Source organism: Lethenteron reissneri, chromosome 35, assembly GCF_015708825.2.
Source record: "Lethenteron reissneri isolate LAM-NWPU_2019-01 chromosome 35, ASM1570882v1, whole genome shotgun sequence".
Taxonomy (NCBI): Eukaryota; Metazoa; Chordata; class Hyperoartia; order Petromyzontiformes; family Petromyzontidae; genus Lethenteron; species Lethenteron reissneri.
The window spans coordinates 9,918,884-9,990,972 of NC_083813.1; the positions used below are offsets into that span (position 1 = coordinate 9,918,884).

Sequence of the window (72,089 nt, forward strand, 5' to 3'; positions counted from 1 at the left end):
CCAGTGAGGGCCCAACAACCAACCCAACGTGCTGACATTCTACTGCCAGTGAGGGCCCGGCAACCAACCCAACGTGCTGACATTCTACTGCCAGTGAGGGCCCAAAAACCAACTCAACGCACTGACATTCTACTGCCAGTGAGGGCCCAACAACCAACCCAACGTACTGACATTCTACTGCCACTGAGGGCCCAACAACCAACCCAACGTACTGACATTCTACTGCCACTGAGGGCCCAACAACCAACCCAACGTACTGACATTCTACTGCCACTGAGGGCCCAACAACCAACTCAACGTGATGACATTCTACTGCCAGTGAGGGCCCAACAACCAACTCAACGTACTGACATTCTACTGCCACTGAGGGCCCAACAACCAACCCAACGTACTGACATTCTACTGCCACTGAGGGCCCAACAACCAACCCAACGTACTGACATTCTACTGCCACTGAGGGCCCAACAACCAACCCAACGCGCTGACATTCTACTGCCAGTGAGGGCCCAACAACCAACTGAACGTGATGACATTCTACTGCCAGTGAGGGCCCAACAACCAACCCAACGTGCTGACATTCTACTGCCAGCGAGGGCCCAACAACCAACCCAACGTACTGACATTCTACTGCCAGTGAGGGCCCCACAACCAACCCAACGTGCTGACATTCTACTGCCAGTGAGGGCCCAACAACCAACCCAACGTGCTGACATTCTACTGCCACTGAGGGCCCAACAACCAACTCAACGTGATGACATTCTACTGCCAGTGAGGGCCCAACAACCAACTCAACGTACTGACATTCTACTGCCACTGAGGGCCCAACAACCAACCCAACGTACTGACATTCTACTGCCACTGAGGGCCCAACAACCAACCCAACGTACTGACATTCTACTGCCACTGAGGGCCCAACAACCAACCCAACGCGCTGACATTCTACTGCCAGTGAGGGCCCAACAACCAACTGAACGTGATGACATTCTACTGCCAGTGAGGGCCCAACAACCAACCCAACGTACTGACATTCTACTGCCAGTGAGGGCCCCACAACCAACCCAACGTGCTGACATTCTACTGCCAGTGAGGGCCCAACAACCAACTCAACGTGCTGACATTCTACTGCCAGTGAGGGCCCAACAACCAACCCAACGTGCTGACATTCTACTGCCAGTGAGGGCCCGGCAACCAACCCAACGTGCTGACATTCTACTGCCAGTGAGGGCCCAAAAACCAACTCAACGCACTGACATTCTACTGCCAGTGAGGGCCCAACAACCAACCCAACGTGCTGACATTCTACTGCCAGCGAGGGCCCAACAACCAACCCAACGTGCTGACATTTTACTGCCAGTGAGGGCCCCACAACCAACCCAACGTGATGACATTCTACTGCCAGTGAGGGCCCCACAACCAACCCAACGTGATGACATTCTACTGCCAGTGAGGGCCCAACAACCAACTCAACGTGCTGACATTCTACTGCCAGTGAGGGCCCAACAACCAACTCAACGTGATGACATTCTACTGCCAGTGAGGGCCCGGCAACCAACCCAACGTGCTGACATTCTACTGCCAGTGAGGACCCCACAACCAACCCAACGCGCTGACATTCTACTGCCAGTGAGGGACCGCTGGAGTATGAATTATCGATAGAGGGGCGACGGGAATCGGATATAGGAATGCAAATTATCCTGCGTGCACACGCACGTACTTTAGCATGGTTGGCTGCGATCGGTGCGAAATAAGTTCAGCATACATACTCACAAAATTTAGTTACGTAAAAATAACTGACGTCAAAATAACCATTGCCTTTTTGAATGAGCTCACACAGAATCGAGGCTATGAATGACAGAATAATCGAGGGGTTTAATCATCAAGCAAATCATTGATCGAGTAAATCCAAATTGGCGAAGATCGCGTTACGTGAACTGCCGACCTTTTGTGGTTGGCCGATATCTGCATGATCGGCGATTCATCCCGCACCCCAAAAAAATAACTCAAATCAGCAGCAGCCCCGACCGCAATTGGGAGTTTATTCCAGCGTGAAGTATGGATAAACGATCTGCACCAGTGCAGGAAAGCTCTTGTCGAGCAGTAGAGTTGCACAGATGGTGTGTGGGCACAACGCATTGTGGTATGAACCTGGCTTACCTGAGTTTGATATCTGGTCTAACATCAGCGGCGAGAGATATCTGAACCAATCCTAGATGCACCTCCCTCCTCCTTCTTTGCCAACCTGCACTGACCATTGTGGTGAAGTATGGTAAATAAAACCACGTGCGTGACAGGATTGGGAGGCCTTCATCCATCAGCAGATTAACAAACGATTGTAAATTATAGCTGTGTATTTTCCGGTTGTGCCTCGCGTCGTCCAGCACAATGTTCCATTGCACGCGCTGGGAGCCTCTTCAACATCAGAATTTTTTTTAAATATTATGGGTAGTTAATATTCTGGATTCCAAAATTAAGTAGTTATTGTTTTCCCCATCACAGCAGTGTCTTTCAGAGCAGTGGGATTTTTCAGTACAGCGCCAATGCCAATCCAGTCCTGCCGAGATGACCACACGTGTATCGTCGTCGCAAGAAGGTCCCCCACATCTCGTCGCACGCACCACCACACGGGGGCTTTGTTCACGGAGAGCTTTAAAATGATGGCGCAGACAAAGAGAGACATTTAAAGGTGTATGCTTAGTTTGTTTTAGGCTTCAACTCTGCGTAGAAAATATAAAACAGATGGGCTAGCGGAACACGTGTCTTGGGGAAATGTGCCAATGCAAGCTGTTGGAAAAACACGCTGCACCGTTTAGCAAGGCACAGCGTTGCTTTTAGATTGCCAGTACTGGTAGGTTTATGCTTTACAGCATTGAAGGCAAGCGCAGATGGACAAAATCCCCCCCCCCCCACACAACTCGACAAGTCAACTTTGGTGCCAACGTTGGCATGAGGTTGGAACCACTGAGCCAATGTTGGCCCAACGTAATTTCCAAATTTGAAAAAGCCAGCCAAGATCCCCGCACGAGACATCAGTTGTATTCAATAAATCACGGCACTGAATTAATGTGGGGTTGGTTCATACACAACGGAACGGTTCAACGTTTCGAGAACAAGTTACTTTATATGACTTCACCAAGCTTAACGTCACATGATTTATGCAAAAAAATTGTAATGGAGGGGGGGGGGGATGTGTTTTGCCTCGTTGAAATGTTTTAGAATTACGTAAAAGTTTGTCATGTTACCGTTGCTTTAAAGGACCACCCCATTGCAAACCCGCTGTGTCCACATACAAGCGAGTGATCCACCTGCCCTTATTTTGTGCGTCGTTGTTTTCTCGGCAGAATAAAATGTGATGAAAACCGCTGCATCATGTTGCTTGTGAGAAATGCATAAAAAAACACGAAAAATAAAACGCAGCGAAGCTGGAACGTGTCTGGGTGATCTTGCCTCGTGTGTATGTTGCACTTATTTCGGGATGATAAGAGCCAACCGCGCTAAAAGCTGCAGAGGGGGAAGGACAAACGAAGCACAAAACGCAGTTCTAAATAAATTTTCAATCTAGGCGATTTAAAAGTGCATAGATCCAGTGGCTTCCTAATATCGAAAGAGCGTTCCAGACGGCCGCAGAAGGGCATGCTGAAAGTGCGCGATGCAGTGACCGTCTTTGTTCAAAAGGTTAGCCAAAAGCCGCTGCGAGGATGACCAGATTTTGCCCGATGGGTTTATGCTTTGTGAGTTGAAACCTGGAGAGACACGTGTGGTTAGTGCGAGTGCTACAACCTCTGCGATGAACGACATTATTCCCAGGTTCATCTTCACAGCCGTGATCTATCCACTGCTTAACGATCATCATCATCTCTCATGTCTCACGATGGAAAAAAAACAATCTGTTCAGCTCCTGCACGTAGGACGTTGTCTAAGACCACCTCTTCCAGTAATTGTGCTGCTAAAACCAACGGAAGCGAGATGTCGACTACTTCGCCTGGTATACAGGTCGTCGGTTCAATCCCGATGCCTGTTGTATATTTGGAGTTTGCTTGTTTCTCTCCCCGTGGTCGCATGGATTGATAACCGGATCCTTTGGTTTTTCCCTCCACATTTATAATCATGCGTTTAAATGTACATATGCTCCACCACTTCGTTGAGCTATTGTGTTTCCAGGTCGCTTCTGAAAAAGAGCTATATAGCTCAGTACGCCTTGCCTGGTAAAACACATTCCTGCGGAGGGAGCTGGTAGGAACGTCGGGTTGCTCGGTCAATGGCCAGGGTCAACGGCGGCGTGGTGTATTCCACAAATATGGCCGACTGAGGGCGGGCACAAGCCGGCGTGAGTAGGTTAAACGTTGAGTTTTATAAGGGCACCACGGGGTGGCCAGCCCCTCCCCACCCAGCCCCACCCCTCCCACCCCCCACCCAGCCCCACCCTCCCCACCCAGCCCCTTCCTCCCCACCCAGCCCCACCCCTCCCATTTTTGGATGCACGACGGACGGACACAATAATCCCGTGGGCAGGTGTAACCAGGAGGTTCCTACCAGTATAAGTCAATAACTTGACTGTGTATGATCTCTAATCCACGTGTACCCCCCCCCCCCCTTCCTGTGGCTCAGGAGTAAACTCGAGGCACCTCGCCATGCTTGTCGGCGCACTCGTCCGCCATTCCCAGGCATGGACAAGTGCATCAATCAAAATCGATCCTTGGGACTCCCGATACGCGTATCGAATGGTCCGTGTGAACATTGATTTGTACACGTTGCGAACGGCCCAGGTAAAGCCTGCAGCAGCCAACGAGAAGCACACGAACGTTCGTCCCGATGGCAAAACAAAATAATCTGCGAATCGAATCGAGGAAGGCAGACCGTCACACTCGCCGACACCGACGAGATTATTGTTCCCATTCCATGGACATTCGGTTGAGCCGTAACCATCGTGCCATGGAATAAATTGACAATTCAAGATTCGGTGAGCAATGTAAAGAAAGAACAGTCTCACACACCATTTTACATTCCCTGCCAAGGATAACCCATGTCAAACTGAAGCTTTTAATTCTTGAGAGATGGATTAACACCGAATTAAGTGGGAAAAAACCGAAGCTAATGTAATTTGTGTGTGTGTGCGTGCATTCATTGGCGACGGGACTGGTGAGACCATAAACTCACGACACTTGAGAGGCCGGTTTCAATCCACGTGCAAGCTGCCCGACTTTGACCCCAGAGCCTCGGCAATGCTGGCTCGGTAATCCGAGGGCAGAATTAAATCAGTGGCACAACAACAAAACACCCCCCCCCCCCCCCCACCATGTAACATACATGGGTCTGTTGAGGCAAGTGCTGTTAACGATGACCTTAGTGACCCTACACGGCGCCTAAACGGCACACGGCATAAACCACGAACAGAGCCGCCACGGTCTCTCCAGTCGTCTTCGCACCTGTGCCAACCTATGAGGATGCTCAAGTTCACATCGGAAATATAACCGACTTAAGCTTAACACGCAGGCTTTCGCGACCAATATCATCCATAGTACAGGTGTGGTTAGATCACGAAAATGTTGTTAAACTCACCACCACCAGACACAACCAACTAGTAAGGTTTGTCACGTAAACAGAACGTGTCAATTCGTCACTAGTACAGCATCACCGGTGTGTTGGAGAGCCAAGCCAAAACATTTACAGAGTACGACGTTTCGCCAGTAATTACAACTAGCTTCATCAGGCGATGGCCAGATTTGTGGAGAAGTCCTCCCGTTTCCTCCAAACCCAAAACACCTGTTGTATGGATGAATTGAGCGAGCATCATAATGCAGTCCCGTCGCCAAGGACAATGACCTCTCTTGCATCGGGAGTCAGTAATCCCTTGGTCATCTTACGGTGGTGGTAGCGTTTCATTCCTGTTGAGCTCCCTTGTGACGAGCAAGGGCTCCGTTTGAGCGACACCTTTCCGCATGGATTACATGCACAGTGGGGTGAGGGTAACTCCTGAGATTAAGATGCCACTGGTCGACACTGTAACCACTTTTAACCTGCGTCTCCTTTAGCTATGGCCGGGAATTGAACCCCGAGTAGCTGGGTTTGAAGGAGTGTGCACAACACTGAGCCATGCAACAAGCAGTACCGGCTGGCTACGTACGGTGCGAAAGAAGTTAAAACACTCAATTCGCAAACCTAAACAGAGAATTTTCCTAAGTTCATTAATATGTAACAATACGAATTCATTTACGCGAAAACGGTATTTTTGTTGTTGCAGAATTGAAAAAGGATTAGCATAACCTTTTTACCCCCCACACCAAAATTGTATACCTGGAAACATTGTTAAACACCATAAATGCCGTGTTTTTAATGCCGCACTTTTAATTCCCGAGGGAACAAACTAGTCTTGTTTTTGACAACAAAAAAATAGTAGCCTTTACAAAAGCAGTGACATCAAGATGCAATTGAGCAGGTCACTTTGCCGACAGCAGCTCATGCGGCCGCTGGACACGAGATCAACAGGGCAGATAACGAGGTCATTCGGCTCGCAAACGGCCCCCTGGTCGAGAACCGGTACGGCTTGGTCACAGCCACAGTCGGGAAGAGTTCATACCAGAACACAGCCCTGCCCTGCATGTCATGTGACGTTTCTATACGACGTCGTTTAACGGACACACACATCCAATCGCAACAAACATATTCCGTCATCAGCCATGATGTATCCACTGCTGGATTTAGGTCTCCCATCTCTCTCGGTCTTGCGATGCAACGAGCTCACAGTTTTAATTCATGGATGCCCTCTCTGGTACAATAGGCTCTGCCCTTTGGCTGCCACTGCTAAGCACGTCGTGATCTATTATTTTTCTAACTACGTGACTTTACCGAAAGAGCCAAAGAGTATGGATTCCTGCAGTCACGAAAGTGTCAAATCAAGATTGACATTGCCAAGTTTCAACCAGCCGGTTATCATCCGTTGATGCAATGTTCTGCCCAAGTCCACTTACTATTTTAAGTCAACGATGTCTGTAAACAGGTCCATGTTGTGATCGACGTTGCTAGGAACTGCGCAACAAAAAGAGCACGTACGTCTCTGTGTATCGTTGTACACTTCTCAGCTTGTTGCTTTCTCTTTGCATGCCCATGAGGGAGGGTTGAACACAACTTTGGAGAAGTGGAGTTCTTGGCATCTTCAGAAACAGTCTCCCATAGCACATCGCACAGCGTCGTCCAGGTAACATTATGGCTCTCAAGCCTCTACAAGTTGATGATCCCAACATGTGTTACAAATGTGTCACTTCTGAAGACAGCCGATACACATGAACAGATGGACCATGCGCGTGAACACAATGACTGCTTGCATATACAAGTACGAGATTAATGCATCTAGATAAAAATCTGAGTCTTGTATTTACTGCCTTGATCTGCAAACAGAACACACATTTTCAAGGCAAACATCGATGCTCAAATCAATGTTGATTAAAGTTCAGTTTTACACAAACTTTTTGGTATTTCATGGCTTGCATACTTTAGCAAGCATATAATTTAATCACCATCGCCAGTGTTTATACAACGCAGACATCTTTGGCATGGAGATATTTCACAGCACTGAAACAGTGGAATCAAGCTGTGCATTAAAAAATATGCGGCCCTTTTGACAATCCACTGCTGGATTGACCAAGCAGCATGAGTCATGGAGGTTGTTTGACCATGCTTCATATTACTGTTTCATTGCTTTTATGGCTTTATTTTAGTGATTTTTGAAAAGTTTTTCGGTTTGGCCATGTCTGTTTGTTGTAGTACAGAGTTGGACTGATGACCTTAATCTAAGTTGTCTTGTGGTTGTTGTTGTTGTTTGACTTGCATCCCACTGAGATTTTTGTACACAGCGTTGGTGTATGGTGCTTTTTATGCAATATTTTGCTGTCTTTTCTTGGATTTTCTGTTTGCACATAGTCACTTTAAGATATCACTCTTAGCCATTTATGTTAACCGTGGCCAGGAATCAAACTCAAGTCGCCAGGTTCACAGCGCAGTGTGCCAACCACTGTACCACTCCCAACAATCTGTATTACCATGATAAAAACATGTTAATAAAAGTAATGTATGCCATCTAAACATAACCAATGTACACTAAGCGGGGGATATTTGATATTGCCAGCTGAAACAAACTAAATCCGGTGGAAAAACAAAATGAAAAATAAAAGAACGGCCAAACTTGTATTCCCCTTCATGCCATATTAATGCCAGAATTGCCTCCTACAGGTTTCAAATTGAGGATAACCCCACCCCCCGCAAGGAACTAAACCATGAAAAACTTGACAGCCAAGGTCACCATGACTTTGCAGCAACCAAGGAGCACTCACGTTTACGGGTGTTGGCGAGTTCCGCGTGTGCGGTGCACATGACGATATTTTTCAGCTCGTTTACGCAATTATCAATTAAGGCTAGGGAAGCGCGCCTGCGACAAATTGAGCTGCACCGTCAGGCACCAATGCTCAACCTTTGCCTTGGGGACGTTAAAAGCCAACAAAAGCTTGAAGCACCCTATCCAGATAACATCGGGCTCATTGCAAAACTGTTTACGACGTACACATTTTCCATAGCCCCAAGGCACTGACATGCCACAACAATTGCTCGTGACCTTTATACATCACCATTTAACATACGCCGAGAACACATGTACAGAACGAACAAGCCGGTGTTTATTTTAATGAAACACAGGAGGGGCGTGTATTGTATAGTACAAAAGCACAACTTGATGCCGAACACAGATGTCACACACGCGCACGCTGCCCCTATTAAACATTTACACGCTGCGCTCCCCCCACTTTATAAACGATGGCAATCGAGTCATGAATTGTGCTGTGTCCCTATCCATTGCAAAAACACATGGCAAGGTCAATTAGGATCTGCGGATGTTTTCATGCCTGGCTGCCACAGAACGTGCCAAACGGAAAATATTTTATATATATCATATAAATAAACGCCTGTGTATTTGAACTCTGCATGTTCTCCACCGTGGTCGCGTGGATTTTCCTCCGGGTCCTCGGGTTTTTCCCTCCTCCACATTTAGAAACATGCTTTTAGAGTATTTGGCTGCGATAACTTTCCACATGATGATAAGCCACTTCGTCACTTCTGAAAAATAACTTTATAGCTCAGTGGGCCTTATCCGGTATAATAAAAAAATAAGTTTAATCCAGATTGGCATATTGTACATAGTGACCAATCTGAACGGGCCGCATCCGATCAAAACAACAGGCCCTGTGCCGAGTTAAAATTAAAACAATATTCACAATTTATGGAAACTGATCACAAGAAGATTAGTGGCCCTAAATGGATAACGCGGGTAGGTTGTCTTGATTGGGCCCCACCTGAATGGATCGTGTGTGGATGGAATGAAATGTCCAGGTTGGGTGGCAAACACGAAGCCAAGGGCTGGGTCAGCACTCGGCTGAAGTCAGAATGTGCCCACCGCCACCCAGCACGCGCCAGGCCCTCCCTCCTCTGCGAGTGAACGCCATCACTTCCTCTTATACCTGCCAGAGAGAAATCCAGCACACGTTCACGCAACGCGGCAAACACACCCTATCGATGCTGGACTTGGTAGGGTCAGAATAAGGGGTCTGCCGGAGAGACTTTGAATTTTAAAATATGCAGCCCGACCGCTGTTCAAGCGCAAAAGCAACCGTGTGCAGCAGGACACGGTGGTCAATCCGTACGCCACCCCACACCCCAAGGGCACGGGGATCACCGATCGCGCTCCCCTACAGCTGCTGGTACGTATGTATAACCTTTTTCGCGCTGTACGTAGGCAACTGCTCTAATCGGAGGTGTCGGGTGGGAAGGACAAACTAAACGCAAAAAAGCAGTTATAAAGAAATGAGTTTTCAAGAGATTTAAAAGAGCATAGCTCCAGTGGCTTCATAATATTCGAAGGGAGAGTGTTCCAGACGGCCGCAGAAACGCATCTGAAAGCGCGCAATGCAGTCTTTGGTAAGCACGCACTCTCGTTTAAGCACATGAATTTGCTATAAAATTGTAAGTAAATATGTTAATGGTTATAAAGTTAGTGTTCAGCTAATAGTTATGAAGTGTTAAAAACATGTAAGTGTTGATTGAGTGTAATTTTAATTTAATATGATCATTTACTGTAAAAAAAAATATTTGCAGTCTGCCAGAAAAACTCCCATCATTGGAAAGGGTCTCTCCACCCCCAATTCGTATTGAGCCCTCGTACAAGCAGGTTGTTGTCTCCATGTTCTTCAGTTTCCTCCCAGACGAAGCCACCCGTTAATGTAACTGGCCAAACATCTCAGCGAGTCTTAAAGACGGGGACACTTACCGTCCTTTGGACTTGAACTTTCCGCCCTTCCTGCGGGTGTCCATCCCGAGCTTCTTGCGCTCGTCAAACGTCGGCCTTCAATGTGACGCGGCAGAATATGCAGAGACGTTAGCTTCATTCAATATTACTTTGGTTCTTTCATTCAATACGACAAAGCAGGAGTTTCAACGGCCGCGCCACTGACCTCCAAACGGTAGCAAACATAGGAAAGTGGCAGGTGATTTAGTCTCAGGGCCACGTGATTAGTGTTAACGGTCACGCAGACGACAAACAATCGACAAATCAAAACGTAATCCCTGCAGCGTGGGTTTGTTTAAAGAGGGGGAGGGGGGCATGCAAAAACACAGGGTGGCGGCACGGCACAGTATATATTCAAAAAGATACAAGTTTAAACAAACGTTCAATGGGCAAACAGCTTTTGTCCATCCTTGACTGATTTGAAGCAGATGTGTGTACGGAATATATTGATAAAGCTATGGGTGTGTGTTTGCCGAATAATAAAATGTCAAAAGTGATTTCCTGTCCAAAAGCGCATTGAAACGGTGCTCATCTTCATTTTACAGCCCTGAGCCAGTGGTGAAATTTCCACATTCCTGTGGCAGGGGACGAGTCCATCCACAGGACAACCGCTGTCGACTTCCACGCAAACAATGGTAACCCATTTCATCGAACCAATAACATCATGGAGTCAACCTTCAACCGGGAAGTTGAACTCGCAAACCTTTGAATTGCGAGTCAGATCAGAATCAGAATAATTCTTTATATTGGAGGAATCCCATGAGCAACGACGCTCTCTTTCACAGATGTCCAGTAGATGTCCAGCATACGCGAGTGCCGTGTGAAACGGTCGCTCACCCGGCGCGGTACTGCTTGAGGGCCTTGCGGCTCGTGTTGGTCAGCTCCCGGTCAAACGTGGCGATCTTGGTGGGGCGTGTGTCTTCTGTTCACCATTCAAAAATTAAACAACGCCGGGGAGGGGGAGGAGAGGAACGAAGTGGATGGGAGGAGGTGGGGGGGGGGCGGAGGGGAAAGTGGATAAGATGAGAAAAGGAGTCATTAAGTTGCTTGCATCCTGAAATTTCGCACGCGACATCTTGTGACATGCGATTCCAGAACATGTGGCTAAAACGACGAAACGTACTACATATCGGACACACAATGCTCATCGTGTTATTTCGAAAAAAAAAAAACCTACGCATTGTTGGGAGCCAATGGCTAATTGGTTTCTTGCGTATGGACATTTTAATAAGCCGCAAAATACAACCACCACTCCACGCAGCTCTGACGTCCGTCCATAAACCAGAAACACGAGCCTCTTTAGGAAAGTGCACCCCCTGCTGTTCCCATCTTGCCTAGCATCACAACTTCACTAAACAATGAGTGAGGAAATTAACTATGGTTAATATGCAAATTGCACTCCACGGCGTCAGTCTACCTCGATCTGCCCGAACATGAAAACCAATTGAATCATGGACACTACTTTTATTACAAGTCAAATCAATGTGCTGCGGTTGCTTTGAGCTCTCCAGATGAATACAACCCGGCCTAGCGACACGAACACTGTTACACGTTACAACTCTGCTCCGTCAATCCACTGCTGGATGACCATACTTCACCACGCCAGTCTGTGCGGGTTTAGTGACGATGGGAAGTATGGATGATGCGTGAAGTACAGCACAACAGTGGGTTTTCCCGCGCTGCCCTCTGCTGCCCACCACAGCCCCAGACAAACTTCCCCCACCCCCAATCCCGCAGTCTAAAGCCTATAACACCTGGCGCCCGGCACGGTGAGCTTCTCATGCGAGCACCATCAAGGCTCAACCTTTATAACGGCGATCTATTTCATAACAGCCATCCCATTAGTCGCTGCGTAGGCTAATAATCCATGGACCAAAATAGAATCACAGAATTGGAATAAATAATTATACTGGAGGAATCCGATGAGCTATAAAGCTCTTTGTCACAGATGTCCAGTAGGGGGCGGGTAAGAACGTTACAACAACAAAAATACAACACGAGTAGTGCAAAGAACAACAAAGGTAAACAAATCACCCAAACACAAACAACACTAAACCATCCCCCGATCCTACCAGGCAAACCCCACCGAGGCACAAACTTATGTTTCAAGCGACCTGCCCACAAATGACAGCTCAACAAAAAGTGGCCCATCATTTGGACATTTATAGCAGCAAAATTATCTCAATGCATGTTTCTAAATAAGTCGAGAACATCCGGAGGACATGGAGACATGCAAACTCCAAATATACAGCAGGTGTCAGGGTCGGGATCTAAAGTAGGACTGGGGAGCGAGCGGGCACGAGAAAGGTGACCCAACTTGCTCCGAAACCACTCTGGGTACTCACTCCTCCACCGAGGTCAGCGTGCAACCCAAGGCACGGATTCACCAATCGATAAAAAAACCACATTCAAGCTAACGCAACGGTACACCTATAAAGTTGCACGTGTGAAAAATCCACAAATGCAAATGATATGTTCGATGTGGCGTTGTATTTACACCGATAGAGTCAACGAAACCATCCGAATGGTAAAGCGCTTCAACCTTCACCCAATGTTCGATGTCCGGAAACCAGTGCTGTTCAACGACTACTTTCTCGATTTAAAAAAGTTGGTCCCAAAACGCTAGCATCTGGGTCTGGCTGTATGTGTGCGTCTGCGCGTAGAACTTCTTTTGCACCGTTACGTAGCCAACCTTGCTGATCGGAGGTGCGGGGGGGGGGGGAAGGACAACAAACTAAACACGATTAAGCAGTTGTAAAGAAATTCGTTTTCAATCTGGAAGTGGCTGCTGTCCCCCCTTGCCCTGCCCTTCCCGTCTTTCCGCTGCCCTGCGTGAGCTGAACGCGCGGTACCTTTGGGACGGGGCAGGTCTTCCGGCATGACGCGAGCCCTCTTGGGCTTGCGGCTGCGCTTCATCGTGCGCTCAGCGTACATCTGCGCCTTGACGATCTCAAACTGGGCCCGGTCCTCTGGCTGCTCACGGCGGCCAATGCACACACACACGCGCACACGCACACGCGCAAAGACAAACCTTTAACAGACTGTTGGGCCAAGTGCTGTTTGCGAGCACCTATGAAGGCCGGCACAGCACACAAGGGGGTGGGTGGCCAGCACCACGCCCGGCCGCCTTTGTCTCCCTAGTGGCGATGTTTACACACCACTGCACAAAGTGCTCATTCGAGGCTGAGTCGACCTGGGGGAGGCCCAGGACCGGTTCAGATAATCGTCACCGGGTATTGGCCGTGAGCGGGAATCGAACTCGGTTTACCGGGTTCGTAGCGCAGCGTAGTGCTAACCGCCACACTACCGCTCCCCACCACACACACACATCGGCAGACGTCGTCAATCGTCGGCACGGTCAGCATAACCAACGCAACTCACAGAAATAAAACCGGCAACTTGCGAAAAGTGCCCCAAAACGACATTATCAATCCCCCCGCAAGGTCACCGCAGTAGACTCTGGATATAAGGACTCACTTTTTCTTGGGAGCAAGGCCAGCTGTGCTTCTTATCTGAAGTGTGCTTGTATCAGAAGTTGCCCTTTGCCTTCTCACCCTCCATCAGTGTACGGGAAACATGTGTTGCTAAAATCATAACTCTTAGTTCTACAAGGCGTGCTTATATCCAGCAAATCTATTATACCCCCTAAAGGAAATACGCTACACGCACTAATATAATAGACAGAAAGAATTGCGCATCGCTAAGCAATGTCACTGCCTGAGGCCATGCCGTCACCGTAACATTATTTAAAAAATTTACGAAAATGCTCCAAACAGACGTCGGCAGGACAACATTAGCTGCTTGCGCGTTCTAGCAGACTGGCTTTGGCAGCGGGCGAAAACACCCTGGGGTACCGCCCTCAGGGGTTGAGACAACCCTAGTCAGGATGAGCAAATCTGAGGCCGGAATTTTCTGCTTCTGCAGCTCCCAGGGGGGCACCTTGTACTAAAAATGATGGTGGCCACGGCCACACGCGGCACGACCGACCGACCCAATTTGTAAATTTTCACGTTCTTTTTCGATTTAAAGCTTTCGTGACTGCAGGGATTCATCTTCTTGGTTCTTTCGGTAAAGTCACGTAGAAGGGAAATAATAAAATAATAAAAATAAAACATAATAAAATAATTCTCACGACGTTTCGGCCACAACGCAAGCAGCCGTCCTCAGGTGAAGAACAGGTCTGTTGGGAAGAGAGCGTCTGGTGAATTTGCATATCAAGAGGAATTCCTCTTGATATGCAAATTCTTTTGTCAAGGCTCTCTTCCCCCTCCAACCCAGCTTAAATATACGCTCCAAGCCTGGGGTGTTTCATTCAGACGCTGTCTTCCCGACAGACCTGTTCTTCACCCGAGGACGGCTGCTTGCGTTGTGGCCGAAACGTCGTGAGAATTATCTTATTATGTTTTATTTTAATTATTTTATTATTTCCCTTCTACGTGACTTTACCGAAAGAACTAAGAAGATTTCACGTTCTTATTTGTGGATGCAAGGAGACACCATGCGGCGTCGTCGTCGTAGCGACGGGGGGCAACGGGCCTCACCGTCTGCTGCTTCTTGCGCAGCTCCTTCACGTGCTCCTGCCGTTTCTTCTTGCCCATCAGGGCCGTGTCGTATTGCTGCAGCGCCTTCCTGGCTAGTGATGGGAGAAGAAAAGAAATAGATTGCAAGGGCTGTTCGCGAGAATCTAAAAAGGCCAAAATGGACCGCACAAGGTACTACTTTAAGGTACAGGACCAGTTCTGATGTCACTCTTCACTGGTGTTAGCCGTGACCGGCAACTAAACCCCAGATCACCGGGGTCGTAGCGCAGTCCGCTAAACACTACGCCACTGATGCGAGTGTGCGTCATTGTAATGCATTCATGGCTACACAAAAAGACAAAGATCCCCGGTATAGTTAGCGACACAGTTGAGACAACTGCTGTTGGCTAGCATCCATGAACGAGGCGGTGCTTGTGGCCAGGACTATGCCCGGCAACCATCGCCTCCCCAGCACCGATGTTAACGTAACACATCAGGCACTGGTTAAATACACACGCGCGTGCCCAACTCTAAGATGACCCGCCAAACGAATTGATTAAAGATCAAGAGGTGAAGCGGCACATGCCGCTCATTATTTAAATTCACTGTCCTCAATTCAAACAGGTGGAAGCGCACTGCGTGGTGGAGCCTGTGCGCTAGTGGTAAGCATGCAGCTCGTGTTCCAACCAGCGGTGGCTCTGACGTGCACTCACCCTTCTCCTGCATGCGCTCCTTCTTGGTCTGGAACCAGGTCCTCGCCGCCTCGTCCTGCACCGTTCCGTCCAGCTGCTTTTGCGCCTTACTGAGCTGCGCCGCAACACCAATCATCGTAACAATAATAACACTGGTCAACACACTTTTTCTGGCATAAGGTATTCCAACGGTTTTAATGTAATTTTGGGGTGCTGATTCCAAATCTGACATCAGTTTTTGTCTATCGCATTAGGTTTTTGAGATATCAAATATTGCATTTTCAATAAAAACTGCAGAAGAAAAATATTAAATAAATGTGGATATCTACATAAATTTATATTATAAACACACTATCCTAAAAATACCGCACCATATTTTAACACTAAAGCAGTCACTGACTCGCAACAACTTGCAATCATAAGTGAGAGTTAATTTCGGGTAAAATCAATTAAAATGGGGTATGCCGATAGCATAAAAATGAGATGTGATAGAGCAAATCTGAGATCAGATTTGGAATCAGCACCCTGAAATTATACTAAAACAGCTGCAAAAGTCCAGGCCAGAAAAAAAAATGTTGTTGACCAGTGTAATCAATCTGCTTCTTCTTTGTATGGCTGGTGTTGATCTCGGACAACAACGATAATTTTCACATCGATGTGGTCGAGCCAGATAATTGCGTCAAAGAGTCGCAGAGTGGTGCATCGTTGTGATGATGCCTCCGTTGTATATGTGAATCGGGACATTGAGTCGTGAAATGTTCCATGGTTCTAGTCTGGGTGACCCAGTCACACACGCTGGAGAGAGTAATGATTTATTTTACATTTGTGCAAGTATCCACGTTCGTGACGATGCGATTTAGGGTTGCCCATAGGCTTCCTGGACAATGTTGATCATTATAATAATTCACAGCCAGGAAGCTGCCGAGGTGTACGAATTGGCACAAAATCACATCAAGAAAAGAAATCTAAGAGGCGCAAGTTGTGTTACGTCCGTGAGGTTTTGCAACAAAATCGACAAGCACAGGGTTCCCATTCAATTCCCCGATTAACAAGGTTGGCTACGTACGGTACGAAAGAAGCTCAACACGCAGACGTTGTAACAAGATTCCATACCTGGTTCTCGGAGGCGCAGAGCTCTTTGTCTTCTCGCTCCAGGCGTAGCACTGCGTAGATGTCCTTCTCCATGTTCTCAATCTTAACTCGGAACTTCTCCACCACCTCTGCAGGGACAGACGCACATTGTTGGGGCGATGCAGCAGCAGCGGCGGCAGACAACCTGCCACGCTCTGGAACTCCCTCCCCCCCAAGGCACCTGGACCTGGTTCCTCTCTTTACTTCCAAGTCCCCCCCCCTCTCAACTCATTCCTCTCTTCAACACTGTGCCCTTCGGATCCCCTTAATCGCTTCCTTTCCCTCCTTCCGTGGGTTGGAGGGTGAGTGGGTGGGTGAGCAAGTGGGTGGGCGAGGAGAGAGAGGTTAATCGAGCGAGATGCTTCCTTTCTCTCCTTCCCTTGCCCACCCCCCCTCCCATTCCTCGTTTTTATATTTATACTCAGAGACGTATTTCTTATGGGTGCATTACTAATGTTCGTTGTTGTTGTTTTTGTTCGCAGCTAGACCGATGAATCGATAACACTTAAAACAAATAACCCTCGTCAGCTGATCGAATATTCTACGGAAAAAAACCTCAATTTTATTAGTCACTAAACTAAGTCAGAAAAAACATATTTCGGGTACTTTGCCAGAAAATGTATAAGATCCGTTGATCAAAATATATTAGGCCGCAGTTGTTACTATTTTATCAGCATACGATCTAAGATAATCAAACTCGTATGGCAATAATAGCTGGGCAAACCACACCACCAAAGCCTTGACCACTTAAGCTGAAATGACCAAACTTTCATGAAACAATAACAAATAACAATCGGAATGTGCAGCCCTCCGTCGATCCACTGCTGGATACAAAGGCCTCCTGGGTTCCAGCAGTGAGTGGATAATTGAGGACGTTCATAGCCATCGAATTTTGGCTGGCCATCGAACAAAGACGGTGACCGCATTGCACGCTTTCAGATGTGCATCTGCGGCCGTCTGGAACGCTCTTCATTCCGATATTAGGAAGCCACTGGAGCTATAACACTTTTAAATCACCGAGATTGAAAACTAATTTCTTCAGAACTGCATTTTGTGTGTGTTAGTTTCTTATCTTTTCCCGCACCTCCGATTAGCTATGTACGGTGCGAAAGAAGTTCAACGTACATAAAAAGCCACAATGCAGGGGGACAGCGTTGGAGGTTGCGGAGGGGGGGGGGTCAGGGCGGCGCACCTGGGGGCAAAACGCGGCTCTTGACGGTGGACCTGGCCTGCTTGACAATGTCCTTGAGGACCCGGCGCTCCGTCTCGCCGACGAGTGAGATGGAGCGGCCGGCGCGACCGGCGCGCGCTGTGCGCCCGACGCGGTGCACGTAGTGCTTGATGGTGCTCGGCATCGTGAAGTTGATGACCTGCGAGAGGGTGGGGGTTCGCAACGTCGGGCAGGCTTATTGCGCGTCGTGCCAGCCCGTTTTCTTTGGGATGTACCCGCTCACTCGGTAAACGGCGATGCATCCCAATCATTAATATCATCAACAAAACGATCGATTCCTGAATGGAATTGGGGACCTTGAAGCGTAATACTGCTCGGAGGGTGACACATTACACACCTCACATTCCTGGTGACACAACACACATTCCTGGTGACAGAGGCTCAAGAATACCTACACAGCTCCGGGAAAGGTTTCACGATTTACACCCCTCTGTCAATTTCCTGCTTCATTGGTATCCAAGCCCTTTGTCTATCCACTGATGGATGATGGCCTCCCTTACACAATGTCAGTCATGGGGGAAGTTATTTGACTGTACTTCACCATGCTAGGTCAGTGTGAGTAGGCCAGTAGGAGGGAGAAGGGGGGGGGGGAGACCCCAGGGCCGGTTCTTGAAATAGCTCGCCACTAATGTTAACCGTGACCAGGAAACAAAACTCATGTGGCAGGGCTTGCACCGCAGTGCACTAATAACTGCGCCACTGCTCCATGCACGCAGTTAGATTTGTCATGCACAATCATGATCTGATGTGCAAGACGAATCTGATATTGTGTGCATGGATCGCATGCAAACATCCGCGACGAAGAATTTCCAAATCCGGCGTCGTAGTCGAGACACGGATCGACGTTCCTCTCCGCCAACCGAACGATAATGCGGCACCTTCTTTCCCCAGCCACGAAGCGGTAAAGGAGGCACGGCAGGTAACGCGGCTCAGGCGCAAAATCATTTCTCAACTGCAAGCTGGCAACTTGCCAGCGTGCCTGAAGAAACAAAATGGGTTTCAGCGGTTTTTATTTTATTGCCCGCTGGGTTGCACGGATCAGAAACATGGGACTTTCGGGAGGGGAAAATTGAACAAGCGCTGAAAATTGCGTCAAGCAGCGCGGAGGAGGTTGTGGCCGCTTGTAATTACGCTGAAGGGAAGAGGAGATATACTTGGATCAGAGCGCATGCATGTCAGAGACATCAAATTGACTGTTAAGAAAAGTGGGCTTGGGCAGGTAATATCTCATAACAGTGGCGGTCGAATAAAATAAAGAGGTTACACGCTGGAGAAATTGTCTGCTGCGGAGATGAAGTATAGTAGGCCCTAGATGATTTTTTTACATCACAAGAAATGAAAGACGGCAACAACTTGTGAGAAGCCTTCTTGCCGTCGTTGAGAGATCAAGGCCAATGACGATGGTGATCTATGCCAGCGAAAAGAGCCAAGTCAATGAAACGAGGCCCTATGGCTACAAGGTGCCGCCGTTCATCGCCGAGCGGGATCGCCGAGCGTGCAAGATTTACACCGAGGACTACGTACGGTTTTGACACCCTCGATGTCCAGACCTCGTGCCGCCACGTCCGTTGCCACCAGAATGTCAATCTGATCATCCTTAAACCTCCTGCGCAGAGCAACAGTAACGACAGACATTCCACTTTCATCTTGAACAATGATAAGACATCGCACCCTACTAGAAGAGAAACAACATTTTGCAGGCCAGTGCTGAGAGGGGAGGGTGGGGAGGGGCTGAGTGGGGAAGGGAGGGACTGGGTGGGGAGGGTGGGGCTGGGTGGGGGGTGAGAGAGGTTGGGCTGGGTGGGGAGGGGCTGGTCACCCCGTGGTGCCATTATAAAACTCAACGTTTAACCTATTCACGCCGGCTTGTGCCCGCCCTCAGTTGGCCATATTTGCGGAATACACCACGCCGCCGTTGACCCTGGCCATTGAGCGAGCAACCCAACGTTCCTACCAGCTCCCTCCGCAGGAATGTGTTTCAGAAGCGACCAGTCCACAAAAGATAGCCCAACGAAGCAGCTTATCATGTGGAAATGCATAGCAGGCAAATACTTTAAACGCACGTTTCTAAACACCTTGAGCAGCATCGGGATAAGCCACCACTGGGAGTCCCCTTGGCTAGGCCGTAGCATGGCAATGAAATGGTCTAGATGAGATGGCAAGGCACTTTGAATTTAAGTGCCCTATAAATTCAAATTCTTATCCTTAGTACTGATAACTTATAATGGTGGTGGTGAGAGGCACGAGATGGGATTGTGGAGCTAAAAGACCTGGGGGTAAATTATAAATGAGATAAACTGCAATTACAAATAACAAGAAATAGAGATTGCAATTCATTACGAACTACACAATTACATCTGTAATCGACCCCAGGTCTTGAAGCCAAGACTGAACCTGTCTGTCAACCCAGTCGGCGTAAAATTGTGCCATTTCATAAAAAAAAAACGAAGGTTAAACCCGCACAATGTACATGTCGAACTCTGCACGGAGTCTATTTCAAATAAATGTTTACGCTGTGCGTAATGAGCTCACTTGAACTCTGTAAACCGCAAGAAAAGTTGCATTCACCGGAACAGCAACAAAACCCAATTCTTTAAATCGAATCGGAACCCTCCCCGATTCCAGACAATTCATCGGACCGCAAGGGGAACGTAATCGTTGCACATCCATTGCTCAATTGCGAGACATTTCTATCGTGTTTGTGTTTTTGAAAAAGGACAGGGGGTGCAGCGATGCTGCAGTGGGTAGCGCGCCGTGCGACCCGAGTACGATTCCTGCTCACGGCCAACACCAGTACCGAAATTCTGAACCGATCCTGGTCCTCCTCTAGGTCAACTCGGCCTTAAATGAGTACATGGTACTGTGTATAAACATCAGCATTGGGGAGACAAAATGCGTGCTGCTGACCACCGAACCCTCTCGTGTGCCGTACTGGCCTTAACAGGTGCCCGCTAACAGCACCCGTACCCGAACAGTCTGTTAAGGGCTATTCGGGGGTCGTCGTGAGCACGCCCGCGCACGCATCGTGTACGCGCGTTCGCACCGCAAGGCCTCCAGTCGCTGTGTCTGGGACAGGTTTCCGTGGAGCTCGCCCACGCGCAGCCCCAGCAGCCCCAGCAGGATGTGCAGGCGGTGCGCCTGCTTCTTGGTCTGCGTGAACACCATCACGTGGTCCTGGAAGGTGCGAGTCAGCAGCGCTGCAAGCGGACAACACCCAACACACACAACACCAGCCACCGCTGTGATCACCCCTCCCATCCATTTTAATTTACAATTAGTCGATGGAATCTAACCGAGGACCGGTAGTCGTTGTCTCGCTCCATCAGATATAACCCAGCTCTACAGTCACGACGTTCCAAATGTTGAGTTACACGCACAAGACCACAGAGCCCACCGCGTGGCTCCAGGCCGGGCGGCAGCAACGGACCGAGCCGTCGGCGGCGCCTGTAAATCAGCGAGCATTGAGTGGCACCTGACACGATGCCCTCGCGGTCTCCCTCCCGGTTGGGGCGGATTCGCACAAACTCCTGCCGCAGGTACGGGGCCACGTCCGTGTTGCTGTTCACGAAGATCTTCACCGGGTGCTTCAGCGACACCGCCGCAAGGTCCTGCACCTGGCTCGCCGAGACGCCGGGTCGGAGAGAGAGAGAGACAAACGACGCAGATCGTCAAAAAAGTTGTCGTTACGGTGGGCCGGGCGGCCGAGGGACGAGTACCGACGCCGTGTGGCACCGCCGAGGTGGCACGGCGGAGTTGCCAGGTCGTAGAGTTGCAAACTTCAAGTGTATCTTGTTCAGCCGTGTGAAAACTCCACAGACCAAGGATAGCTTCATTTGAAAAGAGTGACCTGCGACCATTAGTCTGTCAGTAGGGGGCGGCGATTGCTGTAGAATCCCAATCGAGTCATTTGCAAAGTAATTTTGACCCCGACGCCGGCATGCGATCGCCCGTTCTACGAGAACGACGCCGATCGTGAAGATGCCGCGACGGTGGCCGGCCGGGTGGCCGAGGTGAGTCAGGGCAGCAATGGAGTCGGCACTGCCGAGACCCTGGATGTGGATCCAGGTGCGATCCGTGCAGCGGTAGTGTAGCGTTAGTGTAGCGGTAGTGCAGCGGTTAGCGCGCTGCGCTACGAACTCAGCGACCCGAGCTGGATTCCTGCTCACGGCCAACACCGGTGAGGATTATCTGAAACGGTCCTGGGCCTCCCCTAAGTCGACTCAGCCTCAAATGAGTACCCAATGCGATGTGAAACATTGCCACTAGGGAGACAAAGGCGGTCGGGCGCGGTGCTGGCCACCCGCCGCCCTGTCGTGTGCTGTGCCAGCTTTCATAGGTGTTCGCTAACAGCACTTGCCCCAACAGCCCTATGAAGGCTATACGGGTATCTTTGTGTTTTATCCGTGATTAAACCGGGTTGTGAATTGTAACCGGTCGATGAAGTCTCAACCTGGCCGCCAACGGTTGAACGCAAAAATGAGAGCATTTTGCTTAATGTCGGATATTCCGGTATTCTCAGGTTGATTGCAAGGCAATTGCCACTCTTTGCAAAGCAATTCTAATTACAATTAAGGCAGCATTAAGCCAGCAAATTATAATTACAATGTGGTTGCAATTCATTATGTATTACACAATTACAATTGCAACCATCCCCAAAACTAATGCAGGCTATTAAAAAAATGGTGCACCACCTGGTGTGGCATAAGATGGGATTTCAGAGGCACTTTTCTGACACCATGTTCTAAAAGTTGTTCTCGGACAAGGCGTAATGTTACACTGCTTCAACGTGAATATTCAGAAAAAATATAACTTTCATCATCTCAACACATGGCACCGATTGAGCACTTGGAATAAAAATTTGGGGACGAAAAGACCCCACATTAAAAAAAATAAACCCCTGCAATAATACCACCGACCCCACACATAGACCCATTTACTTGCAACAACAACAAAAGCAGCACCACCTGCTCCCCACCTGATCGGTCATTGTCGCAGAGAAGAGCATCGTCTGCCGCTGGTGCGAACACTGCCGGATGATCTCCTTCATCTGCTCTTCGAAGTACTCGTCCAGCATCCTGCGCAAAGGGGGCGAGAACATCTCGCGATTACACCGGGGTGTGGGCTGGACACGCAAAACGGTGTCCATGACTGCAATCCCCAACGACGCGAAGGCCGTGGCACTGCAAAACTGGGGCCAATTGCAACTGTGTGTAATTTAAGCGACAATACCGGTCAGCCTCGTCCAGGATGAGAATCTCGATGCTGCTCAGATCAAAGGATGGGCAGTTTTGCAGATGGTCAATGAGTCGGCCCGGTGTAGCGATGAGGATGTCGGGGCCTGCACGCAGCGCCGCCTCCTGCGTCTTGATGTCCAGGCCGCCTGCGTGCAGTGCAGGGGGGGGGGGATTGATCGCAAATTCGCACGAGTCACACGTGGCCATCGCAACAACAGCTGCCCCCGCCGACGGCACCGGGGAAAAGAGAGCAGAGTCACGGGGACGAGAAAACCGCGAACAAGAGAACCACACGTACACACACACAAAAAAACTGCTGGGGCAAGTGCTGTTAGCGAGCACCTAAGAAGGCCGGAACGGTACACGAGGGAGTGGTTGGCCAGCACCACGCCCGGCCGCCTTTGTCTCCCCAGTGGCGATGTTTACACTGCACAAGGTACTCATTTGAGGCCAAGTCGCCCTAGGAATGGTTCAGATAATTCGTCACCGATGTTTTCCGTGAGTGGGAATTGAATTTGGGTCGCCAGGTTTGTAGCACAGTGCGCTAACCGCTCCACTGCCCACACACACAGTCAGCCTCATGCACGCACGAGATGCATGCATACACACCTTCTCGGTCTCATTCACAGAAGACGACGCACGTACCGGTATACACACACACATTAGGGCAGTGGTGGGAAACTTATTTCCCAGGACTTCACTTCACACAGCATGCGGGCACACAGCTACCACTTCTAAAGGATGCCCATACATTACATTTTTCTGCCAGTGTAAGAATCACAGCCACACTAATCAGCTCCTGGGGGGGGGGGGGTGGGGGGGCTATATTCAACCTGGCAACACCGTTACAACTTTTAGCGTGTTTAGCCACTGAGGTCGCTGCAAGCTCATGCTTACACTCAGGTCGACACGCACATTATTTTTTTTGCATTATTATCGGAAAACGCTAAGGTGCGCGTGTTGATCTGTCGTACTCCAAAGGTGTTGTAAAGTCCTGCTCGAGCCCTCACACAAGGAAAATGTTCCACACCCCTGGGCTAAAGGTTTTTAAATAAAGTATATTGCCATGGTGTAATTGTCAGCAGCACACTGCACTTGCAATCCAGAGGTCGCCAGTTCAATCCGATCTCCCAGCATGGCAGTAGAAGCCAGTAGCATTGTCCACAGCCCTTCTAATGTCATCATCTTTGTCGCTTCTCAACGTATGCATGTTAAACCTTTGTGGCACCGTACGTAGTCAACCTTGCTAATCAGAGGTGCAGGCGAAGGGCAACCAACTAAACAAGGAAAATCAGTTCTAAAAGAAATGAGTTTTCAATCCAGATTTAAAAGTGCATAGCTCCAGTGGCTTCCTAATATCGAAAGGAAGAACGTTACAGACTGCCGTAGAAGCGCATCGGAAAGCGATCGATGCAGCGACCGTCTTTGTTCCATGGTTATAGCCATCAACACACTTCCAAAGCACGCGCGCTAATAATGCGCGGGCCACCACAAAGTTATTTGAAAGGTCACAATCGGTGCTCGGAAAGGAAGGAAGAGTTTCCTGGCCCCCCGTCGTGTGAGGTCACGCACCCACGGCGAGCGAGGTCTGCACAGTTGCAGAACTGCGAGAGCTGGCGCGTGACCGAGTGCACCTGGATGCCGAGCTCCCTGGTCGGCACCAGCACGAGCACTCGCGTCACGGGGGCCTGCCGCGGCTTGTACACGAGCCGCTCCAGCACCGGCAACATGAACGCCGCCGTCTTGCCTGCGCGCGGTCCGTGTTGGGCAGGGGAGGCAGGAGAGAAAGCGAGCGAATTGGCGGAGGCATTATACACGTACCTGTGCGTGCGTATGTGTGGATGGGTGTTTAAGCGGGCGTTCGACACTTCACGTGGCCTCAAGGTGCACATGGCCTGGCACAAGCGTCGTGGTGATGTCACCGCCACTTAGTGGCGAATAGCGGTTGTTGTTGTTGTGTAAGCAGTATCCGAGAATGCAGACATGTTCCAAACACACATATTCATGTCAAAAATATCAGGCCAATAATATAATGTACGTTGAACTACTTTTGCACGGTAGGTAGCCAAGCATGCTAAATAGGTGGTGGGGGGGAAGGACAACAAACTAAAACGAATTATTTTTATTATAATAATGACCAACGGCCGCTTTGTCAATTGACTGCACGATGACGGCCTTCCCGCGCCATGTGGGTCATGGGCGTTATTTGACCGTACTTCACCACGATGAGCCGTGCAGTTTGGCGAAGATGGAGGAGCACTGATGTTCGGAGAACAGTACAACGCAACAATAGATCAGGCTACACTGTCCTCTGCCGACAACAATGACGCATCCCAAAAACACGCTCAACAAAACAACAATTAGAATGTTCGCAACGCTCGATTTCCCCAGGGTGCGAGACAGCTCGCCCGCGCGTACCGGTGCCTGTTGCAGCGCAGGCACAGATGTCTTTGCCCAGGAGCCCCACGGGGATACAGGACTTCTGGATGGGTGTCGGCTGCAGGAACCCCATGCTGGATATCGCCTACGACACGCACACACACGCACAGAGGTGCGAGACAAACGCAGTTGAACGTGGGCGTTTTGTAGGGAGAGGTGGTGCAGTGGTTCCCACTCTGCTCTCCAGAGCCCGTGACCCCAAGTTCGACTGCCAAACATGGCCAGCATCAATACCGAGTCAGATCAAAAACGTATCCTGGGCTTTCTCCACGTCGACTCGGCCTGCATTGAAAAACTAGCGTAGTGTGTAAAATCTCAGCACCGGGGAGACAAAGGTGGTCGAGTGTGGTGCATGTGACATGCCGGCCTTAATAGGTGATCGCTAGCAGCAATGCGCCAATAGTCTGTATGGCTAGACAAGGAACTTGATTTTTGTCTTGACACGTGAAATTGACAATTATACACCCATAAGGATTAATTAAACACCGGCAACAAAGACAAAACAGCATGCCTGTAGCCCCATGTGTGTTGTCACGGCTCAGCGTGCGGAGGTGCCTCTGACATAAAACAAATATTGTACGCGTGGATGTGAGATTGAAATGCAGCAGCGTGCAAGTGACAAGCACCTTAAGAAGAGGCCGAGAGAGGTTCATGTCCGGGAAGGTGATGTTTTTATCAACGAAAGGCGCATCTTCGAAGAAAGGCTTCTCTTCCTGCCAGGGCGCAACAAGGAAAAAAAAATCAGCTCAACCCAAGCGCGCAGATTGCATGACGTGAACCACATTGGAGCGCGTCTCTTCGTCGCTGTCATTCCCTTTTGTGCACAGTGAGGGTGCGAGACTGAAACGTAAAACTAGGTCAGATGGCAAACTACCAAACGGAAGGGGTCCGTGTGCGGTTAATAAAATTGCATTCGTACAAACTCGGTGTGCGTTTATGTAAGTTTGCGTCATTATGGCTGTCACGCTGACCTGAAGAGATCCAGAACTCGGGTTAAAGGTTTGCTTGTTATGTACGTCACGTAAAACAACCGATTAAAAAAACGTTCAGTTTTTTATTTCATAATTTGTAGAGAATATATTAATAAAAATGTAGTCAACTCAATTATCTGGGGTAATAGTGGGATGGGTGCACCAGATAATACACGAATAATGCTAAACACATGTAAATTAGGATAAGAAAACGAATTTAGTGTTTTCCTTAAGATGTAGAATTTGTCATTGTTTTTGTTTCTTAACTCGTTTACTTGCCAACGTGAGCATAGTTTATCCACAATGTAGATAATCCATCCAAAAATAACCGAGTTACCTGTAGTGTGTGATCACATTATATACGCTGTAATTAAGTGCAATGCACGCACAACGTGCTATGGATATACTTACGCCTTTAAGCTTCTTTTTCTTTTTCACCTTTTCCTTTAAAACGTCTAAAAGAGTAAACACGAGAGCAATTAAGGTATTTCAACATCGGTTTTTCTCATCACAGTATTCAAGAATGAGCCTCTCCCAGCCACCTATCAGCCAAGCTGCTTGGGCAGTCTCGCAAATCACTACACATGAACCACCAACCGACATTAGAATTCAGTAACTCGCTCCCATCATCTGATTCACAGTGGATATTATAGATCCCCTTATGTCATTTGCAAGCGTAAGTCATTGCGTGCTGCTGGCATCATGGTCCAAATTTGTCAATTTCGAAATTTATCTACACATTACTCAATTGGAATTATAACCATTTAGATTGAACTTCTTTTGCACCATACTCAGCCAATTGTACGAATGCCCCAGGTCGCTTTTGCAACGTAGACTATTCTGGTCTCTTGAATTCTCACGTGGTTCAACAAAATAAACTTGCTCAAAGAACGTGTTAACCGTTACGTATTACAACTTTGCTCGTGCTGTTAGTTGCTGGCCACGCAACATTTTGGCCCTCTGCTCAGCAATGATGTAAAAAATAATCCTAAGCCGGCGAGTCTTATTTTTTTTAAAACACCCACCGGATTTCTGAACGTCATCGTCCGATGAGGATCCCGTCGCTTCATTGTCACTCTCATCGTCACCCTCTTCGCTGCTTTCTGCTTCATTCTCTCCGTTCTCCACATCCTTTGCTCCATCCTCTTTGCCTTCATCTTCATCTTCCTTCCCTTTGTCGTCGTTTTCGGAGGTATCCTGAAGACAATCATACATTAAGATTTTTTCACCCAGTATTATTACTTCAACGTAAAAAAAATCCAATTACAGAGCGCAGTAATTTACCTTTGCCATAACATTGCAAGATGATCATGTTAAATCAATTGTAATAACACTGCAAATTAAAATTGCAAATATAAAAAAACAATCAGTCCATTAAAGAACATCACATTTGAGTAGACTTCGTTGCTATTGTGAATACCATTTAATGAGCTTACCGCTTTCTTTCTCTTGCGCCTCACTTCCGCAATCTTCTCATCCAGCGTGGTTGCATGACGCTGTAACAGACACGCATATCACAAAACAATCCAAATATATTCAGGAAAAACTGATAAAACAATTTTCACGACAATAAAGACGACTACTGACGTAGCATCAGAAGTAGTTCTGTAACGTCATTGTTAGCAGCCCATTCTCTTGACAAAATGCTGGTGTGCTACAAGCTGCCAACATTCCCAATGGAAATTTGTTGCAGTACAACTGAAATTATTCGTAAAATAAACATCAAGAGACTCGTTGCAATCGACAAACGAAAAAAAAAAAGAAAAATGTGAGGAAATGTTTTTTTATTCAACTGTATAGTGTTTTTCTTAAAGAAAATTTTTACAGTGTATATTCTTTGCTGTAACATAGAATCAGAAACACGGTAATTTATAAATAAAATTAAACCAAAGCTAAAAGGTATGGAAATAAACATTGATAATTGCATGCTTGGTTGGAATCACACCTCGAGACAAGATGAGGAACTGATTAAAGAGCAAATATGAATCACACATCACATTGACTTGTGGGATTGAGCATAAAAGGCCACACACAACGCGAGAAGAGATGACTGCTGGTGGTCGAGACTCGTAAAAACGACGCCTGATACGACCAGCGTGGAGGTGGAGGAATGAACTTAACTCGAGTGCAGTTTCTGAATGGATCGTTGCCTTCAAGACCGTGAGAGATGGCACCCGGCTTTGGAGGAATTCACTCAGCAGTGCGAAAGGGCATGGTGGATGATATTGCACATCGCTACCGCTTGCATTCACTCACAACGTAACACCCGAGGCTGTGAAAAATGCTCACCTTCTTTACTCTTTGGTTTTTTCGGTAAAGTCATGTAGGTGAAAACAAAATAAAATAGAAATAAAACTAAATTGATTTAATAGTTGTTTTAATTTATTCAATCAATTTAGTCGTTTTATTTTTATTTCATTTTCACCTACGTGACTTTACCGAAACAACCAAAGAGTATGGATCCTTGCAGTCATGAAAACTTAAAATCTAGAACTCACCTTCTTCTTGGCCATCAGCATGATGTCCCGCTCCCAGTCAATGGCGATCTCCCCGTCGCGCTCCATGAACGCGAAGTCATCGCTGAAGTCGGCACAGCGGCCACGCACCACCGGCTGGGCCTTCTTCTTTTTCTTCTTCACGACGGTCCCATCCTGGCCGGGCGAAGAAGGTGACAGGGCATGACAAGACAGCATTGCAGCATTCGATGCGCGCTTGCAAAAAAAGACAAGGGAGGTGCTTCACGCGGTCATGCAAAAACGACGTGATGTGTGATGCAGGTGGCGCATGCTCGCCATCCCATCACTTTGGAGGCTGCGGATTCGATTTTGTTTTTATTTTGATTTTGCTTCATTGCGGTTGCTGAGCACAGGCCCCAAAGGGGCAGAATGCCAGAGGAATTTAAGTTGCGCAATAAGTTGAAGAGTTAATGCATTCCTTGAATTAAGCAAGGTACTATGATAAGAATTTGGGGAAATAGATTGTAGAAAAACCCCAAAACGAGTAATTAGAACATTTATTTGCTGTATATCACTGAGATTCGTGAAACTCCGAAACCTGCAGGGCTGCGAATTGGCCGCGAGATGGCTGTGAAGCAAAACGGATTCGTGAATTCGTCTGTGCAGTTCTTTGAGCGCTCGTTACATTCCAGGCCACGGCTGTCGAGTGATAATTATATCCGAGCCGATCCTACACCCCTCAAACCGGCAATGACCAGCGTGGTGAAGTATGGACCCCTTTGATCGGCGTGGTGTGGAGAGGCCTACGTAAGGCCAGTAGCGACGATATAACGCAGAGTAATACTGGTAGGAACCTCCTGGTTACACAAGCCCACAGGGGATTATTGTGTCCGTCGTGCAGGGAGGGGCTGGGTGGGAGGGGTGGGGCTGGGTAGGGGAGGGGTGGGGCTGGGTGGGGAGGGGTGGGGCTGGGTGGGGAGGGGTGGGGCTGGGTGGGGAGGGGTGGGGCTGGGTGGGGAGGGGTGGGGCTGGTCACCCCGTGGTGCCCTTATAAAACTCAACGTTTAACCTACTCACGCCGGCTTGTGCCCGCCCTCACAGTCGGGCATATTTGCGGAATACACCACGCCGCCGTTGACCCTGCAGGCCATTGACCGAGCAACCCAACGTTCCTACCAGCTCCCTCCGCAGGACAATGCGTTTAAGATGACAAATTACGTCCGACACTCAAACGACGATGCAACGAATCATCTCGTGACGGACTCCCAACTTTACTTTGCCCTATATCCTCAACTAACGCAGCATCAATTATCGGTCGCTTACCTGAACATTATTTTTGATTACCATGATGCATATTACTGATCCGCTCAAACGAGACCATTTTCATTCTAGATTTGACCATTTTCAATAAGTGAACATTGCCAGCTTTAACACTAATCATGTGGACACGTGTCCACGTTTCAGAGGCCTTGCAGTAGCAAGCAGTAGGTCATGAAGAAGCCAAGCACTTGTGTGTATGTTATATGTAGTGTAGCTAACACCAGTGACGATTATCTGAACCGGTCCTGGGCCTCCCCTAGGTCGACTCAGCCTCAAAAGAGTACCTGGTGCGGTGTGTAAACATCGCCACTGGAGAGACAAAGGCGGTCGGGCGTGGTGCTGGCCACCCACCCCCTCGTGTGCCGTTCCGGCCTTCATAGGTGCTACTCGCTAACAGCACTTGCCCCTACAGTATGTCAAGGCTACACGGGGGATCTTTATATGTACGTTTGTGCAGTGTGTGTGTGTGTGTTGATAAGGTAACAATATGCGGTTGTATTTAGGCGCTATGCAAAGTGAAACTCCGTTAGTTTTTTTCTCCAACAGGATCGGCATACACACGAGAACGCTGGGAGAAATCCACTCAATTGCGCCGTCCGTAGGCCCACGCCAACCCAGTCGTGGTCTATCCACTGCTAGACGTTACCGCATTAAAACTAAGTAACTCGTACAGTATAACAAACACACTAACTCAACTAATGGCTATTAGACGTTAACTACCTCGCCTGGTAGTACAGGAGGTCGTGGGTATCTATCTCGACCCTGATGCAAGTATATTTGAAGCTTGTATTTTTTTTCTCTCTCTCTGTCTCTCTCCGCGGTCGTGTGGATTATTCTCCGGGTCGCCCGGTTTTAGTTCCCCCTCCACATTTAGACTGAACATCACGGGGTGTTTTAGAGTATTTGGCGCTGCTTTATATACCCACACAACGATAAGACCACCTCCGTTGAGCGCTACCACTTGCGATAGCCGAAACATAATCTACGGTAGCTCAGCGGCGCTTTAGCTGATAAAATGATTGTTTTAAATAGTTTAGTTTTAGTGTAACACCAGCTAGACAAACCACCACCGCCACCGCCGCCACCACCGCCACGTGTTTAAACTCCCCACCACGTGCATCCACCACGGGCCTTGCCGAGCCGCGAGCTCTCCCGCCGCCCGCCGCAGGTTGGAGATGACCGCAGTCTGCCTGCCCCCCTCGTCACACGCACCTCGTCGTCGCCAGAGTCGCTCTCCTCCGAGGCGACTCTCACTTCGTCATCGTCCTCGATCGTCGCGACGAGGTCCAAGTCGGCCATGGCCACCGCTTCTTCGCGTTCGCGTTGGGGGCACACCACGTGGCCTCGAAATCCATACAGCACATAGGCGGGTCGCGGAACCACCTCCCCCCCAGCCCCCAGCCCCCACCCCCCACTACCCCCCAGCCCCCACCCACCACTAGCCCCCACCCACCACTAGCCCCCACCCACCACTAGCCCCCACCCACCACTAGCCCCCACCCACCACTAGCCCCCACCCACCACTAGCCCCCACCCACCACTAGCCCCCACCCCCCCACTACCCCCCAGCCCCCACCCCCCACTACCCCCCAGCCCCCACCCCCCACTACCCCCCAGCCCCCACCCCCCACTACCCCCCAGCCCCCACCCCCCACTACCCCCCACCACTACCCCCCAGCCCCCACCCACCACTACCCCCCACCACTACCCCCCAGCCCCCACCCCCCACTACCCCCCAGCCCCCACCCCCCACTACCCCCCAGCCCCCACCCCCCACTACCCCCCAGCCCCCACCCCCCACTACCCCCCAGCCCCCACCCCCCACTACCCCCCAGCCCCCACCCCCCAATACCCCCCACCACTACCCCCCAGCCCCCACCCACCACTACCCCCCACCACTACCCCCAGCCCCCACCCACCACGACCCCCCAGCCCCCACCCCCCACTACCCCCCAGCCCCCACCCACCACTAGCCCCTTGCCCCCACCCACCACTACCCCCCCACCCCCCACTACCCCCCACCCCCCACTACCCCCCCTCCCCCCACCACCCCCCCTCCCCCCACCGTGATTTGCTCAGCGCCGCGCCTCTAATTGGTTGGCGCCCGTCACGTGACCGATAAAGGTGACCAATCGGTTGAGGCGCGTGGCGAGCGAGCGAGAGCGCGCCGCGCTTGTCCGTTGTGGCAAATGTAATCGGTGTGCAGACGGGTAAAAGTTCCCCCCTCCCCGCCCACTCTCACTGGAAACGCTGCGCTGCAAGGGGAGGGGTGGTGGTGGCTTTTTTTGGTTCCGCGTAAATTAGTTCCGTCAACATCACGTTTGAGCCATCAGTCAGGGTGGGGAGTTGTTTTGGAGGGTTGGATCGCGTAAATGGTTATCGCTAAAATAGTTATCGTTAAAATAAAAGCCAAATGCAGAAAACCTGCCACTTGTGGACGCATGCGCTGTGGACCAGGCCTCCACTTTTATCGCGAGAAATCTACTTTAGATCAACACACCGGCGCACGAGATCGCATTGCCACATATCATCCACTTGCTTGACTACCCGGCTTCGCCCGGGACTTGGATTCACCACGCCCGGCCGCCTTTGTCTCCCCAGTGGCGATGTTCACACACCACACCAGTTACTCGTTTGAGGCCGAGTCGACCTAGGGGAGGCCCAGGACCGGTTCAAATAATCGTCACCGGTGGTGGCCGTGAGCGGGAATCAAACTCGGGTCGCCGGGTTCGTAAACGTTGAGTTTTATAAGGGCACCACGGGGTGACCAGCCCCTCCCCACCCAGCCCCACCCCTCCCACCCCCCACCCAGCCCCTCCCCACCCAGCCCCTCCCCACCCTCCCCACCCAGCCCCTCCCCACCCAGCCCCACCCCTCCCACCCCCACCCAGCCCCTCCCCACCCAGCCCCACCCCTCCCACCCCCCACCCAGCCCCACCCCACCCAGCCCCACCCCTCTCACCTCCCACCCAGCCCCTCCCCACCCAGCCCCACCCCTTCCACCCCCACCCAGCCCCACCCCACCCAGCCCCACTCCTCTCACCTCCCACCCAGCCCCTCCCCACTCCACCCAGCCCCTCCCCACCCTCCCCTCTCCACCCAGCCCCACCGCTCCCATTTTTGGATGCACGACGGACGGACACAATAATCCCCTGTGGGCTGGTGTAACCAGGTTCCTACCAGTATAAAGCAGCAATGCTGCGCGAAGAACGCATTAGACCTGCAACACATTTGTTGTATTTCACTTTACCCGCGATCAGCACACGGGTCACACGGCAGATGTGACGTTACAGCTCACTGGCCTTGCAAAGTATATACATTATTGCGCCTCCCCCCCCCCCCCCCCCAAAAAAATACAAAAGTCGATTTTTATAATTTTTGCATGGTGTACAGTCTGGAAAGTACCCACATGGCAAGTTTCAAGTGTGTTGCATGTCAGGAAGTACGCTAAACATTTAGGGTTAGATTGCGTAAATATAAATGTGTCGTCAAACCCGTCACCACAACCCGACACGGTCAGCGAGCAAGGGTTTGTCACGCCAACAAAACATTGCCAATTAGTTACGACTCCAGTGCACACCGGTTTTTGTGTGTTGGAGAGTAAACCCACAACGTTTACAATTCGTGTACGACGTTTCGCTGCTGATTACAGCCAGCTTCATCAGGCCAAACTGTGTATTTTCCCGTTCCAATTTGACCCATGGGTTGTATGTTGGTCTCAATGTAAGTTGCTTCGCAAACAGCCCCACATATTTTATTGGCGCAAACGTCTTGTCGGGGGTTTTGAGTGCACGGCTCAAGGATCGCTTTCAGTTGAAATACCTTCACTCAAAAATGGGAAATGAAACCGAAAATGTTTTTTTTTTATCTCCGCACAACTTTAGCTTGTGAGTAACACACAGTGTTTACTATACCCCGTGTCGGACAGGCACAAAGTTCCAAGTTCATTTATAAAAACTGTTAACCATTTACTTTGAAAGGACACAAATTAATACTTCCATGCATGCGCTCACCTGCAGTTGCGAATTTTGAACGGCTGTGTTGTCAGCGAAGAACAGGACAGAAAAAATTAACCCGTAAAAACAAAGTTTTTCACTATAAATCATTTATATGCGTGGCATCGGTTTTATTTTATTATTCATTTCTGTTTTTCTTGAGTAAGAGTTTCATTTTTATCACATTGGTATTTTAAATTAAATATAAGGAAAGTCGTTATAAGGTTTTCAGTCTTTGTATGATTGACAATAAATTACAGTACGTGTTCAATGGGCCACAACCCAGCCCACATTGGTCTTTGAAACGGGCGGTTAGAGTCCTCTCGTCCTCTGGCTTGAGATGGCTGCCACCTATGGGTCAGATGATTGCCTGCCACCATTAAGCAATTGGTAATTAAATATTTAAAAAAAATTCCTAAAAAGTGTAAAATTTGGAGAAAAAAAATTCACGAAAATAAATTGTCACGCACAACGAGTCTGTGTGCAAAATGTCAGCTCAATTGGATCACGGGAAGTGGGTTAAAAAACGACCGAAAGATTTGCACGGTCGTAAGCGCGCAAGCAAGCAAGTGAACTTAATATAAAGGATTTAAAAATGCATTGCATCCATAGTTGTACTGTATATCCTCCCACGTCTATGCTCCCCACCATCACCAACCCACACTGACCGGTATGATGAAATATGGTCAAATAACCCCCGTGACCTCTAAGACATGGTGTGGCCTTCATCCAGCAGTGGATTAACAGAGGGTTAGTAGGCATTTTGGCGTCATCTGGTCCAACACCAATGGAGACTAGGCTCTAAGAAAAGCTGTGTGGACTAATCAACTTCAAGGACAGTGCATATCATTATCAGAGTTGTTTCTTTTTGTTTGCATTTTGACTGCTTGTGTTGTGGTTATTGCAAACATGATGCCTTGTATAAAGGTGTCAGTTTTTTGTACCAGTTGAAAGGGTAAAAACCTATTACTATAACAGAGGGTTGTTACGTGTACATGTGCTGTATACTCTTGTTACGTGGACATTTCATCTTGTGCGATTATGATTAATACATTTCCAAAATCATTACTTGGTTTAAAAAGATTCGATACTGATATGGAAGTGATGCCATGTCTACTTAAACAAGATAATTATTTTGCACAGGTTCTTTTCGAGTGGGTTTGCAAACTGAATTTGCTTTGGAGAAGTGACCTTGGTGCAGCGTACTGAAAGAGGAACCAGTGATCTCGTATTGTCGAGATATGATTGGAACAGGCTTAAGGCAACTTGGACTGCCTTGCTTGCATCCATTGTGACCAAGACATCAACAATACACATTTGTAGGCACTGGTAAGAGGTGACAGTAAGCTACGTGCGATCGTTCCGATAGCTATCACACATTAATGCACTGATTGTAACGATACAGTACATAAGTTATACGCATATCATTTTACACAATTAGAATCAATGCATTAGTATTCATGGTTTTCTTTAACGTCAATATTTATTCTTTATGTCAGCGGCCATACAACTTTACGACAGACATCAGTGTACTTTTACAAATGCAGCTATTAGGATGGATGTTGTCTTCTCGTCTATACGTTGTGCTTTCAATTCTATACACATTCCTGTAAAGGTAATGACGGGTCTAAAGGTGTATAACATGCAGTGAACACATTGGGTGTTTCCCTAATAACCCTGAATAGGTTGTATTTTTTTACTTTTCTATAAGCGTCTGTAAAATTTTGTACAAAAATCCCCAACCGTGTCACCTCAAGGTCACGGGGAAGAAGAAACTGGAGTCTGCTCCTTATCTGTAGCCCCAAAAAAGTCAAAGCAAAACTATTTTCAAAACAGCACAGTTTGAAAAAAGAGGTAAAATAAAAAGCAAAGCCAGGCATTTAAAAATTCACACCGTGTCCCTGCGCAAAGTGCACACGTGTGCAAACCACTACCCACACAGACGACCATAGTCTCAGTTTTGCCAATTGTACAAATACAATGAGGGCTGAGTACACGTTACATTTGAACACATAGGCTTTCGCGACCAATATCATCCATAATAGAGGTTTTTGAGTTCGATCGCATCTATATATAAATGTGTCGTTAAACCCGCCACCACCCGACACAGCCAGCTAGTAAGGGTTGTCACGTAAACAGAACGTGCCAATTCGTCACTAGTACAGCACTAGTGTATAGTGTATAGTAGTGTAGTGTATAGTAGTGTAGTGTATAGTAGTGTAGTGTATAGTGTAGTGTATAGTGTAGTGTATAGTGTTGTAGTGTATAGTAGTGTAGTGTATAGTAGTGTAGTGTATAGTAGTGTAGTAGTATAGTGTATAGTAGTATAGTGTATAGTAGTGTAGTGTATAGTAGTGTAGTGTATAGTGTAGTGTATAGTGTAGTGTATAGTTTAGTATACTATTACAGCACACCGGTGTGTTGGAGTGCCAAGCCACAACATTTACTCAGTTTGTAAATGTTGTGGCTTGGCTCTTCATGTTCTGTTTACGTGTAAGGTGGTGGCGAGTTTTAACGACACATTTATATATTTACGCGATCTAACCCAAACACCTCTATTATACACAATCTTGATTTGAAACTTTCGTGACTGCAGGAATCCATACTCTTTGGTTCTTTCGGTAAAGTCACGTAGGTATAAAATAAAGTAAATCACGACGTTTTGGGCGCAACACAAGCGTCCGTCGTCAGGTGGGAAAGCATGATGCTCTATTATACACGTGACATGTTTTATTTACAATCTTAAGCCTCAAGACTTCACAACAATGAACATACAATTTAAGCAGAGACCTTAATACTATCTTCTTGGTTCTTTCGGTAAAGTCACGTAGAAGGGAAGTAACAAAATAATAAAAAATAATAAAAATAAAACATAATAAAATTATTCTCACGACGTTTCGGCCACAACGCAAGCAGCCGTCCTCAGGTGAAAACCAGGTCCGTCGAGGCGACAGAGTCTGAATGAAACAGCATTCATTATTATGTTTTATTTTTATTATTTTTTATTATTTTGTTACTTCCCTTCTACGTGACTTTACCGAAAGAACCAAGAAGATGAATCCCTGCAGTCACGAAAGCTTTAAATCAAAACCGTAATACTATGTCAATGCAAGTACAACTGTGCTTTCTGGAGGTGTGTATATAAACCTGCCTACTGCAAGTGATCAGCTAAATATGACGATAAATAAGAGGTTAAATTAAAGGATAGTTATCATTAACGTATTCTGGATTTAAAAAAATATGCAAAAGAAAAGGAAGACCTCAATGTTCCGACAAATACAGTGTACAAGTGCTGTACTGTTTTGGAATTAAAGTGGGTTTGGTGGTGATGGTGGTGAGGGTTTGTGGTTGGGTTATGGAAATCCATCTGGAGTGCAGTCCACCAAAGTGTCAACAGCTAAACGTGAACAGGATATATATTTTGTGAAGGTGGAACACACAATGCATGTTGCAGGTCTCCTGTATCTGGTATCAGACTGGAGCTGTGTGGAAATCGACAACAATAACAAACGCACGAGAGATCGCTGACGTGATACTTTGCATAACTTCCTTGTAAACGTGAATTTTTTGGTTTGTTAGAGTGGAGAGACCCTATCTCTCTTTCCTCGAAAAATGGAATTCCGTGTGGGCTTTACAAAACCACAGCACGTAAGGTCACACAGAGCACGCTGCACATATAAACTTTCACAATCACTGGAAGGACGTAATAAACCATTTTGATACACATTAGGGTGGATAGAATAATACATAGTGTTATATTAAAATGTATAAGGTATAGGTTTATAGCAATACAGTATGTAATTTAATGTTGGGTTTGCCTATGGCAGTATATAGTACGGTATAGACGCGTGTGATGTAAGAGAATAAAGTTTAGATGGAAGCATATTATATAATTTTTTACAACGTAGAAATTTTTTTATGTATTACTTACTGTTAGTAACTCAGCTTATTGTAGAGTATAGTAAGTATACTGATGATGCTATGTAGTTTATACTTTAGTTTGTTATGCAGTTTATACTTTAGTTTTTTACGTGGTTGTTTAGTAACTGCAGCTACATACTATTAACATTCCTTTCCTTTGTTAATGCTACCCCCCTCCCCCCCCTTTGATGCTGCTAATCCTGCATAATGCACGGGCATAGTATTGATTTGGAACCCCCCCCGCCCACCTCCTACGCATTTTCCATATGCTGAATTCCTCTTGATATGCAAATTATTTTGTTTAGGCGCTCTTCTTCCCACCTCCCCCCCTCTAACCCAGCTTAAATATACGCTCCAAGCTTGGTGGTGTTTCATTCTTCGCCTGAGGACGGCTGCTTGCGTTGTGGCTGAAACGTCGTGAGAATTGTTTTATTATGTTTTTTATTTTATTACTTCCCTTCTACGTGACTTTACCGAAAGAACCAAGAAGATTTCACTCACACGTACAGGAAGATGCTCTCAGGCTGAAACACACATATACCGTACACAAGAATTACACGTGTGTTGGACACAGGAAAGATATTTGTTGGACACAGAGGCACAAGGGGACATAATTCACTGGTCGTGGAGACGCAGAGGAGACGTTGTGCTCTCGGTCCACATGCAGCATCCGCATTTTGAGACACACACACAGACCAGGGGGGTAGACAACCTTTGTACAGGTGACACGGACAGACAGGACAATCTATAGCGAAGTTTAACATGTGGCAGGCTTTCGCGACCAATATTATTCATAATCAACGTTTTTGGGTTAGATCGTGTTATTTACAAATGTGTCGTAACCCTCCACCACCCGACACGGCCAATCAGCAAAAAAAGTGTCACGTTGACAAAAGACAAATAGTTCACTGCTTTAGCCCACCCGGTGTGTTGAAGCATGAAACCACAACAATTAATTTTTTTGAGTAGTACGACGTTTTGCTGGTAATTGCATCCAGCCTCATCTGGCAATTCGCCAGAATGGCGAGGCTCTGCTCTTGCTCCCGGTCTTAAATAGAGCAGCAGCAGCAGTGAACTATTTGTCTTTTGTCAACGTGACACTTTTTTTGCTGATTGGCCGTGTCGGGTGGTGGAGGGTTACGACACATTTATAAATAACGCGATCTAACCCAAAAACGTTGATTATGAATCTATAGCGGAGACAACAAGAAGCGCCAATTCGCCACCAAGTGGCGGTGACTTTGCCAGGGCAATTGTGCCAGGCTAGGTGCACTCTGAGGCCACGTGAAGTTGTCGAAGGTTCGCTGGCAGGAGGTCACGGTGCGATGGGTTGACTGAGGTGACTGGCAGAGGGCACATGAAGTACACACACAAGGCACAGCTGGACTGGACAGAGGTTACACAACCGTGCTGTAGAGACACACACACAGATGGCCCAGTATAATTCACTGGCCTGGACTTTTGCAGCTGTTTTAGACTAATTTCAGGGTGCTGATTCCAAATCTGATCTCAGATTTGCTCTATCACATCTCATTTTTATGCTATCGGCATACCCCATTTTCATTGATTTTACCCGAAATTAACTCTGTCACTTATGATTGCAAGTTGTTGCGAGTCAGTGACTGCTTTAGTGTTAAAATATGGTGCTGTATTTTTTGGATAGTGTGTTTATAATATCATTTAATGTAGATATCCACATTTATTTAATATTTTTCTTCTACAGTTTTTATTGAAAATGCGATATTTGATATCTCAAAAACCTGATGTGATAGACAAAAACTGATGTCAGATTTGGAATCAGCACCCCAAAATTACATTAGAACCGTTGGAATACCTTATGCCAGAAAAAGTGTGTTGACCAGTATAATCTTCCACGTAGAATTTAACAACCACTCACAACGTAAGCGAAATTACACGTTTTAAAAACTAAAACTAAGAGCAGAGGTTAATGAATAACAATGGGAAAAAGTGAAACTGTGAGCCAGGAGAGTTTACAGGTGATGTGTGTGTGTCTGAGTGGGGAGCGGTGGTGTAGCGGTTAGCACTGCGAAACGTGGGCTACCAAACGAGCAGCGAAGGTTTATCTGAGCCGGGTCCTGGGCATCTCCCCTAGGTCGACTCGGCCTTAAATTAGTACCTAGTGCGGTGTGCCAACATCGTCACGAGGGATACAAATGGTGATTATTGTCCACCCTTGGCACCGACGTTTCGACCTCCATGGGTGTTCACTAATAGCACTTGTCCATAGTCTCAGCAAAGGCTATGCGGGGGAGCTTTGTCTTTGTGTCACCCGTTTTGCTTATCCATAATTTGTAGCAATGTATCCTGCCCAAGCTTACTTTTATTTGTTTAAAAATAAATACCGTGTGTCAATACGCATGTCTTCTCTTATCCATACATGAACACTTTAATGATAATACTTCCAAGCATGCGTTGTCATGCTTTGCGCAGTTTCCTGCTTTTGTTCCATTTTTTTCTGTTTTCAATCCAAAGTCATGGAAGGTAATATGCACGATAAAAAAAACTTTCCTCTAAAAAGAGAGAGAGAGCGAGAGGGGTGGTGATGGTTGTGGTGGTGGTGATGGTGATGATGATGGTGGTCGTGATGGTGGTGGTGATGGTGGTCGTGGTGGTGATGGTGGTCGTGGTTTTGATGGTGGTGGTGATGGTAGTGGTGATGATGATGATGATGGTGGTGATGGTAGTGGTGGTGGTGATGGTGGTTGTGGTGGTGGTGATGGTGGTGGGGAACAGAGAGAGAGAGAGAGTAGGGCGAGGAAGGTAGAGAGATAGGGAAGGGGTAAGGAGAGGGAGCAGAGCATGCTTCTTCGTGTTGATGTTTGTGTCTACGAAGAAAGTAGCACAGATTGATTTGGTTGCACAATGGTAAAACACGTAAAATCTTTCATTTAATAAGTAATATGTGGCACATTAGGAATGGATCACTCTTTTAATTATATCCTTGTGCAGCAAGGGAGTAAAGTGTGGTTCTGTGAAGGTCCCCTGATGTGCTGTGCAGTGCATCAATGCATGTGTGTACAGCAGCATGTTATGACTGAGTCGGGTCTGTAGGTGGCTGGCAGGGTTATTAAATGACCGCACGTGTAAACCAGCCACGTGGTTCATGGCGTCTCGGAAGAAGTGCTGCGTCTAACACGTGCTGTTGCATTTTACAGGTAAAGGACCCTAAGGTTGTTTTTGATCGTTATATAAATGCTCTAGACTTGTTCTAGACTTTAAGCTTGGCTTTGAATTGTTCGTTTGTGATATATGCAATTAGAGGCGTTTTAGCACTGTGCACTGTAATTAGTTACTGTCATTGTAATTCTCTAACTCTAAAACTGTTTAGTCTATAACCATGCCCATGTACCCAGAGTATGACTACTTGCAATGCTATTGAGAATAGAACACATGTAAAGTAGTAAGCTGTACAATGGTGAGATACAGTACGTATACTGTACACATACAGTACATATAATGGGTGTAATATACCGATATAAGTGGATGGTATAGATAGACATACAGCTTAGGATTAAAGTAATAGTCGAATAGTGATGTGCAAATGTGATTGTCAAAGACAAGGATGGTTTATAAGTAGTAGAATTGGGTTTAAGAGGCAGGGTTAATGAATAACCGCACGTGTAATCCAGCCACATGGTTAATGGTGTCTCGGAAGATTTGCTGCGTGTAACACACGTGCTGTTGCATTTTACAGAGTGACGGTGCGGTTTCTTCACAAGATGAATATTAACCACAATAAATAAATGTGCTTGCCCTCGATTTGGAGCACCTGCCCACGTCCTTAATTTCGAGTGTGCAACAAATATTTAAAAATACTTTTCTTTTTTAAACACGCTTTAATGAAATGTACCGTACTAGTAGTATAATGGCAGGACTCCACGACTACAAGAAATGGTCCCGAGGCTTGCCATAACGTAATGGACCGTTGTGATTCACAGCCAACGTTAGTTGAGCGTGGGCAATTAGAGCCAAGGCGAAACCTAACATGTAAAAAATATTGTTTTACATTTCTTTGATAGAATATAGTATTGTCATCAGTATGACATAAGTATACAACGTTTGCAGTCGATACCACATTTGGAAGTGGCTTAAAATAGAGTTACAAGATTTGAGGATACGACAACAACAGAGTGAGTTAATAGAAAGCGTGTAAAAAGATTGTTTAAAAAATATTTTAATGCTAGAATATAGTATTGTCATCAGTAAGACATAAGTATACGAAGTTTGCAGTCAATACCACATTGGGAAGTGGGTTAAAACTAAGTTACAATATTTGAGGATACAACAACGACAACAACAGACAGAGTGAGTTAAATAAAAGCGTGTAAATAAAAAAACGAAACTATAAACGAAGCAAAGTGCCGACTAAAACCGAGCATCATCTTGTTTTCTCTGATCGTAAAAAAAATAGAGGGGTGAGGGGGTGAGAGGGAGAAAGCGAGAGAAAGAAAGGAGGAGGAGGAAGAGGGGGAGGAGGGGGGAGAGGAGGAGGAGGGAGAGGGAGAGGAGGGGGAGGGAGAGGGGGAGGAGGGGGGGAAGAGGGAGGGGGTGGGAGAGGAGGAGGAGGGAGGGAGGCTCCTCCCAGCCACCCTCTCCACTGCGAGCCCGTGACGTCGTGGGAGCTTTAAATGCCCTCGCCACCGCCTCCGTGACGTCCAGACGAGGCAAAGACACCACCGGCCTTTACGTCGCACAAAGAGGAGGAGGAGGAGAAGAACGAAAGAACCATTATCGTCACATCCTCGTCTATTTGTTGTGTCCCACATCATCATCATCATCGTCGTCGTCGTCGTCACCAACCACGACCATCACCAAATCCAACGACCTCGCGCCGGTGTTGTCGTCTCGTGTTGTCATCCTCTCGGCTGCCTGCTGCTCTGCCCCCCCCCCCCCCCCACACACACAGCTACACACACATACACACACACACACAGCCACACACACACACAGCCACACACCACCTCATCTCTCGTCGTCACTGCCACTTGGAGAAGCAAGCGAGCGAGGGAGGGAGGAAGAGACGTGGAGTGGGGGGGGAGTCACAACAAGCCAGGCCGGGAGGCAGCAGCAGCAGCAAGAGGAGGGAGGGAGGCTCGGGCTGACAGCACTGTAAGTGGCCCCCTCGGGCACACACACACACGTACAGACACACACTGACACACATACACACACACGTACAGACACACACTGACAACACACACATACACACACGTACAGACACGTACAGACACACACTGACACACATACACACACACGTACAGACACACACTGACAACACACACATACACACACACGTACAGACACGTACAGACACACACTGACAACACACACAGAGACACACGTAGACACACACAGACACACACACTGACAACACACACTGACAACACACACACACAGAGACACACGTACAGACACACACACAGAGACACACACACACAGAGACACACACACACACAAAGACACACTGACACACGTACACACACTGACACACGTACACACTGACACACGCACAGAGACAAACAGAGACACACACACAAAGACACACACACACAAAGACACACTGACACACAAAGACACACTGACACATGTACAGAGACACACACACAAAGACACACTGACACACGTGCAGAGACACACACAAAGACACACGCACACAGGCACACACACACATTCACAAAGACACACAAACATACACCGGCACAAAGAAAAAACACGCAAAAACATACACTGGCACACATATACACACACACAAAGACACACTGACACACAAATACACACGGACACACATACACGCGCAGACACATACACACAAACATATACTGACACAAAGACACACACGCATTCACAAAGACATAAACATACACTGGCACACATACACACGCACAGACGCATACACACAGACACACTGACACACACATACATACAAAGACACAGTCACACACAAATACACACTGATACACACGCATACACAAAGACACATACATACAAACACACACAGACGCAGACACACTGACACACAAAGACACATACATACAAACACACAGACGCAGACACAAAGACACATGCATACATACAAACACACAGCCGCATACACAAAGACACACACAAACAAACTGACACATAGAGAGACACGCATACACACAAAGACACACTCACACACATACACAACGACGCATACACACAAACAACAAAGACAAAGATACACTGACACACACAAAGACGCATACACACAAACACAGACATTCATACACACATAGAAATAGACACGTACACAGACAAGCATACACTGACAAAGACACACATACAAAGACACATACTGTGACATACATAGAGTACAAAGACATACACAAAGACACAGACACAAATATTTGTAAAACACACACACACAAAGACGACGTGTACTAACTAGCACAGTACACACAAAGACAAAGGACAGGCACACAAACACCAAGACATCAACAGAGACGCTGCAATCTCACAGTTACCACAGACGCACATTTTTTGTTAACAATAACAACAACATACACGGATGATGGTGAAAGTGCTGTTGGCGAGCACCTATTAAGGGCCTTGCCCACAGCGACACACGACCCCGAACACCGCCTTTGTCTCCCCGTGGCTAATGTCTCTACGTCGAGGATGAGTGTGTGTAAGTCGAGGCTGAGTGTGTGTAACTCGAGGCTGAGTGTGTGTAAGTCGAGGTTGAGTGTGTGTAAGTCGAGGCTGAGTGTGTGTAAGTCGAGGCTGAGTGTGTGTAAGTTGAGGCTGAGTATGTGTAAGTCGAGGCTGAGTGTGTGTAAGTCGAGGCTGAGTGTGTGTGAGTCGAGGCTGAGTGTGTGTAAGTCGAGGCTGAGTGTGTGTAAGTCGAGGGTGAGTTTGTGTAAGTCGAGGCTGAGTGTGTGTAAGTCGAGGCTGAGTGTGTGTAAGTCGAGGGTGAGTTTGTGTAAGTCGAGGCTGAGTGTGTGTAAGTCGAGGCTGAGTGTGTGTAAGTCGAGGCTGAGTGTGTGTAAGTCGAGGTTGAGTCTGTTCGCTCGCCACCGACGTTCGCTCTCCTTGGACCGTGGAATCCAACTCAGGCTGGGCCGGGTTCCTTGTAGCGCAGCACCACCGTCGATTTACCACCAGCGCACATGAACGTAGTATACGCGATATGATAATTGTTTACACCACGAATACTATGCCCCTCGACAGCCTTAACAGACTGTTGGGGCAAGTGGGTTGGGGGTGGATGGTGGCCAGCAACACACCCTTTGTCTCCCCACCCCCCCCAAGTTGGCGATGTTTACACCACTGCCACTAGGTACTCATTTGAGGCTGAGTCGAGCTAGGGGAGGCCCGGGACCGGTTTGGATAATAGTCGGCGGTGTCGACCGTGAGCTGGGATCGAACTGGGGGTGACGGGTTCGTAGCGCAGCGCGCTAACCACTGCGCCACCGCTCCTCAATTGTACACTAAACATGCACTACCTTTAACAGAGTCTTAACTGCTTCGACCACACACAAAGACACGTCTTACGAGAACATGCTATACACATGCATGCAAACATTACAATACAACATTATACACGGGTACACACACACGGTAATACCCATCCATGTATTGCAGACAAACATACACCGAGATTAATTCACGTCCGGTTAGTACATCCTTTGTTTTGACACAAGTAACCCGTACACGTGCCACCACATGTTTCTGTTGTGTATTCGTGTCCGTGTTTGTCCACGTGTGTCAAGCGAGTGTGTGCCGGTGTGTGGTTAGCATGGCACCTCTGCCAATGCTGCCGCTATGTTTCAAATATCTACGCTTGGTGTAGCACTGAATAATACTGTACCGGATTCAATGTCAGATGCAAAGCAATATGTATGCCAAACATGCACACGCGTGCAGCATATACAAGAATCGCACCTCCGGTTAGCACGGTTGGTTATGTACGGTGCGAAAGAAGTTCAACATACATACACAACAACATGACGACACATACCGTACACGAGGACCCAAACAATACACAAATGCCGATGACAGCACAGCTGCTTAAGCACGGAAATAGACACAACACGTGCCATACACACACACACATACGGGGAAGAACACATACTCATACCTGTCAACCCCTTATCACAGACCAATTCAGACCGTATTGGGTCACCCCGTGCCTCTTATAAATCTCAACGTTCATCCAACAAAATCCCATCACAAGAAAGAGAAACGCAAACAAATATACAACACATTGTTTTTGCCCGCATTGAAACGGCTGCATGTCCCTGTAACACGAATACGGGGTGAACCCGTACGGGTGGTTGACACGGCACGTGCACACACGCCAACAGTATACACTGCCGACACGCAGAAGTGACGCGTACTTGACGTCACAGTCTCACCCAACACGTGCACTTGTTGTTGTTGTACACGCGCGAGGAGGCACGTGGGTCCCACCCCACGTGGGTCCACCCCAGTCAACATCGTGTGCCAACGTCGAGCCAACGTTGGCACACGGTTGGACCAACGTTTTTCATGTTTGCAGGGGACACACACGCGCACACACACATACAACATACGTCCACATACAAACATTCACATGGTAACATGCGCACGCATAGGTGCCATTGTGTAAATTACACAGTGGCAGACACACGCACTGGCATGCACACACCGGTAAAGTGACATGACGACGTTACAGCTGTAGAAACTGACGCAACACACACACACGAGGAAGCAGGCGTGTTCATTGTTACACACACACACTTCTGCACGTGAACACCTTGACACATTGAAACACGCGGACACACATACACGGCCACCTACACAAAACACACACACACTGAAAACAGCTCTCCTATACAACAACGCTGCCGCATACACCGACTCGCATGTATGCCACTCACCGTCGACACATACACACGAGCACAAAGACCCATTGCCACACACAATGCAGACTAAGCGCAGCTACTTACACACGTACATGTGCACACACAGCACCCAGATATACGAACAAGGAAACGGCCACGTAGATTCATAGTGTATTGTCTACACACAAATACATGAGCACAAATACTGACACACATACACACCCAAACACACACACACCGATCATAGCCGAGAGGAAGCAGCCGCGTCCATGCAGTAGTAACATATACACGTACATTTATACACACAGAGATACACAGATGTAGTCACAAAGCCACGGACTCCACACACACAAAGAGATCCTGTATATAGCCTGTAACAGTGTCGTGGCAAATACTGTTATCGAACATTTGATGCTGAGTCGACCTAGGGGAGGCCCAGGACCGGTTCAGATATTCGCCACTGATGTTGGCCGTGAGCGGGAGTCGAACCCGGGTGGCCGGGTGCGTAGCTTAGCGCGTTAACCGCTGCACCACCGCTCACCCCGTGTGCCACACACACACCACACGTTTAACACAGATATGCATGAGGAAACAGTCATACTGGCACACACAGTATACCCTCTAGGATGCATATCACCCATAGTCCTCACACTCAGAAAGATAGCCACAGACACACACACACTATGTATCACACACACACTTCCTAATACACACAGACAGCCACATATAACATGCTGGCCACAGACACAGACACACACTATGTATCACACACAGACAGCCACATATAACATGCTGGCCACACACACACACACTATGTATCACACACACACTTCCTAATACACACAGACAGCCACATATAACATGCTGGCCACAGACACACACACACACTATGTATCACACACAGACAGCCACATATAACATGCTGGCCACAGACACAATCTATGTATCACACACAGACAGCCACATATAACATGCTGCCACAGACACACTATGTATCACACACACACACTTCCTAATACACACAGACAGCCACATATAACATGCTGGCCACAGACACACACACACTACGTATCACACACAGACAGCCACATATAACATGCTGCCACACACACACACACACTATGTATCACACACACACTTCCTAATACACACAGACAGCCACATATAACATGCCACAGACTACACACACAAAGAAGCTCTGTATTGTCTTACAGACTGTCATGGGCAAGCGCTGATAGTGAGCACGTATGAATGTGTGTGCGTGCACACGCACGAAAGCACAATCACACACATCACACACACACACATCCATACTCAGAAATGCACACGTTTAGCACATAACCTACGGGGAAGCAAGCACGTAGTGACATACACACATTATACTGTAGATTCTATGGGCCACAGCAGGAACTGGTACCACCTAAGAAAGCAAAAACTTCAATCGTCCCAGTTGATCTATACGGCTAACTCGAGTTTAATGTCCCAATAGCCCCACTAATTCCAAGTGGTTATCACGATTCAATGTTGCTGGTCACGTTCGGAAAGTGGAACCGCTAAAAAGTTGTGCCACCTTTGTGTTGTACTGACAAGTGAAACATCTGGTCTGGGCTCATTGACGAATGCTGGCCACAAATGGGCACATTTACGTCACCCATAATCCCAAAAAAGTCAAAAAACCCCCGTATAGTTTGAACAGACTTTTGGGGCAAGTGCTGTTAGTGAGCACCTATGGAGGCTGGCATGGCACACGAGGGGGTTGGTGGCCAACACCACGCCCGGTCGCCTTTGTCTCCCCAGTGACGATGTTTACACACCGCACCAGGTACTCATTTGAGGCTGAGTTGACCTAGGGGAGGCCTAGGACCGGTTCAGATAATCGTCACTGGTGTTGGCCGTGAGCGGGAATCGAACCCGGGTCGCCAGGTTCGTAGCGCAGCGCGCAAACTGCTACACCACCGCTCCCCATAATACATGCACACTGATACACACACACGCACAACAATAGCCGAATACACAGTCACATACAACCACTAGCCACAGGGAGCATGCACAACAAATAATGGGCACACACTAAGACAAAGAACTATAAATGTTACCCATAGTCCACACACAAACACACTAATAGTCTAAAACTCACAGATGCGCAGGCAGTCACATTACAACCACTGACCACAGGAAGCATGCACCCATACACTGACTAGCCACACATTCACACTGACACACACACACACCATGGCTCCCGTCACCCATAGTCCACACCCCAACAAGCACACGGACTCGCAGATAAGACACACATGCGGAAGTTGCCCAAAAGCTCGATTTTTACATTATTCTGTACCATATCGTCTACCACACTCCTAATGCAAACCTACACATATTCGCACCTCGCATGCGTAGTATATGTACATTAACATGTATCGGAGCCAATTATGAAGTGTTAGTTCGGTTTCCTCATTGCTCCCAGGCCAAGAGTGTAGCGTTGTAACTTTCATAAGCATGTACAGAACACACACTTGCCACCGACGTCAGCTTCATATATACCCACACAAACCAACAGGATGTGTGTGCGTGTGTTTGCTTTCGTAACCCCCTACCAAGACGAGTTAAGGGGATTCCTACCGTGGTGTCATGGTCAGCAAACTGGACTAGCGTTTCAGAAGTCACCGGTTCAACCCCATCTCACGACACGGTATTTGGAACGATGGCACGAATTGAAGTTATTTAAATCCTCCCCACCTCTGTCCACCCACGAGTACAACATGGGCACACCGCAGTCATGCGATTGGCAAGTCAGTCGTGTGTGGTGGGGCAGAGTGTGGGTTATTCTACCCCTTCCAATATGACGGGTTGACCAAGGTACTCTGTGGAGGGGGGGCAGCTCTCTAAAGTTACTCGTGGATGCCCTTCTGCTCGCAGAGGCATGAGCGAACAATTGCAGGGCTCCACATTTACCAATAAAATGTAAGAGCCCTAACCCTTAAGTCCAAAATACTTCTTCCTGTGTACACTGTAGTCCTGTGGGGGTTTAACTTGAACTGTAGCACTGCTGAGGCAGAAACAATTCAAGTTATATTTATCGCGAAAAGGAAATACACATGCTGAAAATAATAACCAACCTATTGGCCAACATGCCTTCAAGGTCAATATTTCTCATTGACATTCGAGCTGCACAACAGTCTTGGGCCAGATTCCCGTTCTTAGCAATCATCACAGAGCCGTAGGCATTCACACAATGCTCATCAGTAACACAGTTGTCATCTGTGACACATGTCATCTGCTGAAACAGCTATTTAGCCAGTCAATCCACTGCTGGATTGAGGCCTCCCCATGCCGTGTCAGTCATGGGTGTCTTTTTTAACATACTTCATCATGATGATCAGCATGGGTTTCGGGGATGATCCAACACAGTTCAGATATCGCTAGCCACTGATGTTAACCGTGGCTGGGAATTGAACTCGTATTGTCAGGTTCACAGCACAATGGCCTAACCACTAACACCACCACAACAACATGTTTGGTACAAAGCTTGTATTAATGACATTAACAGTAACAGTACGTTTGACTGAGTGTAGGTGGATATTTATTCATATTAAGATACACGTATACATGTGTTCATGTATATGGGGTGGTTATAATAGGACATATATCGCGATATCTACCACCAAATACAGCCGGGGGAAAATGCGGCTGGATTTTTTTTTCTACATCCAATGACCCCAAGCTGATAATGACCCAGCAGAAAAACATCCAATTTGTGTTGGTCCTGCATACGTGTGCGCGTGTGCCTCTGTGAACATCATTACGTAACCACTGCATTCCCCCCCCCCCTGTTACTAACACGGGCTGGTGAAAGCGCCATGGTGTGCGTGTGTGTATGTGGTTGAGAATTTAAAATGGTATGTGCTCTATATGTGGGGAATGGTGAGAGAATGAAACGGAGTTATACGCATTTATCTGCGGGGAGTGGCGTCAAATGTTGTGACATTGTGTGAATTATTTATGACAAAATTAGACGTGGGATTTCATTGCAAAAATATTTTACTCTCCCCCTTGCTGGAGCTGCCATGCATTTAATTATTCATTTTCATCGTTTGTACGAGTTGGGCATCGTGAGAAGGAATGTCACATATTATTGTCATTTTAAGCCTCTGATAAAATCACCCAGAATGCACTCGATCTGAACAGATCTTGGGAAGCTAAGCAGTTTGAGCCTGAACAGTTCTCGGATGGGTGACTGCCATGCTAAATCAGGTGTTGTCGGCTACTGCAGGGCTACACGTTTGGCAACGGAGGGCCAACGCAGCAACATCCACTGTTGCACTATACTCTGCTAAAACGTCTATGCTTCTCCGCCTTCACCAACCGACACTGACCATCGTGAAGTGTGGTCAATTAACATCCATGCACACACCGACACCAATCTGCACTGTCCAGCATGGTGACCTGCGGTTAAATAACACCCCGGTGATTCGCACGGCATGAGGGAGGAAACTCATCCAGCAGTGGACTTCCAAAAGAGCTGGACATTTCACATTGTAAGGCACTGCATGGGAGGCACGGTATGAATAATAAATTCTGATGAATTTATTATTAAATTATTGTCCTGCATGTCACAGTCAAAGTAGGTCTCCATCACAACAGGCAGACCATTTAAATGTGGCTATAATCTGGTTACGTGAAGCAAGTAAGATGTACGCATGCACCTCACTTGGTTGGCGTATTTTATTTAACAAGATGGAATGCAAGAATCTAAGCGAGGCATGTGCAATACGCATGACAGCCAACCAAACAATACAAAAAATGATGCGAATGAGAGACATGCGACCTGGCAGGATAAATCGAACGACCCAAATGTCATACCCGACATGATACGTATCGCAACACAGACGACGATAATGAGTTAATGCACCGTATTGTAAAACTAAATAATTTCTCAAAAAACTTTGACCACCCCCATTTTCAGGCACAATGTAGATTGTACTTAATGCACATCGTCACGTGATTAAATGGTATTTCATCAGTGTTGAACTGTGTAGGATCATTGAATAAATGGCTGCCTCAAAATGCAGTACGGCAGTAGTACATTTTTGTATTCCGAACATGACATTACTCTAAATTGAGTAGGCGGCGGTGAGCGGGGGGGACAAAGCTTGCGAGAAAAAAAAACACCATCCACAATCCGTATTTCTTCTTAAGTCTTACGTAAGCCACAGAATGCTGTCATCCTCTGCGCCTGCGAGTCACGTGCAGCTCTTCGCATGCAGAGTTAAATAATATAATCGGTGTTAAATTACGCAAAATATTTTTTTCAAGAACACCATCCTTCATGTATTGCAGCGCACCTCGTCGCCTGTGCACATTCAACACACCGACTGTTGAATGTGTACACGGTGTTGAATCTTGGAACGTGGTGCTCTGGCAATGCCGAATCATTATAATCAAAGCCACCTGAGTCCATCCATTCTGCACTGTGCTCTGGGCTGGCCTTACGTACGCAAAAATTCACATCTGCCAACGTGCAAGGCCCCTTTCACCGATTGCAGATGCGCGTGGCAGTCCTGTCAGGATGTCCCCCGGACAGCTGCTCTTTGTCCGTCCGCTGCTAGACGGGGGCATCCCCATGTCGCGCAGGTTGTGCAGGTCGTGCGTGGCGGTTGTCTGACCATACTTCACCACGCTGGTTAGTGCGGATTGGTGGAGGCGTGGAGCTTCGACACGGGAGAGTAGAAGTACAGGAGCAAAGTAGATTTTTCCACAATTTCCACCGCATATCCCTTGTAAGTATATCGTACTATCAATTCTCTCCTCTGTGTGCCATCTATAATACCTACACATCTGTGGCTATAGCGGTCTGACGGTGCATTGGTTTTAACACCGCGCTCATGAACCTGACTTACCCGAGTGTGACTCCCGGCCACAGCTAACATCAGTGGTGCATGGCATCTAAAGGGGTCCTGAGTGGCCCCACTCCACCAACTTGCGTGATATGGTCACACAACCCCCTTGAGTGACACAGCATCCAGCAGTGGTGTGACAATGCGCCAGCTGATTTACGTTATGGGTTATTTTTGTTTCGTGCAACCACATACCGTGCCGCAGTAGTTTCAGTGTGGTGTTAAGATCTGTTTTCCCACCCTCCCACCTTTGATGACTTGTTCAGCAATCTGCTTTGAAGTCGTCACAGCATGTGCTGCTGCTGCTGATCTACACACACACACGAAATGCAGACAAAGTGAAAAGCCCATTCATTTCGATGTAAACCTACTGATTTTGGTAGGGACAAGTGCTGTTAGCAAGCATCTATCATACACAAGCCTATACATGAATAATTGTGTCCTTAAAAGCTTGACACAACTACACTATCACGGTTCACTAGTCATGTACACTTGGTCAAATACAGGGTTATTTCTTTATACACGTGTGTGTGCCATCACACCCACCCATCTATGCATTGTGAAAAATGGCGTTTTTTTCCACTTTTTAAATGAAAAACCGGTTTGTCAAAATACTTCCTGGGTCAAAGGCAAAACCCCACTTGTTAAAATCATGGAAATATACCAAAGAGTACAAGCTGGGCGAACCAGTTTGTTAAAGTTTTCAATAATAAAGATATATATATATATAAAATTGGGCTTGAGTTCGTGTCGCAGCAAGTCGATAAAAGGTGCATTCGATATTTTCTGCAGGTAGGAAATAAAATATTAAATCGGAAAAAAACTACGGATACATTTACTTTTTGGTTTAAAACTCCGTTGCAAGTAGTGCATTTGCATGGCTGATTAAACAAAGGGTACCAAAGTAAAGGGCGTCAAACATCACTCAAAGTGATCTCAGAAGAGAGTTTTTCGATAAAATAATTAATTTAAAATCCGTAGCCGACTCACGCACATCCTGGTTTGAATTTCACTCCACAATGTACCGCGGCACGGACTCAATTCCCAGTTCCTCATCTCTCGCAACCTTCTCCTGCATGCCCGTGACGACCCAGGGATTTTGAGAGTGGCCTCTGGACAAACGTAGGGTACGGAATTGGGGGTCAAGAGATATGTGGTGCAGTAGTCAGAGGTTCGGTGGTCAAAATCATTTGCTCTAGATTTGAAGCTTTCGTGACTGCAAGGATTCATACTCTTAGTTCTTTCGGTAAAGTCACGTAGGTAAAAAATGAAATTAAAATTAATAAAAATAAATTTTAATTTCATTTTCATTTGCGTCACCCTGCCAACGTGTCACCCCCGTGAGAGTGCCACACACTCCCATGGCTATCAACATAAGGAAGCTTCAACTTATCATAAAGGTAAAGCTAAAGGCGCAGCCCCGCAGTTCCTTAGGACAATGACGGGAGCTCTAGATAAACCCCCCGAGAGAGTGTTTTTTTCCCCTAACCCAGCTTAAATATACGCTGCCAAGCTTGGTGGTGTTCATTCAGACGCTGTCGTTCCGACAGACCTGTTCTTCACCTGAGGACGGCTGCTTGCGTTGTGGCCGAAACGTCGTGAGAATTGTATTTTATTATGTTTTATTTTTATTATTTTATTATTTCCCTTCTACGTGACTTTACCGAAAGAACCAAGAAGAGTGTTTTTGACTAGTCCTCCACGCTGGCTGGATGTCTGAGAAGAGGTTGGAGTTACCCACACTTTACGCCGCTACGTGTTACCTGCCGATCGACTCACTGATTACCCACGTATACTGCTGGACGGACAGAGGCGGAGAGATTCAGGAAACTTGTCCAGCTGAACCGGATTGCCTGTCCGGTGTGCTAACCTTACGCCATAGCAGGAGCTTTTAATAAAATACGCCTACAATTATGACGTGCGAGTCGGATGAACACAGCAATTCGAAGCTGCGCCTTTTTAAATCCTTTATATTAAGTTCACTTGCTTGCTTGCTTGCGCGCTTACGACCGTGCAAATCTTTCAGTCGTTTTTTAACCCACTTCCCGTGATCCAATCGAGCTGACATTTTGCACACAGACTCGTTGTGCGTGACAATTTATTTTCGTGAAAAATTTTTTCCTAAATTTTCAACATTTTAGGAAAAAATAAATTATATTTAATTACCAATTGCTTAATGGTGGCAGGCAATCATCCGACCCATAGGTGGCAGCCATCTCAAGCCAGAGGACGAGAGGACTCTAGCCGCCACGCATATAAAGGATTTATAGTGAAAAACTTTGTTTTTACAGGTTAAATTTTTTTCTCATCCACAGTCGTGCTCTCAATGCTCATGGCCCCTTCAAATTCTACCCTGCAGCTCATCTCAGGCTTCTCAAGCCAATGAATTCAGACATCTTTCACCCAATGCTGTGAGGCTCTTGTGTTTGGTATCACGTGCAGGATTACCAGTTCAAGGAAACATGTCCCCCATTTGACCTTTTGGGTCAAGCAAACAAAATACATTGTGCGACCGTGGAAACCCCCCCCCCACACACAATTATCTGGATAACACACAACAAAACCACGGCCAAAGATACCCCATATAGACATAACAGACTGTCAGGGAAAGTGCTGTTAGCGAGCACTAATGAAGGCCGGCATGGCACACGAGGAAGTGGTTGGTTAACACCGCGCCCGGCTGCCGTTGTCTCCCTCGTGGCTGTGTTTACAAATCGCAATAGGTACTCATTCAATGCCGAGTTGACCTTAGGGAGGCCCAAGACTGGTTCATATAATCATTACTGGTATTGGCCGTGAGCGGGGAATCGAACTCGGGTCGCCGGTCAGCGCAGTGCGCTAGCCGTTACACACAAGTTACTAGACAACACCACCTAGTGTAGCAGACAGATGGGATGTTTGTACCACTCACAGCATGAGCATAACCATCACTTGGGCACCATGAGGCATCCAATCCCTAGCAATCCAAGATTCTCCAGCGCGGAGAGTTAATATCATACAACGGTGCATACAGGACATGATGCAAAGGTCATCAGGGTTTTCTAAACGTATGTAATTATTCTAAAGCCCGTCTGGCCAGACTTTAGTATGATTCCGTCTACAGATTGAAAAGCCTCTAGCTCTAGTGCATCCCGGCAAAAATTCTGTGTTTCAATACAAACTGAAATACACAAAGGTTTTAAAGGTGGTTTCCGTGTTAATTCACACCGAGTTGACGGATGTTTGTATTCCCCCTCCATCGCCACTCGGGTGTTTTACACAAAAAATTGGGGAAGATCCTGCCCACCCATGGCTGTGAAGACTGGGTGTGGGAGTGAGGCTGTCGTCTTGACCAGATGACGAAATCATTTTGTGTTATCAGAACATTCTGTTTTCCTGACACACTGCCAATGGCTGTTGCAAGCAAAGAACATGACACAATAATAAATGGTGCTCTCCTAGATGTAAAAAAAACTGGTTCCGCACTCCTTTCGGGGATAGAAGTCGCCATTCGTCAACTTACGTACAAGGCAGACGGCCTGCACGGCAAAATAATGTTTTAAAACGTCACATTGAGCACTCACAACACATTAGTGGCAAATGGAACACACATGGCCACTTGTTTTGAGGCAAAACTGCTTCGAGGTCATAGGCACCTGCTTCCTTGTCCACACGAGTGGGAGGAGGGAAATAAAATTGTTGTAAATGTTGGCTTGGGGCTGGGATTGAACTTGCGTCATTGGTTTGGGTTGCTTATCGTGGTCACCGCCCCCCCCCCCCCCCCCCCAGTACGCCTGCAGGGGTGGGCGTTGGAAAATAAAAACACACGCGGGGCAAAATGGCAGCCGGCAACACTGGTCACATTGTGCTTTTGGAATGGTTTGATTGAAATGCAGCACACCGCACCTTACGTGTGGTATTCAGACGGACCAAGCAGGTGTTAATGGGTTTATATTGGGTAATTTTAGGAGGACAGAGCAATCTGAAAAACCACGATTGGTCATTCTGTGTCAACCGGCCAAGTGCTAAAGAAGTCCCACAACCTGACCATCTGAGATGTTCTTGAAAAAACGATTCCAGAGATGCAGAGGAAATATGAATGGAACGAAAATTGTCCCTGAAGGAAATGTTTGGCTCAAATGTTCATGAGCCATGGTCAATCCACTGCTGGACGAAGGCCTCCCCAACCCACCGGCCATCCATCCCTCGTGGTCTTGCGATGTTACATTTCCTGAGATATGGCCCTTAAAATGTTGACCCGTAACCTCCAAAATACAAATGGCGACGAAAGTAGCGGTTTTAACATCACAGTTTAAGTGCTTTATAATCAAGATATTCTGAAATGTTACGGTGTAATTGAGGAACACATTTTTGGAGATTTGACAGTAATTCATGTATAAAAGATAAGTCTGGAAATATGTGAAATCGTTAAGGTATAGTAGGTGCATTTCTGTTCTCTCCCTGTGGTACATTTTTAGCGCATTTATTTTGGAAATTATGAGGTAGCTGTAAGACAACATATTTTTAGAAATCTATTTAACATGGGAAAAAGTGTAACTTTTATTATGCTTTTCAAATTGCAAACAATATACAGCAATTTGGCAACATTGAATAATAATTTTCTTATAAATGTGTACAGTAATATAATTTATAAACATGACAGATTTGTTTTATGATACAATTAGTCAGTATGCAAATTTTCAAGGCTCTGGCTTAAAAAATTCTATTTTAAAAATTGCAAATTTAATCTCAAGCGGTGTTTATCCAGGTCAAAGGTTCACATTTGTCAAGGGCCATATCTGGCCCAAAATGTTTCGCGAGGAACTGTCATTTTGGTTTTGTGTTCAAATTTCACAAGAACGTATCTCAGATGTTCTTGAAAAAAAAAATGACAACCAGAATTTATGAGGTGTGGACCGTCCTCTAGTCCAGTTGAAATGGAATGACCCCTTCCCCAATTTAAGTAATTTCCTTAAAACACTCCAACAATCGGTGGCATTTTCCATGATGATCAGCCCATGATTGTGGCTGCTGTGGTTGAGTGGCGGAGTACTGGAAGGTACCATTTTTATAGGGGGTGTTTGCAGTGCCGTTTTTTTCTGAATTGAACTCCTACCCATGTTATTATGGACTGGCAAATTAAAAGCAAGCACCATTACCAATCGTGGCCAAATTGTCAGCATTCACAATCCACATACAATCGGCAATATTGGAAAGACACCACGGTGTTGCATAACCACCCCCAATCACAAACACCGGAGCCTGGGTGGTGTGAGCGGATTATAAACACCTTCCCTCATGCGAAGGACGAGGAAAAGTACAAGAGAAAAAAAAAACTAACCACGCAAATGCTTGCGCGATAGCTGAATTCCCAGTAAATTCCCAGGGACAAATCCACTTTCTCTACAAAAACATGCCTACCATATAATGTCACGTGGCTTTTTTTTTTTATTGGGGCAGTCTCCTATACATAGCTTTGCCTCTGTGCTTGTGAAGTGTTATGCATTTAAACAATGTTTGTTTATCTTCTTGGTTCTTTCGGTAAAGTCACGTAGAAGGGAAATAATAAAATAATAAAAATACAACATAATAAAATAATTCTCACGACGTTTCGGCCACAACGCAAGCAGCCGTGCGTTGTGGCCGAAACGTCGTGAGAATGATTTAATGTTTTATTTGTATTATTTTATTATTTCCCTTCTACGTGACTTTACCGAAAGAACCAAGAAGATGAATCCCTGCAGTCACGAAAGCTTTAAATCGAAATTTAATGTTTGTAAAACATAATAAAATAATTATCACGACGTTTCGGCCACAACGCAAGCAGCCGTGCGTTGTGGCCGAAACGTCGTGAGAATGATTTTATTATGTTTCATTTTTATTATTTTATTACTTCCCTTCTACGTGACTTTACCGAAAGAACCAAGAAGATGAATCGCTGCAGTCACGAAAGCTTTAAATCGAAATTTAATGCTTGTTTATGTCTCTTTCTCTGACTTGCAGGGCCCAGAGGGCCCAAGATGGCCTGGCAAGGACCGACCCGGCCCTGGAGGGGTGGTGGGCGGGCTCGGGGGGGCGGCCGGGGCCACAGGGGCGGCCGGGGCAGGGGGTGGGGGCCACCCACATCGTCCCCCATTGCATCCGACGCGAGCGGTACGTACACCACGGAGGGCAAGGGTGGCCGCCTCTAGAGGTACAAACAAACAAAAAATGGGACATCGCGGGGAGAAGAATTGATAACGATACCAGAGGAGGGAGTGAGAACGACGTGTAAATGTGTTGTCTTGAGCAGTGTATTATTTCAAAACGGACAAAAACAGGTGACTGTTAATGTGTGTACGAATGTTGAACTTCTTTCGCACCGTACGTAGCCAACCGCACTGATCGGAGGTGCGGGGGAAGGACAAAAAACGTAATGTCCCAGGAAGACATTACAGATTTCCCAGGACAGCGACTATCTCAACATGAGGTCGATCATGGGAAAAGCCAGACAGGTGGCACTGGAGGGGCCCCGATGACAATGGCAGATGTAGGGAGTCATTGCAAACGATGAGCAGGAGGAGGGAGGGAGAGAGGAGAGAGTAGGCGGCTCTGACTGATTGCTAAGCTGATCTTTTTTTAGGATTTATTCTCCCCATTCCTCTATTTTTATATCAGCAAGTACTGTTTTATGTCAATATGGGAAGAAAAAAAAACAGAACAGTAATGTTAGAGCCAGCTGCGTATGTAAAAAAAAAATGCCAGAGGAGACCATAGCACAGTTGCCGTGCTTCTGTTTTCTTATCCCTCTTTACATTTCCCAGATAAGTCGTCCGCGTGGCCCTCCCAGTGCTCCCTGTGGGGAGAGGACCAAACGAACGTGGGGCTGGAGCGCGGCTGCCCGGAGAAGCCCTTCGTGATGCAGCCGCCAGCACAGAGGAGATGGTGGCCCGGGGAGAGCGCGAAGACCCGACCGCTCGCGACCACCGACGAGTGGCCGTGCCTCTCCCGCAACAACACGTGCCCCGACCACACACGGAGGCGGCGCGGGGACGGGCCAGGTCGCTACAACGGCAGCGGCAGCAGAAGCAGCCGGGAAGACAGGGATCTGTCGCTCGAGACCCTCGGCAGAGGGACATCCGGGAAGGCCCCACAGAGAGGCCCCAGGTGGCAGGATGACGGCGATGGCGGCGGTGGCGGCGGCGGCGGCGGCGGGAGAACGTGGGGGGGGTCCCCGCGCGACATCAACGACAGGGGGCCCAGGACTTTCCAGGAGCGGGCGATGGGCACGCGGGCCCTGTGGGACCTCCTGGAGAAGGACCAGTCGGAGATCGTGATGCGCCTGGCGTCTCCGATCTGCGGGCTGCGTCCGCTCCTCCAGAAGATGGAGATGCAGAGGGACGTGCTGGTGCTGCTCGTGCAGGTGCTGGCCAAGGCATGCGCCTGCCAGGGCAACCGCAAGAGCCTGCAGCACATGCTGTCCACCGTCAAAGAGTCGCCCTTCTTCCGCAGGGTGCTGCCATTCTTCGTGGTGCAAATGAAACTCGAGAACGCTCCTGAGAAGCTGGGCAAGCTCTCGGCGCAGATCGCGGACATCCTGGTGCTCCTCTCCACCATCATCGGCACGTTCCCGGCGAGCGCGATCGCGGACGTGTCCCTGCTGCTGAGCGCCGTGGAGGGCAGCGTCAACTACCTGAAGCTCTGCGGCGTCGCCCTCGACGCCAAAGCCGAGAAGGCCTACGAGGAGCTGAAGAAGCTCACGGACTTCCTGCTCAACAAGAAGCGCGAGGGCAACCTGCGGTCGGATGCCGCGGCGCTCAGGGGCGACCCGTCGTCGCGCCCGCCGGAGGACTTCCACACGCTGTCCATCTACCCGACGTACGCCGACATTCACGAGAAGGCCGAGCCGTTCATCCGCGCCAACGTTGTCCGCGGCGGCTACCCGGACGTGGCCACGTACCTCGACACGCAGTTCCGGCTTCTGCGCGAGGACTTCCTGAGGCCCCTGCGCGAGGGCATCGCGGAGCTGCTGAGCGTCGCGGGGCGTGAGCAGCAGCAGCAGCAGCAGCGGCGGCGTCGCTACGACGACATCCGCGTGTACCACGACGTGCGGCTCGTGTCGCCGTCCTGCTCCTCGGTGGGCATCATCCACAACGTGAGCTTCGACGTGCGCCCGCTGCGCTCCGTGCGCTGGGACAACTCCAAGAGGCTGCTGTTCGGCTCGCTCGTGTGCCTCTCGCGCGACAACTTCGACAGCATGCTGTTCGCGTCGGTGGCCAACCGCGGCTGCGAGGACCTCCGCCAGGGCCTCGTGAGCCTCTGCTTCAGCAAGGAGAGCCGGCGGGAGCTGCCCGACGTCAAGCCGTCGGACGTCTTCCTCATGGTGGAGACGACGGCGTACTTCGAGGCGTACCGCCACGTGCTGGAGGGCCTGCAGGAGGCCGAGGAGGTCGACTTCCCGTTCCGACGCTACATCGTCGAGTGCCAGAAGGACGTGGAGCCGCCCGACTACCTGGCCACTCTGCCCAGGTGAGGGCGAGGCCTTGGCACGCGGCCACAGTGTGGAACATTCCTCGACACTCGCCAGTTGATCCTCGCCACTTTCTCAGCAGCGTTCAGACGCCTTCTTGTCGCTCCTTCATGGCCGCTAGCAGAGTCGTTGTCGTCGTGAACTTTACACCTCGACCTTGATAGCAGCGCCAATTTAAAGCACGCAACGTATTGATTCTCTCGCACTGGTCGACATTGGAGCTCCCTCCTGTCATTCTTTTTCCCCCCAAGTTGCTCAGTTAAAGAAATACATTTTACCTGCAATATAACCGCAGGGGTGGAGGGGTCGTGCGGCGGTCAGTGCAAATTGCATGTTCCCAGTGACCTGAGTTTGACCATGGCTAACCTCATCGGCGAGCGATATCCGAGCCGGTTCACCAGCCTGCACTGACGAGCATGGTGAAGTATGGTCAAACGCCCACCACAAACAACACGGTATGGAAGAGGCCTTATTCAGCAGTGACTTAACAAAGGGTTATAAATTAATATTACAGGTAGGAACAACAGTTCCACACTGCCCACCAGGGATTATTTGTCTGTCTGTCGTGCATAGCCAAGCCCTCGATTTGTATTTCATAGAGTGCTTCGGGGCGGGCTCAGCCACACGTGACGCGCCGCCCCACGCAGCTTGCGCCGCGTCACACGGATCATACGAATGCGCTGTCCAACCAAGTTCCTACCTGCCCGCACCGAAGGAATGTGTTTAAATGACATTAATGCTCGTGCTTCCTGCTGCTAACTGCTCTATGTAATTGGTCTTTGGGCCTGAGCTCAGCAACTATGATTTATTTTAAAAAATAGAGTTCAAGGAAATGACATCGAACCAATTGGCCAATGTGACCTGATGTCAGACTCATGTCGCCCGGTTGGCTTTGTCAGTTTCAGCTTCACGAGTCTCATCAAAAGTTGTCGTCTGTTGAATCTTGAAGACGACCGCTTGTGTTGCGATCGAAGAGTCATAGTTTTCTGTTATTTTTTGTTATTTTTTTTGAACCTATCTACGTGACTTTACCGAAAGACCCAAGAATAATTGTAGTCTGTTGATCGAATGCCACTGGCTGTCCTGATATTATAGACAGGGGCAAAATACCCAGAACCAATAAACAAACCGCTTAAATCATCACCAGCCAGCCCACAGACTAAAAAGTCATGCACGCAGTTGCACAGTACCCTCACAACCGACTCTCGCACACCACCGTTAGCCAATCTCACATCGTGCTCAGGTGCACACCTGGACTGGCCACACTTCGCCAAACCCTCAATACTTCGCTGCCGCTGCTGCTGCTGCATCGGGATCGTAAAGGTAAAGGTGCAGCCCTGCAACTATTTGCTCATGCCATTGCTGGCAGAAGGGCCTTCACTAACGGGAGCTGAAGAGAGCCCCTCTCGATAGGGTATTTGGCCTATTCTTCCATGATGGCCAGAATCTTGGAAGATGTATGCGTATCCACACATTAGCCTTCCACATGTGACCTGCCAATAGGCTGTGACGTACACCCATCTTTATCACTGGATGGACAGAGGTGCGGGGGATTTTTAGAAAGTTGCCGCATTATTTTAATTACCATGCCAGGAAATCAAACTCGCGACCTCTGGATTGCAATTCCAGTGTCGAAACCATTACACCATTGATTGACCGATACGCGCCCGTATGTGCGATGCATAAAACATTCATTATTGGTGTTGGCAACACTCCCAAATATAGGACCACAGAACTTGGGCAATTTTGTCTTCGGTTCTGGCTGCCTGTGCTACCCCTTGCCTCAAAGTCATTTCGTCTTTGAAAGGGAAAGGAAACTGTGGGCATTACACATTTCAAAATAAAAATTAGAAAGTAGGTGAATACCATAACACTGGGTTGACACGTGGGGCATGCTGGGAAGTTGGGGTCCGGCTGCCACACAGTGCACGAGCGAATGGCGATGTTCACACATTTGCCGAGCCCATTGCGCTCACCATTACACCACGACAGTAGGAACGTGTGAAGTCCCGTTGGCGATGGCTTTGGTTAACGGCGGTTCCCACGATCCTCAGACCAAAGTACGACTTCAGCCCCGCGCTGCACACGGAGCTGCCGGACGACTCGTACCTGCACCTGCTCGAGCCGCGCCCGATGGTGGACGTGGTGGACGCCCGGCAGTGGCCCAGCGCCGACGACCTCCGGCTCGACGAGTCGCAGGCGGAGGCTCTGAGGCTGGCGCTCAGCCGGGAGCTCGCCATCATTCAGGGCCCGCCCGGCACCGGTACTCGCTCGTCTCTCTCTCCGTCGCTCCTCCTTGTGCCGGCATTTCCTTTTCGATCCTTTTCTCTCCTTGCACCCCCTCCACCTGGATATTAAGAAGTAGATTTGAAGCTTTCGTGACTGCAAGGATTCATATTCTTAGGTTTTTTCGGTAAAGTCACGTAGGTAAAAAATTAAAATTAATAAAAGTAAAAGTTTACCTACGTGACTTTACCGAAAAAACCTAAGAATATATTAAGAAGTCCCCGTCTCCTTAGCCTCCTTCCGATCCTCTCTCAAAGTCCACCTTTTCTCCATTGCCCATTCTTCTCTTCCCCTCCCCTCCCCTGCCCTTTTGTGACCCCATAATGCCCTCTGTTATGGTCACTCATTCCTCGACCCTTGCACACCCCTGGCGTCTAGATCACTGTGTTTTTGCGAGTGCTTTTTAAACCGTGTAACGTGCATTGAGCTAAGGTGCTCTTCAAATATAAAATAAGATAGGGACGAGCAAACTGTTGGGGGCAGGTGCTGTTAGTGAGCAACACTATGAAGACCAACACGTCACACAGAGGTGATGTGGCTAGTGGCACACCCGACCACCTTTGTCTTCCCAGTGTCGACATCTACGCACCACACCAGGTACTCAATTAACGATGAGTTGACCTTGGGCGGACCCAGGAATGGTCCAGATATTTGTCACTGATGTTGGCCATCAGCGGGAAGAGAACTCAAATCACCGCGCTCAAGGCGTGTCACGCTAACGACTACATTACTCCTCTCAAATAAGTGGGCACACAAACAAAGACAAAAGATCCGTATAGCCTTTAAGAGACTGGAGGAGCAAGTGCTGTTAACGAGCACCTATGAAGATCGGCACGGCGCACGAGGGGGTGGATGGCCAGAACCACGCCCGACCGCCTTCGTCTCCCTAGTGGCGATGTTTACACACCGCACCAGGTACTCATTTGAGGCCGAGTCGACCTAGGGGAGGCTCAGGACCAGTTCAGATGATCGTCACTGTTGGTGGCCGTGAGCGGGAATCGAACCCGGGTCGCCGGGTTTATAGCGCAGCGTGCCAATCGCTACACAACCGCTCCCCACACGTACACACACACACTAGGGTTGCCACCTCTGCGGGCCCGTGCCGAACACGCTGCGCGCTACTTGACCCGAGCCGTGTCTGAAGGCCGATCTCGCCCAACACCAGAGAGCGCCTCTCCATCGTAGTGCCGCCCCCCGCCAAAGCCCTTCCCGACTCTCTGCAGGTAAAACGTACGTGGGGTTGAAGATTGCTCAGCTGCTGCTCCACAACGCACCCGTGTGGCAGAAGGGCCAGCCCAGCCCCGTCCTCGTGGTGTGCTACACGAACCACGCCCTCGACCAGTTCCTGGAAGGTACGCGCCGGTGGACGGAGGAAAGCGCTCGCCCGTGTGGCTTCGTGCGCGTGTGTGTGAAGCTTGAGACCAGGTGCGAAGAGCCTGTTGACGGAAGTTCGTGCGATGCTTGAGGGAGACTGAAATAATGAATACATTGCAACAGCGCAAAGCTTCTCGTGCAATTCATTTATTAAACGTCACGAACGTAATTTTGCAACTTCGTTTGGTTACGACGACTGCGAAGTGACTTTGTGACCAACTGTTGCTCGAGTTTCCCCCTCCACCTCTCTTCCCTATCTCCGTAAACCATGAAGACGAACGGTGAATTGGGAGTGACGATGTACCACGCCGGTAAATATTACCAGCGTGTACAGATGTAACACTCACAGGCTGCGACTCTGAACGAACCGCTTGCCGTAGCTTAGGCGGCCCGTTGCAGCAGCAACAAGCGGCTACTGTACAGCAGCATGCACGCACGCAGGGCAATAACACCAGCAGCAGCAGAAATCTGTTTTGTGAAGTCCTGTCTGTCATCACCTCCGATTAGGAAGGTTGGCTACGTACAGGTGCAAAAGAAGTTCAACACACACATACACACATACACACATCACAACCACTCGAGACGCAACGTTTGGCACGAGCGAGCGGTCGTAATCGGGCTCCCTCCGCGCTGTCGGGTTTTCCCTGCAGGCATCGCGCGCTTCGAGAAGGACCTCGTCCGCGTGGGCGGCCGCAGCGCCAGCGACGTGATGAAGAAGTTCTCGCTCAAGGAGCTGCGCAACTCGGCCGACTTCCGCCGGAAAATACCCCCGCACCTGCGCACCACCTTCTCCGCGGTACGCGTGACAGCACGGCGGTGATGCGGCCACGCGGGGCAACCGCGCGGCCTGTGTCGGAGACGACGGTGGTGGGCTTAGTGGCGACTCATCGTTCAGAGCTGGAGTGGGGGGTGGGGGGGGGCCAGATCCTACTCGTGAGATGAGCAAAAATAAAACCTTAAGCAATACTTACCAGCTCATTGTCAAGATTGTTAACTGCACCACCCTTTCCACGTCTCTCCCCACCGCTCCCCGATGGTGGTGGTGGTGCTAATGATAGCAGTGTGGTGATAATGCCTGGTGGTGGTGGCGGTGTGTAAACATCGCCACTGGGGAGACAAATTTGGTCAGGCGTGGTGCTGGCCAACCACCTCCTCGTGTGCTGTGCCGGCCTTCATAGTCGCTCACCAACAGCGCTTGCCCCAACAGTCTGTTAAGGCCACACGGATGATCGTTGTCTTTAGTGGTGGTGGTGGTCGCAATATCATTAGCGGCGGTGATGACGCCCGGCCTTTGACGCCGGTCACAGGGAGCGGGCCGTCGAGGGCTGCGACGGCGCTGACGCTCACCTCGCGCGCTGTTGCAGATCTCCCAGGACATGCGGCGCCTGCGGCAGCGGATCGAACAGGAGGCGGCTCACCTGCGCGCGGCGCAGCAAGGCGTGCTGCGCGAGCGCGTCCTGCAGCCCTGCATCGCCAGCGACCACCTCGCGCAGCTCATGGCGCGCCCGGTACGCTGCTCGGGTGGGGGGTGGGGGGTGATGCTTGCAGCGTCAGAGTACGGCTCAGTCTTACCTTGTTTTATATTCATAGATCGAACTCGCGGTGGCTCGAGGCGCTTTGCGTAGTTTTACAAAAAGCGGTAACGAAAGAAGAGTGATTTAGATGCGGTGTAGGGGCCGAGGAACGAGTGACCGAAACAGAGGGGGTCACGTGGGGGTCAAGGAAGGGCTCTCAGGGGAGGGGAGGGATGAGGGGATGGAAGAGCAATGAGATTGGGCAATGGAGACGAGGTGAGCTTTCATCAGAATCTTTGTTTAGATCTGCATATGAAGCTCTTTTTTTCACAGGTGTCCAGTAGAGAAGAACGAAAGGAGGTTCAGGAGGGGGGGGGGGGGGGGGAGGGACTGCTCCATGTAGCGGGGAGGTTGATCCCAGTGGAGGACTGCAAGGAGGACCGAAGACGGGATTGGGACACAGCGAGAAGGAGGGACGGAGAGAGAGAGAGAGACAGAGAGAGACGAGATTGGGGTCATACGAGAGAGCGGCGAGATGAGGTGGGGGCATCTTGAGACGCTCGGCAAAGACTCGAGAGCCACGCCAGCCCGGGGCAGGTGCCGCTCTCTCCGAGCCAGGCGGCCGGGGTGCTGCTGCTGCTCTCTGGTTTTTCCCTCCACTTTTATAATCAACGTCACGCGTGTCGGAGTGTTTGGCTCCCGCTTTACATTTCCACGTGGTGAGCCACTTCGCTGAGCTATCGTTTGTGGGGTGGCCAGGTCGCTTCTGAAAAAATGCTGGAAAGCTCGGTGGGCCTTACCTGCTAAAGTAAATAAAAATTAACCCTTTATATGCGTGGCAGCTAGAGTCCTCTCGTCCTCTGGCTTGAGATGGCTGCCACCTATGGGTCAGATGATTGCCTGCCACCATTAAGCAATTGGTAATTAAATATTTTAAAAAAATTCCTAAAAAGTGTACAATTTTGGAAAAAAAAATTTCACGAAAATAAATTGTCACGCACAACGAGTCTGTGTGCAAAATGTCAGCTCGATTGGATCACGGGAAGTGGGTTAAAAAACGACCGAAAGATTTGCACGGTCTTAAGCGCGCAAGCAAGCAAGCAAGTGAACTTAATATAAAGAATTTAAAAACAGTTTAGTTTGGTAAGATAAAAACGAGTTTAGTTTTACGGGTGACCGTCAGAGCCAGGCCGGCCCGGGAGGCGGTGGGGCAGGGGGGCCGCTCGCCGGCGGTGTCAGCGGCCGCGGCGGCGAGTGACGGCGCTTTGCGGTGTGGCCTGCGCAGCAGGAGAAGGCCGGTGGTCGGCGTGCGCCAGGGCGCCAGTCGTCGCGCATCCTCGAGTGGCTGGGCATCGGCGGCTCCGTGGCGGAGGCGGCGCTGTCCGTGGAGACGTTGCTGGAGGAAGCGGACGACGTCATCGAGGAGACCTCCACCGACCCGTCGGGTAAAACTCTTTGATTACGACCTTTTTTTTAATCTAAATCGGAGCCACTATTTCGACAGGCTGAGTTAAATATATTTTTTTATGATAGCATGCACGATTTTTTTTTAAACCACTCTCGAAGAGACGGAGGAACCACAGAAAGCAGCCACGCGGCGAGCAGGCGCAAACAACTTGCCCAAGATCTGCGGTCCTCGATATATGAAGGTGTCATCGGCCAATCCGTGTTTACACGTGTGGGAGGACACCGCAGTGTTTTTTGCTGCTCTTTATTCTCCCGGCGAGCCAGGGTATGGCACCCCGACACCCACGGGAAGGGAGTTTCACGACCTTTGAACGATCCACAAAGGGTCGCTGCCTCCGCAGTGCGAGATTACGGGTGTGCATAGCCACCACCTAAGAACTCAAATTTAATGTTTAGTTTTTTTTCGTGTCGTCAACGGTGACTGGGATAGGATCTGGGATCTCGCGAGACTGGAGGACCCAGTTTAACCACAGGTGGCTGCCCAGATTTAGAACCCACGATCTCAGTGGTACCAGCTCAGTGCTCCGATCCCCAATTCACCCGGCCACCTCTCATCCGACTACCGCGTAAGTTTCGCTCCGCGTTGCTGAGAAATCTCCGAGAGCGTGGCGCGAAACGTCGGACATCATGCCAAACAATACACAGTGAAAGCGGAAAACACATCCGAGAGCTGAACCTCTCATTCTCTTTCCTAAACATTCACACCTGAACTGCTGCTTTATTTTTTAGTTTCATGCCACCATGTGATGTTTGTTTTTTGTCTTTCCCCTCCAATCAGACGATGAAGGCGAGTGGATGGGCAGCGGTCACCTACTCGCCAGCGAAAAGCAAGGAGCGGCAGCGGCAGCGGCAACGGCAACGGCGGCGGCGGCGGCTGTGGCAGCGGCGAAGGGCGATAAACACGGCCGTGGCGGCACCAGAAGGGAGCGGCCGCCTCCCACGGAGCACAGGGAGCGGCCGCACGAGAGGGGCGACCGGCCACCCGGGAGGAGCGACGAGCGCAGGAGGGAAGCCGTCGCCACCGAAGACGGCGTCGGCGTGAGCGACGGCAGTGACGAGGGCGACCTGATCCGCGTGTCGGGCGAGGCGGAGCTCATCCAGGACTCGCGGTTGATGGAGGACGACATGGAGGCGGCCAGGGGACGCGGGATCGACGGCGAGGCCCAGTGGCTCGCTCAGCTGCAGCGGAACATCATGGCCATGTCCCTGCAGGACGACGAGCAGGGGGCGCAGGGGACGCCGGCGGAGCAGAAGCACAGGGCCCGGGACGGTGGCGGGTGGCAGGTAAGGCGCAGGTCGAACGCGCGTTTCGTGTTCGTGCCGCTACGATGTCATGCAGCCCGAATCCTGGCGTCGCTTGCCGCCGGCGTCGTTGCGTCTCTCCGCTGACGTGCACGGGGGGGGGGTCGGGGGGGTGCGTGCGCAGGTGGTGTGCAACCCCAAGCGCCAGCGGCACGCGGCGCGGAGGGAGCTGCGGAAGACGAGCTGCATGACGCAGGAGGAGGAGGCCAACGTGCACGACATCTGGGCCCTGACGCTGCCGCAGCGCTGGCAGCTCTACAGGTTCGCCCCAAGTTTGCAGTCGATACCACGTTGGGAAGTGGGTTAAAATTGAGTTACAAGATTTGAGGATACAACAACGACAACAACAACGACAACAACAACAGACAGAGTGATTTCAAAGAAAGCGTGTAAAATTGGAATCATCGAGAGTATTCTATATGAACGAAGCATTCTTCCTAGCATTTACCTTTATAAACCTTGTTCATGTGTAGTAGTGCCCCAGTAATTACCCTGTAATCGGGCAATGTGTATGGGGTAAGGGTAGGCTTGTTGCTTTTTACCTTTTACCTTACCTGCTAAAGGGTAAAAGGTAGGGTAGAGTGATTGTATTGTGGTAAGGTTAAAGGCAAGGTAAAGGTAGGCTTGTTTTTTTTTACACTTTAACTTTTACCTTACCTTGTCGAGGCCTAAGACGGACATTGTATTTCTCGGGCATAACAATAGAGAAACATGCCAACGTTGGGCCAACGTTGGCATGCAGTGAGAACCGTTGGACCGATGGCGGTCCAACGATGACAAGAACCTTCCACGTAGTCTGGGTCATTGGTGCCCTTCGCAATTTCATCGATGGGAACATGAATGCGATTACATCACAACATTGGGGTGACGCGGCCAAGCAGTGGGTGGCGTGTATTGCCGCTCGTTGCAGATATTTGCTGCCCGAGACCCCAGGAGGTCATGGGTTCGATCCCGAGCCTGGCGCCCATATAATTGGAGTTGGCGTGTTCTCCCTGTGGTCGCGTGGATTTTTCTCCGGTTTTTCCCACCACGTTTTGAATCGACGTGCGTTTAGAGTGTTTGGCTGCTACACGTTTCCACGTGATAAGCGACTTCGTCGAGCTATCATTTGATGCCAGGTCGCTTCCGAAAAAAAGTTACGTAGCTCAGTGGGCTTTACCTGGTCAAATAAAAAGTTTATTGAATTCTGAGCGTGTATTAACCTTAAAATGACACACCGTCTCCAACACATTGGACGTTAAAGATCCCGTGTCGCTTTCCGACAAAGAGGAGATCACGTGTACCGGCGTCATGGTCCAAATTTGCGTACATTTTTTAATTACTCACAAACTACTTAATCGGGAAAAGGCAAAGCAATCATTACCCGCCCCCGCCACCCGGCACGACACTTAGCAGGACCCCTCCCCCCCCCCCCCTGCTAAAAAAACAGGAGCGTCGAGACTTACCGAGGCTTTCCCAGGTTCACAGACGTCATTGATCGTCGCCAAAACTCCGTCGGCCCAAAACGCTCCGCCCCCCGCCCCCCTTTCCCACTGCGGCGAGCAGGCGCTGGGTGCAAAAGTACCAGGCGGAGATCCGCTGGCAGATCCAGACCCACGAGAGCGAGTACCAGACGGGCGCCGAGAGGCTCGCGGACGTGCGGGAGGAGGAGGAGCTCGCCATCCTGCGGCAGGCCCGCGTCATCGGCATGACCACCACCGGTACGCGCCCCCCCCCCCCCTGCACCCTGAAGCGACGACAACCCGACGTGAAGGCGCAGCGCTGCCGATTTCATCAACGGCGGATTTTTGTTCGAACGCTCGGGTAGTTGTTTTGTGCGCAAAGTCTTTTGTTCTTTCAAAGATAATGTACTGATCAATGGAGCTGGACAGGCTTTGATGAGTCTGTGTGTGCCAGTGGGATTATGTGTGGAGTGGTAGTGCAGTGGGATTATGTGTGGAGTGGTAGTGCAGTGGGATTATGTGTTGAGTCTGTGTGTGCAGTGGGATTATGTGTGGAGTGGTAGTGCAGTGGGATTATGTGTGGAGTGGTAGTGCAGTGGGATTGTGTGGAGTGGTAGTGCAGTGGGATTATGTGTGGAGTGGTAGTGCAGTGGGATTGTGTGGAGTGGTAGTGCAGTGGGATTATGTGTGGAGTGGTAGTGCAGTGGGGTTATGTGTGGAGTGGTAGTGCAGTGGGATTATGTGTGGAGTCTGTGTGTGCAGTGGGATTATGTGTGGAGTGGTAGTGCAGTGGGGTTATGTGTGGAGTGGTAGTGCAGTGGGATGATGTGTGGAGTGGTATTGCAGTGGGATTATGTGTGGAGTGGTAGTGCAGTGGGATCATGTGTGGAGTGGTAGTGCAGTGGGATTATGTGTGGAGTGGTAGTGCAGTGGGATTATGTGTGGAGTCGTAGTGCAGTGGGGTTATGTGTGGGGTGGTAGGTTCACAACGTTGTGCTACGTTCCCAGCAACGTGGGTTCGATCCCCGGTCACGGACAACAAGAGTGGCCAAGTAGTCTCCGAACCCATCCTTGGTTTCCCCTTCGTCGAACTAAAACGAATTCCCGGTGCAGTGTGTAAGCAACAGCACCGGTGAGACCGACAAGTGGTGCTGACCACAACACAACAACACCTCCTCTTCACGTGCCGATCCAGCCTTTGCTCGGCACACCTTGCTCCAG

At 48.8% G+C, this 72,089-nt stretch overlaps 2 protein-coding genes across 2 annotated transcripts in view; one reads left to right on the forward strand and one right to left on the reverse strand.

Annotated features, from left to right (window-relative positions):
* Positions 1 to 8,641: 8,641 nt before the first annotated feature.
* On the reverse strand, positions 8,642 to 31,688 carry LOC133350916 (probable ATP-dependent RNA helicase DDX27). The gene is given in 22 exon segments (XM_061565757.1): positions 8,642 to 9,500; positions 10,307 to 10,381; positions 11,162 to 11,246; positions 13,177 to 13,297; positions 14,866 to 14,957; positions 15,558 to 15,651; positions 16,650 to 16,756; positions 17,860 to 18,037; positions 19,423 to 19,504; positions 20,942 to 21,095; positions 21,371 to 21,512; positions 22,874 to 22,973; positions 23,128 to 23,278; positions 24,705 to 24,726; positions 24,728 to 24,879; positions 25,551 to 25,656; positions 26,198 to 26,284; positions 26,954 to 26,997; positions 27,568 to 27,739; positions 27,979 to 28,038; positions 29,041 to 29,193; positions 31,531 to 31,688. Coding segments are annotated over 22 exon segments (2,280 nt in total). The 5' UTR covers positions 31,618 to 31,688; the 3' UTR covers positions 8,642 to 9,484.
* Positions 31,689 to 42,878: 11,190 nt separating this feature from the next.
* The window catches only part of LOC133350917 (NFX1-type zinc finger-containing protein 1-like), a 35,956-nt gene continuing 6,745 nt past the window's right edge, over positions 42,879 to 72,089 (forward strand). The window contains 11 exon segments of the mRNA XM_061565758.1: positions 42,879 to 43,364; positions 58,978 to 59,127; positions 59,778 to 61,482; positions 63,538 to 63,746; positions 64,993 to 65,121; positions 65,794 to 65,939; positions 66,508 to 66,651; positions 67,943 to 68,102; positions 68,903 to 69,408; positions 69,551 to 69,687; positions 70,972 to 71,126. Coding sequence (XP_061421742.1) covers positions 58,995 to 59,127; positions 59,778 to 61,482; positions 63,538 to 63,746; positions 64,993 to 65,121; positions 65,794 to 65,939; positions 66,508 to 66,651; positions 67,943 to 68,102; positions 68,903 to 69,408; positions 69,551 to 69,687; positions 70,972 to 71,126 — 3,424 coding nt within the window. The 5' untranslated portion in view covers positions 42,879 to 43,364; positions 58,978 to 58,994.